This window comes from Emydura macquarii, unplaced genomic scaffold (genome assembly GCF_026122565.2).
Source record: "Emydura macquarii macquarii isolate MOO-44397 ecotype Brisbane River unplaced genomic scaffold, CSIRO-AGI_Emac_v2 contig_1947, whole genome shotgun sequence".
Classification (NCBI taxonomy): domain Eukaryota; kingdom Metazoa; phylum Chordata; order Testudines; family Chelidae; genus Emydura; species Emydura macquarii.
The window spans coordinates 2,019,903-2,091,991 of record NW_027132084.1 but is presented as its reverse complement, the minus strand read 5'-3'; the positions used below and the strand labels follow the sequence as shown (position 1 = coordinate 2,091,991).

The window sequence follows — 72,089 nt, the reverse complement described above, 5'->3', positions numbered from 1 at the left end:
AGATCACGGGAAGTGATCATTCCCCTCTATTCGGCATTGGTGAGGCCGCATTTGGAGTATTGTGTCCAGTTTTGGGCCCCCCCGCCACTACAAAAAGGATGTGGACAAATTGGAGAGAGTCCAGCAGAGGGCAACAAAAATGATGAGGGGCCTGGAGCACAAGGCTTATGAGGAGAGACTGAGGAACTAGGTTTGTTTAGTCTGCAGAAGAGAAGAATGAGGGGGGATTTCACAGCAGCCTTTCACTACCTGAAAGGGAGTTCCAGGGAGGATGGAGCTAGGCTGTTCTCAATGGTAGTAGATGACAGAACAAGGAGCAATGGTCTCAAGTTGCAGTGGGGGAGATCTAGGTTGGATATTAGGAAAAAGTTTGTCACTAGGGTGGTGAAGCATTTGAATGGGTTACCTAGGGAGGTGGTGGAATCTCCATCTTTAGAGGTTTTTAAGGTGCGGCTTGACAAAGCCCTGGCTGGGATGATTTAGCTGAGGTTAGTCCTGCTCCGAGCAGCGGGTTGGACTAGATGACCTCCTGAGGTCCCTTCCAACTCTAATATTCCACACTTCTACTGTGTCCATTGATGGAGGCTTTGGTCCTGCAAAGCACAGGTGTCGGGAGTGTTGGACCGAGTGGGGAATGTGATCGTGCTTTAAAGATAGCACTGATGTGTGACTGCCAATAAGCTCCTGCCTCACAGCAAAGCCTAAAAGTGAGTGTATAGCTGAGAACTTTATTTACATGATGGAGATTGGATTGAAGCTCATATCTCTTATGACACACCCATTCTCCACTCACACTATCTTTCTAGGTATTTCAACCATGGTGCCCAAGAATCCTGTCTAGCTTTGTAACCTGTGCATTTGTAAGTGAGAGAGACAATACATAAGTGAATAAAGATTTATTAGTGCTCAGTGCCAAAGACTAGGGATGAAATCTTGGCTCAGTTGAAGTCGATGGGCGTTTTGCCATTGACTCCAGTGGGACAGGATTTCACCCCATGTCTATTGTTAAACCTCCCTTGCATCCAGATGTAATCTGCACCTGCACTTATATGGAGTGCAAATCTTTATACATTTTACCACACACCACACAAAGACTTGCAGGATTAAGGCCAAAGTGCAGTCTCAGTTTGTAGCTTGGTATTATTCTTTAACCTCTCTGACTAAGAATCTGCTGTCTGCAGGGATTGCTGCATGTTGTGAGGCAAAGCAATGCAGCATGTTACAGAAGAGAGACACACACTGTGCTCCCTCCGGGAGAATTTATGTTTCTCTTCTATCTTTTGATTATTTTCCTTTAACCTGCAACGATAGCCCTCCCAGTTCATTGTGTATAGACAGCATGGAAAATCTCTCCCAAAAATAAGAGTTTGAAAATGCCCGTGTGTTACTTGAAATCTCTCTGTTTTAGAAGTGATTAATAATCTATGACACACAAAATCGTCAATTCAGATAACCACCAAGCTCGGAGGTTTATCTGAACCTCATTCAATATCTTTTTATCTAAAAAAAAAAATCACAAGAAAATCTGGAGTGGAAATCTCATTAAGGAACAACAGTTCACAAAATCTATTGGTTTCTGAATGTCCTTCCAGCACAGAGCTTTGATCCACAGGTATATGGATACAGCCTTTAGTCTTCTCTGAGTGCAGGAACCTCTGGGGTGAAGCATCTGGATGTGGACTAAAATACTGTTTTTCATTAAGAATCAATGAGATTTGTGGTGTTTTTAGCACCAGGTCCTCCCTATCTATCTAGTCTGATCTATCAATGGTTGTGAGACAGTGGGGAGAACACAGTAAGAGATAAGGTATTGTCCAGATGTGCTCTTGTGGGCCAGAAATGGGCTTCCCAGTGCTTTGGGGGATGAATGTTCCTCATAAGAGGCAAGTGAAATCATTTTGGATGGCATTATGTCATAAACAAGCCGCCACAATCTACTGTATAAATCAAGCCAGAGGCTGTGTGTCACCTGGGACCACAGAAGCAATTCAAAATCAGCCTGTCACGGGTATTCGTCCCACTTCCACCCAGAGATAGATGTGAATTGTATCAGGACTGATGAGTGTAAGTCCCAGTGTAAGTCATTGTGTGGCAGGAGCAGCTGCGAAATTGTGTGTCAGCTGTGAAAATATTGCTCTCAAAGCTTCTTGGTGTGAAATTTGTTATAGCTAGGTCTCTTCAGGATGCTATTTTTGGTCCCATCAGCACCAAGTGCCCAATATAGAAATATCTTTATGTTTTTAGAAAATGAATATTGTGGCCATGGTATGCAGTCTTGGTTTGATTTCCCAGACAGATATAGCATGCACTTTCTTTATTGATTTCAACTGCAGGCTATTCATTTAATTTCATTACAAAGCAGATAAAAAAAATATTCCAAAACTCATTTAGGAATATGTGTATGTAGCCCAGCGTTTCTTCTACAGGAACATTTTGCATCTTCAAAGCACTATGCTAATGTGATGCCCTCCATCTTGGCTGACTCCAGGAACTGAGCAGGTGATCTCCATAGCAGAAATCACAAGCTTTTACAGCTGGAGTGAAAGGTCTCCAGCTGGGGGTGTAACATTGATCCTCTGTGCATCAGGCACATAGCGGGGACTGTAGCCAGTCAGTTCCACTAAGGTAAGCTGGGACGCAATGCATCTTCCTTTGAAGTCAATGACATAACTACAATGACCTGAATTATTATTAATTACATTTGTATTGCAGTAATGGCTAGAGGCCCAAACTGAGATCGGGGCCTCCTTGTGCTAGGTGCTTTACATACCCGTAGTAAGAGACAGGCTTACATACTAAATACATACATCAAACAACAGGTGGGAGAAAAGAATTATCATCACCCCAGATTTTCACCTGGAGAACTGAGCCAGAGAGAGGTTGAGCCACTTGCCCAAGGTCACAGAGGAATGTGGCAGAACTGAGAACTGAGCCCCACGTCACCATGTTGTATCTTCTCCGCAAGGCCATCCAAAGAGAAAAGGAGCAGGGCGCACACTCTCCGGAAACCTCCCCTAAGGGAGGTAAGTAAGTGTTGGTCAAAAATGAGCAAGGGTTTTTGTGTGCAAAACTGCTGGTGATATTTCTCGCCCATTTCTTGTCGGTGATCTTGCATACACGTGAGTTTTATGCTCTTATAAACTGGCTGGTTGTCTTTTCTTGTTTCTTCTTCCAGAGAGGCATGTGAGAACTCAAGAGATACCATAAAAAAAATCCACCTTCCCTGATCAATATTTTAACAAAATCTAGCTTTATTAACTCTGTTTTAACAATGGGGAAACTGGATGAAGGTGGCTACATTTTGCTCTCAAGGACTTTGTCACTCATTCAAGACAATGGAATTACACGAGAGTAGAATCTGGCCCTGGGTACGCCCAGATATTTTATACTTTAGTATGAACGTGCTGTACTCAGACACCTGAATCCCTGTTTAGGCTCCTAACTAAATAGCCTGGTTTTCAGAGGTGCTGAGCACCTGCTGTTCCCATTGATGTCAGTGGTTCTAGTCACATAAGTGTTCGAGCCCCTTTCGATCTCCTATTCGCTTTTTGGTGAAACAGAGACCCAAGCGGTGAACTGGGGATCTAGAACCCAAAGATCAGTGATGTGCTATGCACACCTCTTCCCAAAAAAATGTCGATAGTGGAATCTGCAATCTTTTTCCTTCCTAAGGCTGCTGTTCTCCTCAGAGAGATAAGGTGGGTGAGGTAATATATTTTATTGGACCAGCTTCTCTTGGTGAGAGAGACAACACAGCTACAACTACAGTGCAAATATTCTGCTTTGTCTCTAATAATATTGGTTTGATAGTCCAAAAACAAGCAAACATCACCTTTCCGTAGCTATATGGGTGTGCGCATTCATATTTGTAGTTGGATGTTTAATGGCGGTGAAAGACATTAGGTTGACAGCCCTGAATAATTAAAATCTTGGGCTTGATTGTCCTCTAAACTCTGAGCCTAATTCCTCTTGACATGCTCCATCAGCTGAACAGGCTGAGTCTCCTTGGAGGGGGGTCTTTCACTGGCAGTCAGAGTTAAATGAATTCTTACTGCATCAATAGAGGGCAGTGAATATTACAAAGGATGGTCTGATGCTGGTACTCGCTGGGCATGGAGGAATCTGGGACTGGAGTAGCCCTGGCTCTGGCACTGATGGGCTCTGTGACCATGGGCAAGTCACTTCACTCCACTGCTCTGTGCCTGTCTTTACTGGTCGGTAAAATGGAGCTGGTAATATTTCCCTACCTCACAGGATCTCCAACTCCTGCAAATCAGGCTCACTCCCACAAAATCATTACACTGTCTTGCACACCTAACCTATTTACATTCAGTTCTAAACACCGCTTTCCCGATCAGCCTGATACCTTTGTCTTTAAACACCACCCAGCATACCTACAAAGACAAAGCTGCGATACAGCCAACCCTTTCTCTCTCCTCTGATAAGTCTCTGATGCATACTACCAGCAGAAGCCAGTTTGACTCTACTCTAGTCTCTGCTACTTTCATTTTCTATCTCTGGCTGCAGGCGTTTGAAGCTGGCGGCCTAGGGACCAGCGAGCACAGTTGCCCAGGCCATGGTCCTGTGTTCAAGTTTCCCTTCAGGATTGGCTTGTGGGGCACACACCAAAATTAGCTTTCTCTCTGGTGCTTCTGAAGACCCATGGGAAGCAGAGATGATGGTTGGCATGGGACCCTAGAGATTTCTGAGGCCTGGCCATATGTCACTAGACTGGTTTTGATGCTTTGTTACTCCCCACACGCCCAGTACAGGGGGAAGGTTATAGCAGGCTGTAGGTTTGTTTCCAGCTTAATCAGAGAGATGTCAGAGGGCTAAAGGAAAGGTACTTCCCAAAGGCAGAAATCACATTACATGTGTCGGCTCTGTTATTCGGATGATGCAATTTGCAGTGCTTTAAAAACAATATCATTCCCATCTCTCCCCCTCTCCCCGACTGGAAGAAAATTTCATGATCGGAGGCAGCTGGAAATCAGCAGCTCCAAGTTTAATGTGTGTCAAATCAGAAGTAGCTTTAAAATAAAACGTTGCTAAATTTTTAAAGCCACACGCTGGGGTGGAACGGTATGTGTGGAATGTATTATCCATGCGTTGATATTCTCTCTGCTTCCCTACATGCAGCTACAAATGCATAAATGGCACTTCAGGCAACAGAGCCGGGATCTGTTAAGAACCTGCCATCAGCCTTCCCAAACGAGGACTGAAACAAAACTGTCCAGAAGAGCTTTATGAATATTCTTCATGCAATTCCTTCCAAAGGGCAGCGGGTGGAGGAGCTTTCTCGCAAAAGGAGTGGCCCTGTCCAGTGTCTGCTTGTCAGGAACCTTGTGGTGAAGTGAGACAGACGCCAGCATGGCTAGCTAAGCAGCAAGAGCATTCGTCGTACTCGGAGATGCATGCTGCGACTCTCTGAGCACTAACGATACAGAGCCGGATTGTGACATCTGTGGCATTCGTACGCACAGTGAATTAGCTGTAGCTGTGATTTTTGTGTTAGCATGTAGAGACCCCAGCTGAGTTCAAGGCCCAATGGTATCTACACGCAGGGAGTGATGGTACCTGCTGAAAAGAGCTTTGGGCTGAATTTTTGAAAAGGCCTAAACCCCATTTTCAAATGGGGGGTGACTGTGAGTGAGAGGGGGAATGAGAGGGGTAAGGGTGGATGGGGGGTGAGTGGGACTGTGAATGGGGGGGTAAGGGTGGATATGGGGTGAGTGTGACAGAGGGTGGATGGGAGAAGCTGGGGTGGGCACAAAAAGGGATCTCTCTCTATCTCTTCCTGCCTGGTAATGTTAGCATTCGGAATGGTCATTACAAAGCGACATTTTTGATGAGACAGGCTATTCCCCTAGTCAGTAAGAGGATATTCCTCATCAGGAAGGTGCGCAGCCAACACTGACAGCAGGGAACACAGCAGGTGAAGTGTTTCCTTCCCCTAATCAGCTTAAAAAAACCCAGCTCCCAGAATGTGCAACTTCACAGTCACTGACTTATCTTCCCCATACGCTGGCAAAATATGGTCACGCTGATGGGAACTAATTATCTTTGTTCATGCCGCGGGATGAGAAGCAAAGGAGGATTATTAATGGGTGACTGATTGATACGTGAGTTAATAATCCTCAAGCAGCACTTGCTTGGATTGTCACTTATTTTTCATTTCTTTAAGGAGAAAAGACCCTGAAATGCATGTGGCAAATTCTCTTCAGCCATCCAGTAAATTGAGTTCAAGAGCTTGAAGTATGGAGATATAAACCAACAAGTGAGAAAGAGATAAGAGCCGTAAATTATGAACAATTGTCTGGCAATAATCTTACCAGCCCCCCACTGTTTGTATTTGCATCCACCGCAGAAATCACAGCCTCTACCCCTAGCATCAGTTTACAGATGTAATTGCAGAAACATTTCTGTCACTGAGAGCCGAATACTGATCCCTTTGGAGATGGGAAGTTAAAGACTGCCATATTGCACGCTCACAGGGGGAGGAGACTTGATTTAGGTCATGTGTGAAGCCTCAGATAGAAACGTCAGTGTTTTCGGTCTATTTTAGAGCCACATTAATTCTATTTTAATGCAGATGAAGGATGGTACAGTCAGAGTATTAATCTGCTACTTGGAAAATCTTTAGTTCTCTACTCTGGCACAGACTCTCCTTGTGACCTTAGGAAAGTCACTTTGGCCTGGTCTACACCTAAAAATTAGATTGACCTAGCTACATTGCTCAGGGCTGTGAAAAATTTCATGCCCTCTGCAACATACTTAGGTCGACCTAAGACCCACTATAGATGCAGCTAAATGGGCAGAAGAATTCTTCCATCAACCTAACCACCACCTCTTGAGGGCGTGGATTTACCGCAGCGATGGAACCCCTTCTGTCACTGTAGTAAGTGTTTACACTATAGCGGCATGGCTGAAGCGCTACAGCTGTGATGCCGTAGGGCTTGTAATATAGACATACCCCAGCGTCTGCAAAATGGGGATGCTGGTACTTCCCTACGTCCCAGCAGTATGATGATGATAAATACATCGACGATTGCGACATACTCAGCTAAATACTCAATTTAGGTAAACAGAAGGGAGAAGCATCTTGTTTCAAAAGTGGATTAATTCACTTCCAAGAGCCTGGAGTAAGGTTCTACTGAGCCAGAGTAAGGGAATCCGAATCTGTCCTCGAGGTTATCTGAACATTTTCAATAGACATTAGGGTTACGGAGCAAGAGTCCTAGTACACTTCATGATGTGGATTTTGCTCTTCTTCCATCTCCGGTAGAAGATTGCTTTTGAATCCCCGATTTACAAACTTATCAGTATAACCCAGTCACGGTACTTGAGTTACCGGCAGGCACCTCCTGTTGTCAGGATGCAGCAAAACCCATAGGATGCCCGTCTGCATATACAGGAGTCGCAGGGAGTATGTCTACAGTGCAATTAAACATCTGTGGCAGGCTCCTGTCAGCTGACTCAGGCTGAAGGGGCTTGGGCTGTGAGGCTGTAAAACTGCAGTGTAGATGTGTGGGCTCAGGATGGAGCCTACACTCTGGGACCCTGTGAAGAGGGAGGGTCCCAGGCTCCAGTCACAGGTGTTTAATTGTAATGTATACATTACATTTACAAAAAGAAATGATCCACGGGATCTTGTTCAGGGGACAAAGCAATAGGCCATGTTTATTGTAAATACAAAAAAAAAAACCCAAATCTTAAGAAGTTATTCCATTCATGCATCCTCACACACACACTCACACCCACGAGTTCTGCAAGCTGGTAGAATGTAGTTACCAGTCTGTGCATTGCTCGAGTCAGCTGAGAGGCCAGGTAGGCTGAGCACGAGGGGGGAGCCTGGCCTCTGTCAGTGGGCAATCTGATGCTCCACATGATGATTGTAGAACAAACCCAAAGGATTCATATCCTCACCCTGCCTTTTATAGCAGTCAGTTCCCATGCAACCCTATGAGTCGTGCTGTGTCCAGATTCTCCATGGTAGTTAATCACCAGTCAGTTGCAAGCATGACCAATCCTCTTCTTATTTCATACTTTGTCCCATTCTCAGGGTGGATCTTTCCGTGCTGTAGGGTTGTTTGATTATCTGCATTCTTCGGCCTTCAGGGTCAAGATCACAGCTGCAGCTGCCATCTTCACTCCCCTCTTTCTTGCCCAAATGGTTTGGGCTGGCGTCTCTCCTTATCTAGTCACACTCTATACACACATGCCTCACTCACACCCAAAAAGCGACTAATCAAAATGTTTTTTTTAGGTTCAAATTAAAAAAAAACAACAGCAAAATGGAGTTCACTGATGCTAAGCTGTAAAGAACCTCATTAAACAATAACATTCCATATATATATGTGTGTGTATATATGTATACGTGTGTATATGTATACATACACACACACACACTTTATATATATAATTATAACAAACAAGAAATCTACCTACATTTAATTTACTTATGCAATTAAACAAGAAATCTGTATGGGATTTACTTCTACATCTCTTTGGTTCACACACACACCTTGTGATATTAAGTGGAACCAAATAGTCTGACTGCATTTGAAGGGGGTGCGGCTCCAGGCTCCCAATTCCCAAGTCTTTTCAATATAGTCCCAGATTCCCTAACCCCCGGAGGGGCTGAGGATGGAAGTACCAACTGCTTTGCGGCTTGCTTTGGTGCTTGCCGAACCTATCCTAACCGGCTGGTATTCTAGAGTCTGCTGCCTCTTTGCGTGATCAGTGTGTGACGTTCCCGAGGGCTGTTTCTCTGAAGCTTTCCAGGAGTTCCTCTTAGGAGCTACTCTCTGCTTTCTCCCAGAGCTGAGCTGACCCTCAATTGCCTGGAAGGGACTTCCTGCTTTTAAACCCTTACTCCACCCCCTGATGTGATTGATAAGGCCAGATGGGTGGGGCCCAGTCCCACCCACAGCAGCTCTTAACCTCTTTGTCACCAGTATGGGTTTTTATAGACCCCATCCCAAATCCTTAAACATCATTTTCATATTGAATATTACAACAAGATGTTTCATATGATTATTATTATTTAATATTCGGGGTATAGTATAACAGCACCCAGAGGTCCCAGTCCAAGTCAGGGCCACATTGTGCTGGGCACTGGATAAACACAGAATCAGACTTGCTCCCTGCCATATAGAGCTTATGCAATGACCTCTCACCATAGCTCACCCGTCGGGATTAAACCCGGGACCTTTGGCACTAAAACATGAACTCCATCACTTTAGCTAACAGATTGACATCTTTACCTAGCCGCAGAAGTAAACTCTGGCCTTCTGATGTGAACCAGCCACCAGAGGAGAACCCATATAGATACACTGAACCAAAGGGTCATACTTAGTCTAATTCTATGTCTACACCACCACTTATGTCATGTATGAGAATAACCGCCCCGCGGAGAGACATAAGTTACACCAACATAAGCGCTGGTGTGGACAGTGCTATGTTGGTGGGAGAGTTTCTGCCTCTGACATAGCCACCGCCACTTGTTGGGTGTGGATTAATTATGTTGATGGGGAGATCTCTCCAGTCGACTTAGAGCTATACTATACTAGAGCTCTGCTGTAAGCTCTCTGGTGTAGACATAGCCTAAGAAATCTGCCTAGCACTTTGGAAGAGAGCTTCTATAGCAGCATGCTATCATTATTACCATGAATCCAACAGCCAGGTGCAGAATTTCATTGCTACACAGGAGAGAAGCTGAACACGTTTAGAAGAGAATACTGGTACCCCAAGAGGTTGCTTTCTGAGTCCTGCAGGTCGGGGAACTAGCTTGTTGTTCTAGTGTTTTATTCAGGGTAGATTCACATGTCTCAAGCTAGTTGTAGGTGCTACACTACATCCTTTGGGTCAGTGGTCCTAAACCAGGGCTACATTTACCTGGGGGTACGGAGAAGTCTTCCAGGGGGTACATCAATTCATCTTGATATTTGTCTAATTTTACAACAGGCTACATAAAAAGCACTAGTGAAGTCAGTACAGACTAAAATTTCGTACAGACAATGACTTGTTTATACTGCTCTATATACCATTAAGTGCAATGTTTATATTCCAGTCGATTTATTTTATAATTATATGGGAAAAATGAGAAAGTCAGCCATTTTTCAGTCATGGTGTTCTGTGGCACTTTTGTATTTTTATGTCCGATTTTGGAAGCAAATAGTTTTTAAGTGGGGTGAAACTTAGGGCTGCACAAGACAAATCAGACTCCTGTAGTAGTCTGGACAGGTAGAAAGTCACTGCTTTGGGAAACAATTCCACTGACTCACAAATCTGAGTCGCTGTCGGGGTGAAGACAAGTATAATGGTTACTATTCTTGATTTTTGTTATAGTATTCCCTAGAAGCTCCAGCTGAGATCAGGGTCCCATTGTGCTAAGTGCTACACAGACTCAGACTGTGTCTACACTTAGGATGGCAGGTAAAGTATAGACACTACATGTAGCGCTGCAGACCACAGTGAATGGCTCCAGTAGCAAAGAGGCAGGGGGACACTATACTGTTAAAAATAGCAGTGCAAAGTTGGGAGGCTCTGCTGGGTGTGTAAAGAGCTGTGTAGAGCACCCACTCTAGATTCCAGGCCAGTAGGGCACTCTGCTTTACTCGCCTAAGCCATACCTCACCATTTACAGGGATATTGCTACCCATGCTAGCTGGGCATGCAGTGTCTGTACTTGACACATTGCTGTAAGTGCAGACGTAACCTCCGAGCAAGAGACAATCCATGTCCTGAAGAACTTATCATCTAAAGAGACATAGCAGACAAAGGAAGTATTATTAGTCCCATTTTGCAGATGAGATGAATGCAGAGAGATGCCATGACTTGTACAAAGTTAAACCTAGATCTCCTGATTCCCAGTCTTCAGCTTTAGTCACAAGACCATCCTTCTTCTCCAGCCCTGCTATTTACCGTGTGTCAGGGATGGAAACTGCTTGCATCAATACCTTAGCATGCAGTGCTAGTAGGTTATCTCCTTTACTACTCATCAGTTTTATAGGAAATGAGCATTTGTGATGTAGTGTCAGTGTCCAGGAGTAAAACATTTCAGCCACAACAACAACAACAACAAAAACAGAAAGACTTTTCTTGAGCAGATATTGTACCACTGCAATGGAATTCCTGTTTTATAAGCTATGCAGCCAAAGCTGGTTGCATAACAGAATTTGAAAATGTGTTACTCCGGGACTCATAACGTAGGACGTGAAAGTAACAAATTTAGGCTGCGTGTCAGTTCTCCAAGGAGACAGTAAAGTGCAACATCAATCATTCCTTATTTCCTTATTGTTTCAGGTCAAAGCATCGCCTAGTATTTAGAAAGTATCCATAACTGTCACTAATGGATTATTGTTGCATCCCCAAAAAGATACATTTACTCATGTATGGAATGACAATTAAATTCACTTCATGAGGTAGATTCATATGGAAATTAATAAGTGCCCAGTAAAATGTAAAGCACACAATTGATTTTAGATCCTCTGTTATATGCACAGCGTGTAATTACTGATAGTGAATCTAAAATGAAAAAAAATAAACGCTTATGACATGCTTCAGTGCAGTTGCTCATTGAGATCCACATAAATCCAAGGGACACACATTAGAAGTGCAAGCACTAGCATAAAAAAAACTAAGCTAGAACTACAACCTTCATGGATGGAAAATAAGAACAATCCTTATATGGCTCAGCGGCAGGCACCTCTGATCCGAAAAGCTAATGGTCATGCATCATTTATGTTGCATTTATGTTATGTGGTGGAGAGTAAAAATGAATAAAATAAGTATTTGTTAACACACATGACAGTGTGCTGAATAAAAATGCCAGGAGGCCTATGGATTCCCATTTCTTTATCTTAAATAAATAAGTAAAATCAGTAAATGGTAATGCTTCTAAAACAACTTTCAGCCAGATTTGTCAGGTGCTTTATATTGCAAATGATAACTTTGCATTGAGATTTAATACGTGTTTTGCTTGCGAGTGCGATACGAAATTTCAGTGACTCATGCAAAGCTGCCAGCTCTGTTCTGTTCTATTCAGATTTTTACACCATGCTCAGCATCTTGGTATCCGAATCTCTCAGCAGGGAGTGAACGCAGCTCTCAGACTCTAACCCAGGCATTTCATTAGGTAACGGTTTTAGCCAGCTAAGCTATAGTGCCAGTGATCTATGGGCTCAATCCAGTGCTCATTACATTCAATTGAAGGGATCTGATTGCTTCCTGGGGACATTGAGGTCTTTCAGTGTCAGGAAGGTCAAAGAAAACTAGCTGTTGTAATGCACTGGTTTACATATCTACTCCGTTGAAAGGAATCAGGTGTTTGCGATTATGTCACCCACTAGTGACTGGCCTAAAAAAGGATAAAAGTCCCTGTATTACTGTACTCTTTGAGCTCAGATTCTAGACAAGAATAATAACAATTTGTATCAATATAGTGTCCTTCAAAGGTTCAGGGTACAATCTAATTAGCCACTGTAGAATTATCAGCAAAGACGGCCTGAAGCAAGCTGGTCCAAACCTTGAAGAAGCCTGGGTCTGGCTCCAGGTCTAGATGTTGTGACTGGCCCTTTCTTTGTATATCTATCTGTCTTATGTACTTTTGCAGTCCTCATCACCAAGGTATCAAAGTGCCTCTCTAATGGACTGAGCAATATCCTGTATCCAAATACTCAAACTCTGGAACATTTGGATTTAAATCTAGATCCAGAACCCGTGGCACTAGTTCTAAGTTTGTTAACAAACATATTCTTTGACAGGGTTATTGGCCTAGTGGATGGGGGAAGCAGTAGGTGGATGTATCTTGATTTTAGTAAGACTTTTGACACAGTCTCACATGACATTCTCATAAGCAAACTAAGGACATTTAAAGAGTAATCAGCAGTTGGCTGTCACAGTGGGATCCCGCAGGGTCTGACCGGGGTCCAGCACTATTCAATATTTCATTAATCACTTGGGTAATGAAGTGGAGAATATGCTTATAAAATCTGTGGATGGCACCAAGCTGGCAGGTTTTGCAAGCACTTTGGAGGGCAGGATTAGAATTCAAAATGACCTTGACAAATTGGAGAACTGGTCTGAATTCAACCAGATGAAATTAAATAAATATAAATGCAAAGTATTTCACTTAGGAAGGAAAAAACCAAATGCACAAACCTAAATGGGGAATAATTGACTAGGTGGTAATGCTGCTAAAAAGAATCTGGGAGATATAGTGGGTCACAAACTGAATATGAGCCAACAATGTGATGCAGTTGGGAAAAAGGCTAGTATCATCTAGGGTGTTTTAAAAGAAGTGTTGTATGTAAGACACAGGAGGTAATTGTTCCGTTCTGCTCAGCACTGGTGAGGCTTCAACTGGAGCACTGTGTCCAATTCTGGGCACCACGCTTTAGGAAAGATGTGGACAAAAAGGAGAGAGTGCAGAAGAGAGCAACAAAAATGATAAAAGATTTAGACAACCTGACCAATGAGGAAAGGTTTAAAAATCTGGGCATGTTTAATCCTGAGACTGAAGGAGGACCTGCTAACAGTCGTCAGATCTGTTAAGGGCTGTTATTCAGAGGACAGTAATCAATTGTTCTCCGTGCCCACAGAAGGTAGGACAAGAAATAACGAGCTTAATATTCAATGAAATAGAGTTAGGAAGTTTTTCCTAACATCTAATCTCACTCTAAGGGTAGTTGAGATCTGGAATAGTTTTCCAAGGGAAGCTGTGAAATCCCCATCACTGGAGGTTTGTGAGAACCGATTGGACAAACACCTCTCAGGGGTGGTTGAAATTTACTTTCTCTTGCCTCAGCACAGGGGCCTGGACTTGATGATTTCTCAAGATCCCTTCCAGCCCAGCATTTCTGTGATTCGATGACATTAGCCAGGCCTTGTAGCATGGAACAAACACAGAGCACATCTCATTGCGTTAGGCTGCCAATTCCACGGCTGGGATGCACAGACATAAAAATGCCCTGCTTCCCTGTGGCTTGACTTTGGAACCAAGGCAAACCAAATACATTGGTGACTCAGAGTAGGTCTCCCATGTAATTTAAAACCCATGGCTGGCCCGTGCCAGCTGACTCTGGCTTTCAGGGATCGGACTGAGGGGCTGTTTAATTGTAGTGTACACATTCAGGCTCAGGCTGGAGCTCAAGCTCTAAGACTCTGTGAGGCGCAAGGATCCCAGAGCTCGGTCTGCAGCCTGAGCCGGAACGTCTACACTTCAGTGAAACAGCCCCTTAGCTCGAGCCCCACAATGCCAAGTCAGTTGGCACAGGCCAGCTGCTGGTGTCTAACTGCAGTATAGACATGCCCTCAAAGTGCAATATTCAGGGGGGACAATAAAAGGAGATAACACCCCCAAGACAGGCTGGCCCACAACGATTTCAGTCCTTGAAGGGAACAAAAGGAGATTTAAAATCAATACCTGATTCGACAGGAACCTGATGCAGAGTCCTGGGAATAAGAATAATGTGCTCCGACAGGCAAGGGACTGTATGGATGCAAACTGCTGTGTTTTGAATAAATGCAGTCCTGCTGCACATAGACATTATGTGAGCGGGCGGTCCAGAAGATAAACATTAGGAATCATCTAATCTCGAGAAAACTAAAGAACTTTTCAATTGTTCCACATCTGTTTTTTTGCTGAGCCCTGGTCTCAGCTGGGCAAGATGTGTTGTAGATAAACGGAAATGTTAGTAATAGACCTAAAATATACAGTTTCCATTGATAAGTCTGAGGACAGTATGGCATCCCTGCTATTATATTTGCAGATGGATACGCTATTGAAAGGAACCCATTCAGCAAGTGAAGAACTGTAAGTAGTTCCATTGATTTCAATGGGAATCAGGACCTCAGGCAGGGACTGTCTCTACAGTATGTTTGTACAGCAGCCAGCAAAATTGGGCTCTGATCCTAACTGGGGCTCTGCACGTGAGTGTAATATAAATAACAACAAGACGAGTAAGGTCCTTTGGCCTGCAGGTAGCTAGTTCTTTAAAAAATAAATACATCTCTGTAATAACCCAAAGTCATTGCTTTCTTCAGGCTGCTCTTTGGCCTGTGTGAGATAAGTTGGTGGAGGTAGTCCACTCTCCGGTGTCTGCATAAAAAAGAATGGCATTAAAATTGGCCCGAGATAAGTACCCTTGTAAAGCAGTCTGAACATGCTTCATAACCATCCTGCTCTTTGCACCTACCACCATGCCCTGGCAGGATCCAGCCCTAGAGAGGCACAGAGAAATGAACTACATTCTCAACACTGGGGATAGGTCAGGCCAGATCAGGGTGGTACAACAAAACAAGGTCGTTTTAAGACCTTCGTAGACCCTAGGCACACTTGCCTTCGTAGGCCCCCCGACCGAAATAACTCATTTGATTTTAAGCTATTAATTTAAGCACATTAATTGCGAGGTTTTGTGGGCCCTAGTTATGCCACTCTGAGCAAAATGTCAAATAAAAATGGTTTAAAATTGAAACCTGCATTTAATGCATTCCCTTTTGCTAATATTGTAACCATATTCCTTAAAAGGCTTAGAAAATTGTAAATCTTGTCACAGAATTAAATTTACAATGGATATATGTAATAATAGAATAGTAATTTGTACCTTAGATCAATCTATTTAATTTCCGAAGATATGAATTTTGATTTTATCGTTTGCTTTTAAAATTTTCGGATACATTTTATTTTAGTTCACAACATCTTTCATCGGCCCTGAAAGTGTCGTAGGCCCTAGGCACTCTGCCTATTGGATAATACGGCCCTGCAACAAGAGTGTGGAATCAAGCATTGCCCCAGGCCAACCTGTGCCCCCTGCAATCTAATCTATACTGAGGGAACTTATCACTATAGAAATTGAGCACCAAGACCCAGTTTCAGGAAAGCCCTTGTGCTTAAGTCCCATTGAAATCAGCTGACATTGGCTCCAGTGGGGCACCAGCTTTATACTTTAGAGGACGTCTACACTTAAAACACTGCATTGGTTCAGCACCACCTCTGCAGCTGTGCCTCTGTAGCCCTTTAATGAAGATGCCCTAAGCTGATTGGAGAGAGCTTTCCCATCAGTTTAATTAATCCACCTTTCTGGGAAGCAGTAGCTATGTCAGCGGGAGAAGCTCTTGCATCAACATAACGCCGTCTACACGGGGGTTAGGTCAGTATAACTACATCGCTATGGGTGTGGATTTTTCACACCCCTGAGCGATGCAGTTATACCAATATAGGTCTGGAGCATAGACCAGACATTAGTCAAACATAAGTTATTGGGCTTTGCACCACGGTAACTGAGTGAAATGTAATGACCTATGAGGTCAGACTGGATGACCAAATGGTCTCTTCTGGCCCCATGAATTTGCTCTGGGAAAGAATGTTTTCCTGAATCAGAGCCTAAATGCCCATTCTGCAGCGACTGTAGATAGGAGGTTTCCATGAAGGGCTAATGAAGCTTCCTAGCTTGAGATAATACAACAGACTCATGGATGCCAGAATAGGTAGAATTAACAAGGTGTGAGGGGAGCGAATCCTCCTCAGCACTCACAGAGCATATAGAGTGATTTGATTTTCACATCAGCCTTCAACCAACACTTGCCCTAGTTCTTCTAAACGGCAAAATATTAAATCCAGCCCTGAAATCAGTGTTCCCAGGGGAAGATGACTGAATGATTATGCCAAAGGAAGATAAACTACCATCACAGCGATAGCCATGGTAACTGGCTGAATCCCTGCCATCCCCTCACACCTACTGCAGTCTGTCATAATAATGTATGTTTTCATCTGCATTCATTCATTTATTTATCTCAGTGGCTGGGAGTTCTTTTTTCCTGAGTGTTGGGTCAGATAGTTTGGACTTGAGGGGTTAGCACATAAGAGTCTGTTTCTTCATGTTGATACCTTGCAAACTTGAGTCTTAAATTACATCCTGCCGAGCCTCCTCTGCTTTACAGGCTGGATAAGAGAAGCACATAGGAGCATGGCACAAACATCCCCATAGATCTGCTAAATTGGTCCCAGAGAGCCACCTATACAAACATCCCCACTGCACCTGAAAGCTTTTCCTGACTGGATCCAACCCACTATAAAAAGGGGATGTTACTTTGTGTTTGCGACATTTACCTTTCGAAGTTCGCTTGATCGGAAGCCAAAGACATCGTAACAAATTCTTATGCTAAGATGCCAGCACCTTCTTCTGTACTTCAAAAAAACTGAGAAACTGGCACTCGCATCATGGGAGGTTGAAGGCACAGGTCAGCTCATTTTGTCATTTTATGATTTTTATGAGCTCTTCAGGGCGCTGTTATTGACATGTGCAATCCTAAAACTGGAATGATACAAGTGAGAGTAGATTAGCTGGCCCAGAATGAGACTCAGCTAAAAAGTGCTCCGTCTTTTCTTCTTGGAGCTAAACAAAGAGCAGAAACTTTTCCGCACAAATATTCATTCCAATTCGCACTGTTTCATTCCAGCCCTGAAGAACCCCACATTTTTTCAAAGCCATCGCGGAATGTCACAAACCATGCACATGCCTTTACTCGGGGCTGGTCTACACTGGCAGCAGCAGACGGGAGATACGCAAGCTATGTAACGTGGCTTGCGTATCTCCCGTCGACGTACGTACGTTGACGCACCACAGCGTCTTCATGGCATTGCGTCGATGGGAGACGCCCTCCCGTCGACACTCCCTTCCACCTTTTGGGGAGGTGAACTAACTGAGTCAACCGGAGAGTGCTTTCCCGTCGACTGAGCAGGTCTACAATCGATGCCTGCTGCTGTGGTAGTGTAGACATATCCTCAAGGAGTAAAGATGTTAGGAGGCCTGTATATCTCAATTAATTATTTCCTTGCCACTGCGAGGGCCTGAAGCACTGGTGCATCTCGGTCTCTCCTATTCTCTGCCTGTGGCCCATATACTAGTCTGGTCTCCTGATGGCTGTAACACTTTGGCCTAATTTGAGTTGTTGGATTTAGTGTGCTGGTGCTGGTGGCCTGTGATGCACAGCAAATCAGACTAGATGATCTCTTCTGGCCTTAAACTCTCTGACAGGCCCTGCAGGATGTTTATATTACAGAATCACCTAGAGAACAGGATCCCATTGTACTACAGAGATAGTCCATGTCCCAAAGGGTTTATAGTCTAAATAGACAAGGGGTAGGAGGAAAAAATGACTTCTATACAGCATATCAGCAGCAGAACTGAGATTAGAAGCCATCTCCCCTTTGCCATGGGCTCCCTACCAGACCACGCTGCCTCCTCTAGAGTCTCTGATGCAGCCCAGATAGGTATACTTTGGGTCCCTTTCTCCGCAAAGCACTGAGCTTACTCACAGGTTATGTTTAAGTCACCCTTCTCCCCAACACTTCTCTGACTTCAGAGCTGTGTAGGGGCACCCTCTCCTCCCACAATTTAGGAGCACCAAGAACCAGGTGACGCCTCCCCTCCCCTGCCCTGTGGCCTTGGGGGAAATCTGCAGAGAGGAGCAAACCAGAGACTCCATCCATTAAGGACAGCAGTAGCCAAAGCAGGGACCTCAGGACAGTGTCCTCTGAATTCCTCTGCCCTGTGCTGGTTGGTGGTTTGCTCCAACCCTCCCTTCCTTCACAGCCTCCTCTCCTCGGCTTCACTCCACATTTTCTTCCCCTTCCCTTTATTCTCCCATTTAGCTGGTGCCCTGCTAAGAAATCCCCTCCCCCAAATTGTGGCACTAACGTGTCATTTGCCACCGTTCCATTGTTCACTCTGCTGGTGTGTTCTACCCCTTCCCCGGGTCTGTCTGGTCTATTTAGACTGTAAACTTTTCAGGGCAGGGACAGCCTACTATTTTTTGTACAGCACCTAGCACAACGGGGCCCCATTCTTGGCTGGACCTTAGGCCTTGCCATAATAAACATGGTTCATATCAAGAAGCATGTGCTGATGTATATAACATTAATAGTATAGAATAAGCACGTGCTTTGTTGAATTGGAGTCTGAAGGCCTGACTTCCCATAGGTCCACAAATGGGCCACTTCTTGTGTGAAAGCAGACGGCAGACCAAGTGACTAAGCGCTCTTATTAGCAAGTTAAGATCTCAAGCAGCCTGACAGCAAGCGCATCCATGCAGTAGATACCTGATGTACAGCTTAAACCATCCAAACGTTGTCCTGTTACCTTTATCTCCGATCTTTTCTGTGCTCTAGCTGGGCAAAATATAAAAGCAGAGCTAGGAGGGACTGGCTACAAATTGATTGGTTCTTCTGTCTGCACACTCAAGGAGGGCACATGGCACTGAAGACATATGGGAGATGAAGAAATTAGTTGTTTTGTTGGCGTGTCAGCTCTTTCTTAAATGGCCCAGTGATTTAAAAACATTGTTAGGATCATTTGTGAGGACAGGAGTTCAATTCCACATTGTTGTAGAGCTGACGCCTTTGCTATTTTTATAACTCATTGAATAGTCTTGTTGTTATTTTTCCATCCTCTCCGCTGTACCAATCAATATTAGGAAGCTATTCAAACCCATCAACGGAGCAATATATTATGTGAAGCAGCCTTCTGGCAGGAAGATATGTTACATTTATTTTTCTAATGCAGCAAAGTAGACATTAATGTCAGTAACTAACTATTTAAGCCCAGACTGATTTGGCTGTTTTCACATTTAAACAACATATGCAACCGCCCCTTAAACATTCCAGTCTAGTAAATATTAATGAACTTAGTTCAGTTTTCCCAGGTTCTTGGAAAAGCAGGAATCTCAGATGGAGCTGATAAGGTCTGAATGTTTAGAGAGAGCGAGGAGTGCGGGCCCAGAGGAAAGGAACTATTTTCTTTAGATATAGTGTAAGAACATAAGAATGGCCATACTGGGTCAGACCAATGGTCCATCTAGCCCAGTATTATGTCTTCTGACAGTGACCAATGCAAAGTGCTTCAGAGGAAATGAATAGAACACTTAATCATCAAGTGATCCATCCCCTAAGCCATTCTCAGCCTCTGGCAAACAGCAATCCCTGCCTATCCTGGCTAATAGACAATGATGGACCTATCTTCCATTAACATATCTAGTTCTTTTTTGGACCCCATTATAATCTTGGCCTTCACAACATCCTCTGGCAAGGAGTTCCACAAGTTGACTGTGTACTGAGTGAAGAAATACTTCCTTTTGTTCATTTTAAACCTGCTGTCTATTAATTTAATTTGGTGAACCCCTAGTGCTTGTGTTGTAAAAAGGAGTAAATAACACTGCCTTACTTACTTTCTCCACACCAGTCATGATTTCATAGACCTCTATCAGATTCCCCATTAGTCATCTCTTTGCCAAGCTGAAAAGGCCCAGTCTTATTAATCTCTCCTCAGACAGAAACTTTTCTATACCCCTCATCATTTTAGTTGCCCTTTTCTGTACCTTTTCCAATTCCAATTTTTTTTAGATGGGGTGACCAGATCTGCACGCAGCATTCAGGACGTGGGCATACCATGGATTTATAAAGACGCAATACAATATTTCTGACATCTATCCCTTTCCTAATGATTCCCAACATTGTTAGTTTTTTTGACAGACACTGCACAGTGAGTGGATGTTTTCAGAGAACTTTCCACAATGTCTCTGAAATCTGAATGGAAACAGCTAATTTAGACCCCCTAATTTTATCTGTATCGTTGGGATTCTGTTTTCCAGTGTGCATTACTTTGCATTTACCACCATTGAATGTCATCTGCCATTTTGTTGCCCAGTCACCCACTTTTGTGAGATCCCTTTGTAACTCTTCACACTCTGCTTTGGACTTAACTCTCTTGAGTAGTTTTGTATCATCTGTAAATTTTGCCACTTTGTAATGAGCTAGTGTGGCTAATACATATGCACTCATCTGCAAACTTGACACAATCAAACTGAGTCTAAATAGGGACTTGGAATGGTTATCTCATTACAAGAAGTAATCGTCACTGCTCACACATTCTCACCTCCTAATCTATGGTTGTGATTAGGCCTCAACTACTCTACCTAAATGGACTTTGCTTCCCCATTGTTGTTCCTTTACCCTTAGATGTATATATATACCCCCTATCTGATTTCTGTTCCTTACATCTGACGAAGTGGGTTACAGCCCACGAAAGCTTATGCCTGCAGAAGTTAAATTTTTTAGTCTTTAAAGTGCTACAGGACTCTCATTGTTTTTGCTATATACAGATTAACACGGCTACCCCTCTGGAACTTAATATGTATGTGTAACACAGCCCCCCAGTGGCAAGAATCAGAAACATCTATTTTTTAGAATGTATTGGCACTATCTAGGGTTGATTTTCTTCTATCCTAAGGCCCCTTTATAGACAGCATAAAGGAGCCTTATTACATTTGCACTCACTTTAAGGCATCTTCAGACTGGCAGAGCAATGTCAAAGGGTGTAGCACAAATGAGAAGCAGGCCTTCTATGTTTTAGAGCTGGCGTGTTTTGAAACTAAGGTGAAACCCAGCAAAAGCTGAAAATTTTAGTAAGGAAGTGAATATAAAACTCCTCTAATTTTAAACAATGTTCATATATAACCAAAAATAAACACTGGCTCTGTGGATGTAGGGAAGGCGGTGGATGTGATATACCTTGACTTTAGCAAAGCTTTTGATACGGTCTCTCACAGTATTCTTATCAGCAAGTTAAAGAAGTATGGGTTGGATGAATGTACTATAAAATGGATAGAGAACTGGCTAGAGCATAGGGCTCAATGAGTAGTGATCAATGGCTCCATGTCTAGCTGGCAACCGGTCACAAGCGGAGTGCCCCAGGGGTCGGTCCTGGGGCCGGTTTTGTTCAACATCTTTATTAATGATCTGGAGGATGGGGTAGATTGCACTCAGCAAGTTTGCGGACGACACTAAGCTGGGGGGAGTGGTAGATACCCTGGAAGGTAGGGATAGGATACAGAAGGACCTAAACAAACTGGAGGATTGGGCCAAAAGAAATCTAATGAGGTTCAACAAAGAAAAGTGCAGAGTCCTCCACTTAGGAAGGAAAGAATCCCATGCACAGCTATAGACTGGGGACCGACAGGCTAGGCAGCAGCTCTGCAGAAAAGGACCTAGGGGTAACAGTGGATAAAAAGCTGGATATGAGTCAACAGTGTGCCCTGGTTGTCAAGAAGGCTAATAGCATATTGGGCTGCATTAGGAGGGGCATTGCCAGCAGGTCACGGGAAGTGATTATTCCCCTCTATTGGGCATTGGTGAGGCCACATTTGGAGAATTGTGTCCAGTTTTGGGCCCCCCACTACAAAAAGGATGTGGACAAGTTGGATTGAGTCCAGCGGAGGGCAACAAAAATGATTAGGGGGCTGGAGCACAGGACTTATGAGGAGAGGCTAAGGGAACTGGGCTTGTTTAGTCTGCAAAAGAGAAGAATGAGGGGGATTTGATAGCGGCCTTTAACTACCTGAAAGGGGCTTCCAGGGTGGATGGGGCTAGGCTGTTCTCAGTGGTGGCAGATGACAGAACAAGGAGCAACAGTCTCAAGTTGCAGGGCGGGAGGTCTAGGTTGGACATTAGGAAAACCTTTTTCACTAGGAGGGTGGTGAAGCACTGGAATGGGTTACCTAGGGAGGTGGTAGAATCTCCATCCTTAGAGGTTTTTAAGCTGAGGCTTGACAAAGCCCACGCTGGGATGATATAGCTGAGGTTAGTCCTGCTTTGAGCAGGGGGTTGGACTAGATGACCTCCTGAGGTCCCTTCCAACTCTAATATTCTATGATTCTATAAACACATCACCCAATCATAACCACTGGGATATGTCCAAACCCACCACCCCCATGAGCTGTCCATGATTCCCCTTACTCTGACTTTGTACAGAATTATGCTTTTAAGAAACGAATTCAAGTTGTAGCCTCATAGCTGCCTTGATGTTCCAAAGTTGCCATGGTCTGCAGTTTTGTCAACTCTCACAATATCTGGGGGGTTTTGTAAGGCCTCCTGGACGCATGTGATTACATGAGAATCACAGCTTTAATCTAAAAAGCTTTCCTTTCCAGCCCTCCTGGTTGTAAAGAAAAGCCCAAAATTGGGACCTCTAAAGACTCAAAAACTAAAAGGCAAATCAAAAGGATTCAAAATGTATGTATTTTTCCAACTCTTATGTCTTTTAAGCCAATCTCATTACTTTTTGTGGTCTGAATCGTGGTTTTTTTAATGCTTGAGCTTAGCAATACTGAGCATAGTGACAACTGTGAAGATCTTTGGTAATCACACATTTGCTAAGGTCCTTAGGAAGGATTTTTCCTCTTTTGGTCTAAGGATTCTGAGTTATCTATAGGCAGACAGTGTGGCCTAGTGGCTAGAGTGCTCAACTAGAACTTGGGAGATATGGGTTCTGCTGCTGGGTGACTTTGGGTAAGTTATATCACCTTACTTTACCCCATTGTGAAAATAACTGTTTTTTCAGTTTGCTGACCCCTCTGCCCTCCCACCCTCAAAAAAATTCAAGATTATTTTTTTTTTTTTTTTTGGCCAACCAGAAAAGTAAAAGATTGTTTCAAGTTGAAGAAAACATTTAATTTGACCCATTTGTTTGAAACGTTTCATTTTGGGTTTGAGCTTTTTTTAAACTTTTCCTTTCAGTAATAAAATTGAAATTAAAAATTAAAATGAAAAAAGGCATTTCAAATTGAAAAATCAAAGCATTTTATTTTGAAAATGTTGAAACAAAATGGTTAGATTTCCCTCCCCCCGATCGAAACAATTCAGCAAATTTGACACAAATTTGAAAAATGTGTCAGGCGACCTGAATCTGCATTTTTCAGACCAAAAAAGTTTCATCCAAAAAAAAATTTTACCCAGCTCTATTGAGGCATCTAGATTTACAGCTTTAAAACTGTGAATGTATGTATAACCTCTCACATGTCCTTCTATGCAATTGAGTTTGAATAGCCAAATGAATGTGAAAAACTATGTGTATTTACACAGTATCATGTATTGTAGGTATATCTCTAGGTGTGAATATGTACCATCTGATAGGACTGTATATCAGTGCACTGTCTGATGTAACTAGGTAACTAACTAATTATATATAGGAGCCTATGTGTAGTGTGTGGGGCTGGGATTGGGGTAGAACAATTAGATAGTTAAAGCTTACCCGGTCTCCATATGTTGACTATCTAGTCCTCTTTCCTTGATCTCATCTCACCTGTCTGTGTTTATTTACTCACAACATACTCAACATTCTCAACATCTTCAGGATCCTTTAATACTCCCTTCCAAAACCCTGCTTTTCAGCATGAACCTTATTTCTGTATTGTATCAGTGCAAATCACTGTAAGCAGACCATCACCAAATCTTCAGCTGCAAGGGGCAACAGGTCAGCACAGCAATCTAAGCCAAGGGCCTAAGAAGAACACTGTAAACTAGATGCATGGGGATCCCAGCCGAACGGTTTAGCAGAGGAAATGGGCTGGGGTTGCTAAGGCCATAAGTAGAAGTAAAGATAGTTCATACAAAATATATACATTGTCGGCAAACGCCCAACATCTGCCGAAGGCTCCTTTTTTCCTATCCTGTAAAGATTGCATCATGTGGACTGTTTGTTGTCCAGTGCATGGTAACACAAATCTGCCATTCCCATTTTTGTGGTGTGTATTCTAGAGCTGGTTAGAATACAGAATTTCCCATGGGAAATTTGGACATTTCAAAATTTGTTTTAGTTCCAAATCAAAGGCAAAATTTTGAAATATTTCCCAGAATGGAAGTTCTGAAAAATAGTGATTCAGAAACATCTATGCATTTTGTTCTGTTATTGTCAAAACCTTATAATCTAATATAAAATATTAAATGTCATATACTGATGCTAATAAATATTTATATAAATATTATATACTATTAAAATATATTATAACAGTAAGAATCAAAAGAAAATTAAAGTGATAAAGTCAAAATGAAATATTTGCACCTTATTGAAATGAAAGGTACCAACATTATGGAAACAAAACAGAAAAGATTAAATGGTTTTAACCCTTTCCCATGGAAAAGTTGGTTGAAATTGACATGTTCTGGTGAAACGTTTCAATTCTGATGAAATTTGTGTTTTTAAACCTAAAACTGTTCTACTGAAAGTTTCTCAACCAGCTCGAGTGCATTCCACTCCCCAGTGTTCACCTACAAGACTCACCATACACTACTTCTGTCTCTGCCCTAGAACTTCGCTACAGTCCAACTCCCTATTCGCTTTCCAGCCCTCTCAATTTACTTCATCCTGTGACTTCTTTTCTCACTCCAAATTCATATCTCCTGTCATGGTTCCTGCTATGCTTGGAACATGCAATTCTTTGCATTGGACTCTGTCCCCTGCACCCATTCTCTCTTTGAAATACCAGCCTCTTCAAGCAACTCTTCATTTTCCTCACCATCAATAATCCGTTCTCCCACCCTCTGGTTAAGTGTTGTCCTTGTTTATTTGTCTTACTTAGATTTGATTCAGGGTAGTACAATGTGCCTTTATTATGTTTGCAAAGCACTATGAAATTAACATATGCTTTGTAACAAAACAATAATGATGAATCATCAGTAGTATCAACCCGTCACTTCCGCTTTTGGGGGTGAGGTTGATCCAAATTTTTCTGGTATTGTTTGGATGCAGCCAAGACCTTGTAACCTTTTCTCACAAATTTAATCTGAAGCTAAATCCCAGCGCTGGGTTGACCTCTAACCTAAACTCCAACCCATGGCCTATCCCTAATCCAGATCCATGTACTGACTCTTTGATTTTACTCCACAAAGAATACATCTTGACTTATATTTTCCTGCACATTGCACAAGCATCTTTGGTCTAATTTGTTACTTGCTATAATTCCCAGATCCTTCCCCATGCACTCATTTCTAAGAAGGACACCCAGCTCCCTAAAATGTATTCTCCCCACTGTGTCCACCTGCTTGGGGATTATTTTCCCTTAAGCCTATAACACTATGCTTGGCATTTATCTAAATTGAATCTGTCTCTTAAGAAAGGCCCAACTTTCTGCAACTTTCAGACCATTCTACAATTTCTTGCCTGTCTCATGCTGTGTTGCCAATTCCTCCTTGTCTGCACACTTAGCTCAATGTAGATTGTACTTCCTCTTCCAGAGTGTTAACAAGTGTAGGAAACAGAGCATCTGTGGGATACCAGCCAGCCCCTCTAACCAACGTGAGGTCATTTACAATGGCTCTCAGCTTAGATCTGTTAGTGGATTTTGAGCTCAGACAATGAAAACTTATCCCGATAGTTTATTTTTTATGGATGAAATTCACACCTGTGCATGGGGCCAGTATAAAATCAATTCCCTTAAGCTTAATTAAGCGCATTGCGTTAACGAAATGCATTTTGTTCTGTTATTGTCAAAAGATTATAATCGAATATAAAACATTAAATGTCATATTGATGATTATAAATGTTATTTATATAAATAGTATATACCCAATTAAGCTTTATATTGAAGGCCTAGTGCAGTCTTTCTGTTCAGAGTGAATTTCCCCAGGTGTCTGGGATTTTCCAAACCACCTAAAGGATTTGGATGCACAATTTTCATTACACCTAATGGAAGTTGTGCATCTAAGTCTCCTAAACCAGAATTCTCCAAATTCTTCTATAGCAGGAACCCCTCTTCCATCGTAGGACTCCCTTAGAATTCCCCTCTGATCAATCCAAAGACGCTTCCAGTTTAGCAACATAGGAAGGGCAAGGTGATAGCAATATCTTGACATCTCTTTGCAACCCTAAAGTTGAGAACCTGTGCCTTAGGCAGCTGTGGAAATCTTAGCCTATAACATTTCCACATTGGACAGAACCACAGGCCTTCAAAAAATCAAGGGATGAGTTTGGAACAAACTCAAACATTTTCCTCCCATCCCCTACCACAACCATCGTCAGAAACCAAGCGAGATCACTTCTGAAGGGACTAAAGAGGAAATAATACTTGCAGTGTAGTTATCAACGGCAAACAGGGAAGGACCAATTGCTGAAAAAGTTTTCCCACTCTTCTACCTACACCTGGAATCTCATCTTCCAAGGAAGATTTCACCAATGCTGTTGTTGTTGTTGTGAAGTATAAATGATTGACCAGCAGATTTGCTCGACACTGTGCAGATTGCGCTTTGCTAGCATTTTTCCATTTGACTTCCTTATTTGCTCATTGTTGCCCTGTTTTGGGATCAGCCGTTTTTGCCTGATAGGATTTAGTTTTCTCATCCATGGCCCATAACTCTTATATATATTATGGAGACACATGGCCCCAAAACACAATCCTTTGTTATTTTCATGTGTATATCTACGTTTATTAGGATGATTATTATTTTAATGGTAGTTCCCCAGCAGCTGCAGCTGTACTCTGACACGGACTAGTTCAAAGTGAATAGCCGACTACAGGAGAGCAAGATAAACTATGTAAGCCTAAGCCACGATGACCTTTCTTTCTTCTCTGCAAACCACTTGTTTAAGAAAAATCTCCACAGTCGTAAATCACCATCACTCAGCGCTGCTCCAAAAGAGCTGGATGTTTTGGTACATTTATCATGGTTTAATATTTTTTGACATGTTGTTCTCTTCTGAATTTAAAAAGTCCCTTTTTCGTCATTTTCCCTCCCCACACATACTTTTCAGAAGGCTCCTCTGATAAGTGACAATAGCGAATTGTCTGCAGTTTCATAGGGGGTGACAGGAGATTGTCCACATTGCTTGAGGATAAGAACATTGGAGAAATTTGACCTTGGTTGAAGGGATCTCTCCAAAGAAAAAGGAACAGAACAGTTCACTAAGGAAACGCCAACTCATTATCCCTGCAGATATCCATCTCATTTGTCACTGCAGGCATCTCAGAACAAAGGTTATTTTCTTTTAACGAAGCTTTTGACTGCTGGGAGTGGAAAATAGGTGGGATTTTATAGGCTTTTTCTTCCAGGTGGAGAGTTGTTTAGCTTAACCTTAAGCAACATATCCTCAGTGAGCTATGCAGGTGAAATAGTGAGAAACAGTCATCTTGTTTTAAAGACACAAAAAGTGCATGGGTAACAGGACCGAGAACCAGAGTCGATCGAAAATGGAAATTTCTCCAAAAAAAATTTTTTTAATTTGTTTTTGTCCTGAATTGGGATGAAATATTGAAATATCAACATGTTTTTGCAGAATAGAAAGTTCTGAAAATTTTCGATTGGAAACATTTCATTTTGACATTTCAGATCAAAATGAAACAATGCAACATTCCCGCAGCTAAATGTGTCAATTAATTTCAGGCTAAACTGAGCTGATCTGTTAAAACCATCTTTTACTAGCCAGAATTTGAGTGGGTGAGTTTTTATTTCCAAGAATGTTTGTGGAATATGGAAGTGTTGCCGACATTAGCTTGAATATGCATTAGGGTACTCAACTGGTGGTCATTTTGAAAGTTCTTTGAGGGTTGGGAGATGCATGGGAAAGATAAACCATTTGGCTGGCTAACAGATGTTAGTCACATTGCTAAATGCATTACTGGAGGGTGCTCAGATAATGCAGTGATGTGTGCAGTATATGAACCTGAATAGATTAAACAAACTAAAGTAGAAGAGTATAAAATGTTGTCCACCTCTGACAGCCCATTTGTCAGATTCTTGTGCAAACATCTCCCTGGTTTCTTCCATGTCACCCTATGCATTGTGACAGTGTCAGACTAGATGGCTATGGGAGAGTGCTACCATTTGAGATTTCAGAAGTGGGCGGGTGCAGGAGACAGGCACAGGAGGAGGAGGAGGGGCGGCTATGGGGACTGAGAGGCCAGGGTCACTCGCGATCGCTTGGCCAGCACCCATCGGGACCTCGGGGAGCCCAGGCACTTCTCTGTGCCAGGCCAGGGGGCAGTCCCTCCAGACGTGCTCCATCGCCCAGCAAAGGAAGCACTGGGCTTCCCCTGAGGAGCAGTGTATCCTATACTGGGCCCCTTGATGGGGCACCAGGAAGGACCCCTCAAGAGCCTCCCTGTCATGTGCCGCCACTGGTGGCAGCTGGATTTGGACCTGCCGACAGAAGAACAAAACGTGATGGAGGGCAGGGTCCTTGCAGCCCAGTGGGAGAGGGCTGATGATGGAAATGGGCTTCTCCAGGGTGGAGAGGAGGGGGAGCAGGGAGGCGTTAGGGAGGAAAGGTAGAATGAAGGTGAGGACCACCCATATCCCCAGGTCCTCCAGGGGCTCTAAGCGGACATAGATGCCCTCCACTACCAAGCCCTTCTCTACCGCCTCCTGTACGACAGCCTCCGATGCCAGAAAGACGACGACTGAGGGCCCCACCACCCACACCAACGCCTGCACGTAGGTCTCCTCATGGGGCAAGGCAGCCGCCAGGAGGCAACAGACGCCATGCTTCCTGGTTAGGATGGGGAAGGGGCCCCGGCCACTAGAGATGTCACTCGAGGAGGCGAAGGGGGCAGATGATGGGGCGGTGGATGGTGGGGTGGTAGCTATCTGGGCGTATGCTCTGGGGGCTGAGGCAAGAGCACCCCCAGAGCTGATGGAGGGGATGGTAGGGGAAGGGGGGGCCGTGGCCGATGGCGGGGCCATGGCAGGGACAGTGGCCCCTACCCTGGGAGCCTTCATCTTCTGGGCAGCGCTCTTTCCCTTCTTTTTCCCCTGGCCCTTTCTGCCAGCCAAGGAAGCTGCATTGGTGGAGGTCCCTTCCATGCCTGCCACTGCCGGTGCCCCAGTGGGGGTGGTGGGGGCAGTAGATCTGGCAGCGGCAGTCAAAGTGGTAGCTGCAGGGGTAGCCAGGGGAACAGGCTGTGGGGGTACAGGTTGACCGAGGGGGTCTCCATGTCCATTGGGGGGAATGGACAAGAGCAAAGGGCAAAAGGGCAGGTCAGGGCTGACCGCTCCTCCCCGCTAGGCTGCAGGCAGGGGAGGGGGGCGCCGACAAGGAAGGGTAGCAGGGGCCGTATTCGGGGGTGCTGGTTCCTCTGGCTGCACTGGGGAATGAGTGGGGGCTACAAGAGCCTTAGGGGGTGCAGTGAGCAGGGGTACAACAAAAAACAGGGGATTGCAGGGGCTCATAGGCACTGAAAAAGGCTTGGTCGCTTTGAGGAAGTAGGTCAGGGTGGGGCAGGGGCAAGCAGTTAAGGGTGGGGAGGAGATGGGTCTAGCACAAGCCAAGGCGGGACAGGGAAGGACTGAGGACTCCCAGGGACTGGGGTGGGGGAGGGGAATCAAACAAACCCTAAAGAAACTGAAGGGAAAAATAGGAGCAGGGGTGGGGGTGAAGTGGGCAGCAAGGGGTGGGCGGGGCAAACTGCCTCAGAGAGGCTGGAGGGCAAAGTAGAGGGTGGGGGGGGGGGCCTCCAACCACACGTAGATGGGGAAGGCAGGGCAAGTCCAAGGAGGGGGAGCATGTGGGCCCAAGTGGTGGCAAAAGTCCTTGCTGCTACTGCAGCAGTCTCAGGTGTTACAGGAGGCGAGCGGCAGAGGCGAGGAGTGAGGAGTCTATGCAGGTGGTGGGGAGTAATGGATCTGGGGGAGGGCTCCATGCCACTCTCCCCTCTCCCCACAGTAACAACAATAGCTTCCCGCCCCCCCCCCCCCACCACCACCACCACCACAAGAGCAGAGATGGCACAGTCACTCAGTCCAGCAACACACAAACCCCCTCCACAGCGTCCTGGAGTGGACCGACACACTGCCCTAGCAGCAGGGGTCTTCCTCTTTCTCCTCACGGGCAGCAAAAGCAGCAGCAGGCTCCAAGGTGGTGGCAGCAGCAAGCCAGCTGGCCAGGAATGTCCCTCTATGAGTGGTAGCAGCAGCAGTGGTGGAGTCACTCACTCCCCCCAGGGAGGGATGGAGGGAGGCAGGCCAGCAGAGCCCCCAAACAGCGGCAACAGTGGCAGCAAGGGGTGCAGGGGGACTGGCCCCCACAAGAAAGCGCTAGCTCAAGGGCCGATGTATCAGCCCCAGAAGGAGCAGCACGTCCCTTTTTCCCTGGTAGCCGAGCAGGGGATTCTCCAGGTTTGAAGACAGCCCGAGGCCATCAACACATACTTGTTGTCCTGGACTATGTCACCCAATACCCAAAGGCTGTTCCCCCATGGAACACGGCCTCTCAGTCTATAGCAACAGAGCTAGTAAAGATCTTTGCCAGAGTAGAGCTATCTAAGGAGATCCTGACAGATCAAGGGCCCCCTTCATGTCAAAGCTAATGAAGGATCTATGTGCCCTGCTTCACATACGGGCTCTGTGGACTTCTGTCTGCCACCCACAGACTGATGGCCTCATGGAGAGGTTCAACAGGACCCTCAAGGCAATTATAAGAAAAGTAGTGAGTTGGGACGGGAAAGACTGGGATACCCCATTGCCTTACCTCATGTTCGCCGTCTGGAAGGTTCCTCAGGCCTCGACTGGGTTTTCCCCCTTCGAGTTATTATATGGGTGATGCCCCTGGGGCATATTAGACATTGCCAGGGAGATTTGGGAGGAAGAACCGAACCTGGGAAAAAACATAATTGACCACATACTGCAGATGAGAGACCAAATAGCCCGAGTCACTCCCATCATACGAGAGCACTTGGAGAAGGCACAGGAGGCCCAGCAGACCTACTATAACTGTCAAGGTTCAACAGTTCCAACCTGGAGATCGAGTAATGGTACTGGTACCCACGGCCAAGAGCTTGCTCTTGGCCCAATGGCAGGAGCCTTACAAAGTAGTCGAACCCGTGGGAGAAGTAAATTATAAGGTATGGCAGCCGAGTCGCCAGAAACAAGAGCAGGTCTACCACGTTAACCTCCTCAAACCTTGGCAGGCCCAAGAAGCATGTGTAGTCATGCTAAAGACTCTGCCTCAAGAAACAAACCACACGAGCAGGTGAAGGTATCCCCTGATCTAACACCGGATCAAAAGGCCGATGTGACCGAGATGGTCAATCCAAATCAAGATGTGTTCTCAACAAAGCCAGGCCGAACAACAGAGGCCTATCACCATATCATCATGAACCCCGGGGTCAAGATAACAATAAGACCATACAGAGTCCCAGAGGCAAAAAGGGAGGAAATCAAGGCCTAGATAAAGAAAATGTTAGAACTGGGAGTCATTGAAGAATCCCACAGCCAGCGGTCCAGTCCGATTGTTCTGGTGCCTAAACCTGACATCACCATGAGGTTTTGTAATGACTTTTGCCATCTGAACGAGATTTCCAAATTCGATGCATACCCTATAACAAGTATAGATCAGTTCATTGACCAATTGGGCAAGGCCCAATTCCTGACCACTCTGGATTTTACAAAAAGGTATTGGCAGTTTCCCCTGGCCAAAGAAGCAAAAGAAAAAGACTGTCTTCTCCACACTTGAGGGTCTGTGCCAGTACACTGTCCTCCCCTTCGGACTACATGGGGCCCCAACCACCTTTCAGTGCCTTATAGACAGGTTGTTGTGCCCCCGTGCCAACTATGCCACTGCATACCCGGACGACATGATTCTCCATACCCCAGACTGGGAAACCCACCTGGGAAAGGTGGAAGCAGTACTGAATATCTGAGGCAGGTGGGCCTTACAGCACATCCATCCAAGTGTGCTATATCAGAAGCTAAATACCTCAGGTACATTGTGGGGAGAGGTGTAATGAAGCCCCAGTGAATAAGCTGGAGGCCATCCAAAATTGGCCTCAACCAAATTGGAAGAAATAGATCTGAGCATTTCTCGGCATAATGGGGTATTACAGGCAATCCATCACCCCACTTCGCTACCAGAGCAAGTCCCCTGATGGACCTGGTAAAGGCTTGGGCCCTGAAATGGCGCAATGGACCGACAAGTTGGAGGAGGCCTTCACAGACTCTACGGACCGCCCTCTGCAGTATCCACATACTTGTGGCCCCGGATTTTAAAAGGAATTTATACTACAGACGGATGCATCTGAGGTAGGGTGGGGGGCTGTCCTATCACAGATGGTGGGAGAAGAGGAACATCCCATCCTCTATCTCAGCAGAAAGCTCCTTCCAAGGGAACAGAAATATGCAATAGTGGAGAACCAGTGCCTTGCTGTCAAGTGGGCCATGGAAACTCTCAGGTATTATCTGCTAGGCCAAAAATTTACCCTTATGACCAACCATGTCCCCCTCCAGTGGATGCAGAGGAACAAAGAATAATGCATGGGTGACCAGGTGGTTCCTGTCCCTCCAACCATTCCAATTTACCATCCAACACAGGGCTGGGAGTCACCATGGCAATGCAGATGGCCTGTCACAGGTGCACTGTCTAGTGACCCAAGTTGCCCAACCCCGTGGTGTTGAGAAGGAGGGAGGGATATGTGACAGGGTCAGACTAGATGGCTACCAGAGAGCGCTAGAAGACCAATATATCAGCCTCAGGCTCAGCAAGTCCCTTTTCCCCTGGTAGCTGAGCAGGGGTTATTCCAGGTTAATTCACACACCTGGAGCCAATAAAGGCCCACCCAGGACTTGTTAAAAGCCTCCCCTCCAGAGAGAGGGTGTGGCTGGAGTTGTGGGAGTGAGGTGAGCTACCAGAGTGTGTGTGAGCAGGCAAGACGCTGTCAGAAACCAGGAGGGTTTAGGAGAAGGAGCAGAATGCTGGCAGGAGAAAACCCTACAGGTACAAAGACTGGGGAAGGAAAACCCTGCCCAAAGAGGGCAAAGGACCTTTTCCAGGCCTGGAGACCTGAGGAAAAAGACCCTGCCAGAAAGGGAAGATTGGTCATTTGGTTCAGCACTACCATGCCCAGTGGGGCTGTCAGAGATCAAGAGGCTCCCCTGGCAAGGAGGCGAGGAAGGGACCCTATCTGAGCAAGGTCCAGACATTAAGTCAAGGGGCACAGGGAAGTAACCCAGGGAAGCTAGCAGCTTTCCTGAAGCCACAGCACGAGGCTGCTACTTGTGGGTTCCCAGGGTTGGGGCCCGGAGTCGAGGGTGGCACCGGGCTCCCCCCATCCCCTACAAGCCATTCACTGGAGGGAAAGAGCCCCAGCGAAGAGGCAAGGGCCTCTGAGAATCAGAGACAGGACTGAGACCCGGCAGGGAGCAGCCATTTTAGAGCGGCTGTATTACCCTCCTCCCCCACTAGAGAGTGGAAGAACACGATGGGGTGAAGCAGTTCCCTGGCCTACCGCTTGGAGGAAGCACGGGACCCACGGAGGTAGAGGAAGAGCTTTGTCACAGCATGCTATGACCAACCTGAGCACATGGAACCACACGGCTGTAGGACTGGAAGGCACCTTCTGGATCACCGAGTCTAGTCCCCTGTTATCATAAAGCTCCAGCTCTGCCAACATTTAAATCCATCTTAAAGACCAATTCTCCCATGCTGCTCACAGTGCGTCAAGAGACTTGTAGATGGAGGAGGTTGGGGTTGGTGTGCAATCCTTAAAACCAGGAAGACCTTTGGGAACATGCTCACTCAGTCCCCAGCAGACCCTCTGATGTTGAGGGAGGAGGACTGGGAGAGCCAAGAGAGAGGACCCCAAGAGAGCATGTGTCTGCTTGAGGCACAATATTGCCACAGGTGATTCAAAGACAGGCAAAGGGGCTAATTTCACCTACTAAAATATCTGATGAGGATTCCTTTTCCTACGTCTATCAGTGCTGGAGAACCGTTCCTGCCTCAGTTGCTATTCCTGTCCCCACAGGACAATATATCCAATATATATATTTGCCAATATATCCTGATCATACTCTACCACATCCTTGCATTTGTGCTCCTAACCCCCTATGCATCCCTCATTCTTGATCTGCAAAATATCCTTTGCTGTTCCAGGTATGTGGCCTTCCATTCCCCTCCTTTATACACGTCTCTCCTGACCTTGAGCATCCCATGCTATTCAATAGCTGGAAGCTGGATCTCTTCTGAGCTTCAGAAACTGGCAGTGGTGCTAAACGTGCAGTGGTGGTAGGTCTGATGTGGCCAGCACGCACCAGGGACTGGAATAAAAGCACAAAATGCATTTTCACTTGTGCTTTTATTTGAACCCAAATCTCATAGTATTAAGGCTGGAAGGGATCATCTAGTCTGACCTCCTGCATGACACAAGCCATTCCATTTCACCCAGTGATTCCTGCGGTGCAGGGAATTATCCTTCTCTGTTAAACAGGTGAACATGGCGGTGCCCCGTAACTTGTGGTTGAACAAAAGATCATCCTTTAGAAACACATCCATTCTCTGTTTCATAGCATGAAAAGCCAATGCACTGATCCCCTGCGCCAGCGACTACCTAGAAGGAGTTACAATGTAACCTTTATCAAACACACACTACAAAGCCAGCCATGGGGAAATAACAACAGCTCGAGTTTCCCCATGGAGAATGATTAGGAGTTGCACTGGTTAAACCAAAATGCCCAGAGCTTTTTTCTGATGATCGCCCACAATTCGTGGACTGCACTGAGCTTTCACTGTAGCGCAGAAAGGCTCAGTGTAGTTAATTTCAATAGATTTGCTATTTTTATTGAACTGTCACTTGAATGGGAATAACTGCGCTCTGTAATTCATTGTTTTCTCTGGCAGTAGGCAGCACCCACTGAGTTCTATTCTTGTATCAAAACTGTATTGTTTCCAGCCTGCTGAACATAGCCCTTGCAACGGAGATGCCAGAAAAGACCTTTTAAACCATGACGTTCAGGCGCATTCAAGTTCCAGTGATTCTCTGTGCTTGCCCTGCATTGCAGAATGATCCTAGATGCTGTGGAGGGTGCTAATACAGCTCAGCAAATAGCCTCATGGATATTTAACTTGGAGATAAAGTACCGGGATGTCACCACCCTCGTTTTGGCCACCAGCAGGGTCTGAACGGGGGACCCACCTGTCTGAGAGTATAAGTCACTACTGCCTGAGCTACAAGCTTAAATCCTCTAGCTGATTTATTAACCTCTTATGGCTAGTGACCTGATGGGGACAGAGATACTAAACCCTGGAGTGGGTTACATAGACTTCATGGAGGGTAGATTGACAAGAAGGCAAACTGCTACTTTCAGCTGGTGAATACAGAATGTGAGACTGGTCTTGGTAGGGCTAAAGGCAGGTGTCAGCTATGGGGGCCAAAGGTCTAGGGGCAGTTTAGGGACTTCCTATGTGGGAATTAAGATCCCAGACCAGGAGAGTCTGGGAGGACCATGGGGGCAGGACATTCAGACCCATGGATTAACTTGTGCTGCACCCAAGCAATTCTTTGTCCCAAATTAAAGCAGCCTTCATGATCTCTGAAAGGGGGCCTGCCTGGCTAGAATAAAAGGTCACTGTGATTTTGGTGGCTGTGTTACCTGAGGTTCTGCCAACCCAAAGCTTGTGGTAACTTTACTTTGTGCAAGGTGGTGTCAGGAAACAAGCCAAATGGAGACATGGCGTCCAGCCGATAGATGGGCTGGTAGAAACAGTATAACACAACAGTGCTCTTACCACAAAGCTACGCTTTACTTAGGCTCAAACACAACACGAGAGTGTTCTTACTATAAAGCTATACTTTACTTAGGCTCAAGCACTTTTACTAACCTGTTGCAGATGTGTGTAACACCCCAACCCTCAACCCTTAATAGTTACCACAGCCTGGGGTGGCTTTCGAGTGGAAACAGCACTGGCTTTCCGATTGGCCTGATCTTCCAGCTGTCATTGGAGGATCCAAAAGCTGGGTCCAAGAAGAGATCCCACAGAGTCCAAGCTTCTCCCCCCCCCCAACCACCCATTTATCCTTGTTAGTAGACAATAACATGTCAAGAAAGAGGAAAAACATTTCAAAAGCTAGACCTAAGGTCGCCAGAGTACTTAATTAACTAGATGTGTTCCTACAGAATCTGCATATCTCGAGGCCCAGACAAACATCTCCCAGAGGGCATGCATAAATAAGCTTATTGGTCTTTTCCTGAAACACAGATCCCCGCACATCCATCAGAGTATCAGGGAGGGGGCGATGGGTCAGGCAAAGGTTGAGGAAGAGGCTCCCCTCCCCTCCTGGATTAGTCATGCCAAGGCTGCACAGGCCTGCAGAAAAGCCTACTAAGATACACTATCGCGTGGTTCCCGGCCTTTTTTCTGGCCTTTCAAAATCTCCCCATACAGCTCAACAGGGCTGCGGAGCCTTGTGGGAGCTCCTCTGAAAAAATGACCAATTATGGCAAAGTCTGTAGGTGAGCACAACTGGCAGAAGCCATTCAACCAGAATTGTGATTATTAGTAGTTCTATGTCAAGAGCAGCTAAGGGCCCCGTTGTGCCAGGTGTTGTAAATACGCAGGGTGAGAGACAGAACCTCCCTTAAAGAGGTTTCACTCTATATAGCGAAGTCAAACAAAGCACGACTATCCCCATTTTACAGATGGAGAAGTGAAGCATAGAGAGGTTATCTGTTGTGTTCTAAAAGTCTGTGGCAGAGTCAGGAACTGGACTTATGTCTCCGGTGTCTCACTACTGACTTTTAACCACTGTCCTTCCTCTCTGACCAGTGCTAAGCCAAAAACCAGTTTATCTTACTGGCTACCTTTTCAAAAAGGTGCACACCCATCATCACTCACATCGCTTTGCTATATGGTGCACCAGTTTCTCCTGACTTTTGACTTTCTAGATTGACAGCTCTGTGACATGGGGACCGCGTCTTCCTAGGTGTTTGTACAGCATCTAGCACAATGGGGGTGACCCTGGCTGAGGTTTATGGGAACTACTGCAACAGAAGAAAACAGTAATTATAATAAGCAGGCTTGTATTTATTTGTGCATCGCTTTTCCTGTGCAATCATTCGCACGTGCAGTTTTGTGCATCGTCATTTGGATGTGTCAGGGATACTTGGTTTCTATGCACAAAATCGTTTTTCACTAGCTTAACATGTGCGCCTGCGATTTGCATTAATAAATTCGGTCGGTCGCACACAGAAGTTATAGTGCTTGCAAAATTGTGTGTGCAAGAAGCCGACATGGGGTTGCGTTTGGGCAAATAGAGATACCACGTTTTGAAAAAGCAGAACAGTAGATAGCCCCTTGATAATGGTTAAACAGGGGACCACATTTACGTTATGGCATATGTGAGAAGGGAGGGGCATTATATACACAAGCTTTAAGAAGACCATTTGAGGCTAAGTATACTAGTCTTTACCACTGACACAGGAGAACCTAAACCAATTCAGAGTTCAGCTCAGTAAGGGGCTTCTGAATACAGGGGGAAAAAACATTCACAAATAATCCTGCAAAGCATCCCCATGAAATTCCTGGGCTGTATCTGATAAGGAGCTACACAACTAAATGCATTTCGACAGCATTACACATTTTGTAAAATGTAATAATAATATTTTTTTTAATTCCATCTATAACACAGAGGTAGACCACACTAAAGAAAGAGAGACAGGGGTCTAGAGCACTAGAAATTGGGGCCCACTGACATAAATGTATTGTATTTGTTCTGAAATCATTTGCTAGTGATGCTCTTGTAAGATCAAAGACGTTTCTAAGAATAAAACATCAGTCAGCTGCTACGTAGATCTCATGTCACTGAAAATAGGCTGTGGGACAATGAACCCCAACTTACTGCTGTAATTATTTCTGAGGGGAGAGGAAACCAGGAAAGAAATGGTTATCACAAGATATGCATGTATGTCAGGTAGCTATCCCAGCAGCAGACTACCTGACTGGGCCCTGGCAGTGAGTGACCCTGAGAAAGGATGGAATCAAAATCTGCATAGCAGAGGGGGAAAAATAAAACCGTGTCTGGATTTCCTACTTGGAAACACATCGGTTATTTTATTTCCACCAAATTAATTAAAAGAACCAACCCATAGGTAATTCAGTTCCTCCTTCTCAGCTTTGGTATAAAAACTCAGGCTAGAATTAGAGATGCCTTCCACATCAGAGGCTTGGTCTACACTTACCCGGTGATTCGGCGGCAGTCGACGGGAGTTACGCAAGCTACGCAGAGACTGCTGTGCTTCCCTTCTGCGCACCATCTTCAGTGCACTGTGCCGATGGGAACCGTGTTCCCGTTGACACAGTGCTATGCCACTTGAGGGGGTAGATTAACAGCGTCGACTTCTGGATTGATTGAGCGGGTCTTCACTGACCGCTCAGTCGATCCAGATAGGTCGATCAGTGCCGCCATCAGTGTAGATATACCCTAACCATTCCTGAACTCTTGGAAGATTGAGATCTAAGGGTGAAATCCAGGCCCCATTGACAAATCTTCCACTTCCATTGGGCCAGGATTTCACCCCTAGATCTGATACTGTTGAGTCTGGCCATCCTGTTTCTAGTTAGGTTGCTAGTCAATTCTCTGTGCAGAAATCCAGCCTGTGATAACAGATCACAACACTATTTATTTTTTCGTTAGAAACATAACAAAATTTAACTTTTTTCAAAGTTACCATTAAAATATCATTAACTCCTGACATAGAAATGGCTCCTTTCAGCCTAAATAATGGATTCCAAAAGCCTCCTTCTATAGCAAAGAGATTATCAAGCTCCCAGTGGTACCAAGATATATACTGCAATCTGTGCTTTTATTATTACTTATATTACAACACTGCCTATTGGCCCCAACCAAGACATTCCTATATGTTATGTGCTGCGTTCACATTGCAAGGAGAGAACAGAAATATTATCTGCATTTTACAGAAAGGGACTGAAAGATTAAGTAACTCGCCCAACTTCACAGAGGAAACCTGTGGCAGAGATGGGAACTGACATAAGATCTCCTGAGACAAAAACCAGGTATACACTAGAAAAGGTTTGCTGGTATAGATATACTGGCAAACCCTCCTAGCTTAGAAGTAGCTTGTATAAGCAAAATAAGTGCTTTTGCCGGTATAGCGTATACTGGTTCAGTGAGGAAAATAAACTATACTGGCAAAAACACTTTTATGTCGGTATAACTGCATCTGCAGGAGGGCACAAAATAATCTGACTCCAACCAAGATCATTGCTCTATCGGCAAACCTTTCTAGTGTAGAGGTGGCCAATGTCCAATCAGTGCCTTAACCACAAGACCAACGTTCCACCACATTACAAATCCTCCAAACTGTGCGGCAGAGCTTGATGCATATTCTGCACTCTTTATGCACACAGATTTACTTCTCCGGTTTGTCAGGAGGAGCCAATCAGATGCAGTCATTTGCATATGAAATCTGACTGAGGAACACTCTTCTGCACCTCGGCATTGTTACCTTTGAAGTGACGAACAACAGAGTAACATTAGTGAGTGGTCATAAAATGGTTTCCAAGACATTAAGAGCCAGCAATTTGTGTGTCTATATGGTACAATATGCAATTAGAGATTCACACGGTGGATCCAATGTCCCTGTGGCGATCAGAGAAGTTTGCCCCCTTAAAATTAAGGCTTATGGGGACATGAGTCCAGCAGAGGGTGACTTCGTACCTGTGTCTCAGGGTATATCTACACTACAGTCAGGACAGCATGTGTAGGAATACCTGATCCAATCTTCTGACTACTGAGTAGCCACGCCCTCAGAAACCACCTCCTGTCAATCCCAGTTCTCCAAAGCAAAGCTTTTGTTGGGGAAACAAGGAAAGATTTGCATTCAAACAGATGCATATCAGCTTGACTTGCTGTGACCTGAACAAGTCTGAAAGTCAGTGGAATTTTGAAAGAGCATCATACCAAAGTACAATCTAATAGCCACTGCAAAACCACACGCTTGATGGAATAGGTAATGGAACAGAGAGATCATTAAGCAGTGTGAAAACAGATCCCCAAGTACAATGAACTCTTCGTGTCACTGACAATAATTACAGCTCATCACTTTGGCCCTAGCACCCTGACTCCGTCTTGCTGTTGTTGGCAGGCTCAGAGAAGCTATGCAACCAAAATTTGAATGTTGATTGAGATGTCCTAATGAGCAGAAAACATTCAAATAACTGTGACAAAGCAACATCAACAACATATCGGGAAACAGAAACAATAGAAGCTGTCAAAACCCAAGCCAGAAATCATTTTTAAAAGGACTTTTGCACTCGGGAACTTGAAAAAATGACAACATCACTTAGAGGAAGTCATTTAATTTGTCTGTAGACTTTTCTATTCCCATTTTATGCCTGCGGATTACAGCTGGGTGAATTATTTGCAGAGAGCAAGTTATTAGAAGGATTTATCCTTTTTTTTCCATTTGCAAATTATCCACTTAACAGCACTGGATTTTTACATATTTGTTCATGACTTTAACTTATTCAATTCAGATATGCGCCAGCCTATGGGTTGTTCCAAGACTGTTGACAGCAATACTCAGAGTATTTGCAGCTCAGAATTGCTATTCCTGCTGTGAAATTGCTCAACATAAATCATATGATATCATTTATGCCACAAAACAACTTTCAAGTTGGTTACACAAGTATTTCTAATTCAGATGTATGTTCACAAAGTGTGATATTCACCTATGTAGGTACGCCATGTCTTTGATATCTATATGGCCCCTTTACCAAAGTATTTATTAATTAATTATTATTTATTGGTATTATAGTAGCACCTAGGATTCCCAGTCATGGAACAGGACCCTGTTGTGCTAGGCGCAGTACAATACAGACAAAAAAATCAGTCTCTGCCCCGGAGAGCTTACAATCAAAGTAAAAGACAAGAGACCGATGTAGACAGACAGATGGGGGAACACAAGGAAACAATGAGACAATATTGGCCAGCGTAATCAGCTGAGCTCTTGGCACACCAGCGGCCTAACAGTGGTCAAGTTTTTTGTAGGCCTCACGCCAAAGGAGAGTTTTAAGGAGGACAATGAGGTGACTTCACAAACGTTTACCTGGAGCTCCTCCTATGCGCAAGGGGCAGCATGGGACAAAGCACAAAGGTGCTTGTTTGAAAATGTAACAAGTGGGCAATGAGCAACGGGCAACGTCTCAAACGTACATGAGAGATGATGGGCCATGAAAACGAAGACAAGTAATTCACGTTTGATCTCCTAATCTTTCATACATTCACAACTCTCCTGAAACTGCCCTAATGCTATTTTCTCCCATTTTACAGATGAGGAAGTGAGACACAGAGAGGCTGGGCCAAGCTCCCCATGAATCTGTGAAAGATCAAAGCATTGAAGTCAGGTCTCCCAAGTCACTGGACCAATCTTCCTCTGCTTGCTATTGTTGGCGGCTGTAAGGCCCTCTGCATCACGTCAGCCCTAGGTAGGAAGTGTCTGGGAATGGGGTTTCTACTGAGGCAAGTGGAGCCAAGGAAAGAGGATGCTGTGGTGAAGGTCTTGGATTCTGACTCTGAAGAGCCAGAGTCAATTCCTAGCTGTGCCAGAGACATACTGTGTGACCTTAAGCAAGTTACTTCATCTCAGTTCCCCATCAGTAATGTGGATATCAAGGTATTTTCCCCATAAAGGGTGTTGCAAGGATAAATTCGTTATTGTTACTGAGGTGCTTAGATACCAGAGTAGTGAGAGCCCTGTAATTATTGAAAGAGACATGTCCATAAGGATTTTGTGGCTGCTGGGAAGAGTGGGTGGACTTCTCATCACCGCAAGAGCCCAGTTTTTTGGTTTCTGTGTGGACAGGGCGGATTTAAGCTACAAACCTGTGTGTGAAATAGAACTGGTAAGAAAAATGTTGACCAAAAAACTGGGAAACATTTTTAGCTGATCTTTTTCTTTACTGGCTCTCGTATAGATGCACATTGTCATACCTACTCGACACATTTTCTCATTCAATTCACATTCTGGGGGGGGGGGGGGGAAGGGGGAGTTGCTTGCATGATTCTCCCCAAAAAGTGAATAGTGGAAGTCATGAATAGCATTGAAGCAAATTTACAATTATTAGCCAAACTAATTTTTGCCAGGACATCAGGGTTAATGCTCTTATTCTCATGAAAGGCACCATGGATCACAAATAGGACCTGAGCTTTAGGTTTCATCCCAAATACACACAGCATCCTCTATTGAGCACTGGTTTGATACAGGTTCATGGAGAAGAGTGTCACTTACTGATTCACCAACCACATTTCCTCCAGCACCTGAGTTTTACTGGGGGATTGGGTCTCCACTCCAGGCCTAACCCTCTTTAGTATATATATATTCAGGTGAGATCATCAAGGGCCAGATTGTGAACCTATTCTAAGTGGGGAGCAGCTAATCACATTGTAGCAGCTGTTGCAACCTGCATGGAACATGGAAGGAAAAGGACAGGTTGCAAGACAGAAGAGTTGGGAGGAAGCACGGGAATGCAAGTCTGTGTGTACATAGCTGGAATACGAGCTGCAATTGCAGCATCTCTGCAAATAGTTCTCTCAATAAAGAGCCCAGTTTAGTGTTACAAGCACAAAGATCTCTCATGTCCTTACCCAGTGACTATGTGAAACGATAACTGCTCACCAGAGTCAGGCATTCATAATCTGGTCCTCCATAAAGAATTTGTCTGCAGACGACTGTAAGTGACTGGATCACCTGCTTGTAGTGATAGGCTCAAGGATCTGAATCTATTTAGCTTAACAAAGCGAAGGTTAAGGGGTGATTTGATTCTAGTCTATAAGTATCTACAAGGGGAACAAATACTTAAAAATGGGCTTGTTAGCCTAGCAGAGAAGGGTATAAAATGATTCAATGACTGCAAGTTGAAGCTAGAGAAATTCAGACTGGAAATAAAGGGTACTTTTTTAACAGAATAATTAACCATTGGAACAATTAACAAGGGTCATGGTGGATTCTCCATCAGTGACCATATTAAAATCAAGACTGGACTTTTTAAAAACAGATCTGCTCTAGAAATTATTGTAGAGAAGTTCTATGGCCTGTGTTATACAGGAGGTCAATGGTCCATTCTGGTCTTGGAATCCATGACCCTATGTTGTCTTCCTTTGCTTTGTTAATTGGGCTATCTGGGCTTATGGTACTTAATCCTGCAGAGGCATTTGAACCGTGACAGGAAAAGACACCTATAAAGGGAGCAGGCTAACTACTATAAAGTAAAGAGATTCATTATTGGACCCACACAAGTCTGAATCTGCATTTCACACAGGAAGTTAAACGGCATTTTACAACTGACAAGATAACATTTTTAGCTAACGCAGATCTCGGGAGCCTCACCAAATTTTGGTTTTAAAGGGATATTTTTATTTTTATTGGTCTCCTGAGGCAACCTAATTTCAGCAGAGCTTTTAAGGACAAAGCGAAGGACTTTAAAAAGCATCTTCAAGCCCACAACAGCAATACTTACCACTACCTAAATCTTAAGTATTTAATGGCTCTGAAAAAATATATTGCCTTGTTAATGCTTGCAGAGAAGCAGACAGTTTTATGGGGACAGAGCAGTAATGCCCCTTTAGCCATCTGGCCTGCAAGAACACAATAGGGTGTTTCATAACAGCCTTTTACATGTTTGAAAGATGTCTGCAATAAAAAGAACAAAAGCCCATTTACAGGGAGTTGCAACTGGATAGTGAGCCAGGTTCGGAGGCATAAGAGGCTTTATACACATCTCCATGGCACAATCACAAACTCTATTGTTTTCAAAGTCAAACTAAGCACCACGTGGGTGTGTTATGGGAGAGGAGTGGTTATTCCGACCAAAGAACCAAGGAAGATTGGGAAGAACTTTGAGACTTCTGCTTCTGGCTACTGATGAAATGGGAATTACTGAAAGGTTTCCACAATACATAAAATAAAATAAAACAAAACAAAAACAAAATCAATGCAAATATTCTCAGGGCAGCATGCACAACAGAAATAACGATTATTTTCAGGATCCAAGCCCAATGAAGTCAATCAAGACTCATTTATTTCAGTGGATTTTGGATTAAGCCCTCAGTCCCTGCATCAATAAAGTTAGCAACATCCAAAAAGTTCATGGTTGGGATGTAACGATGCGCAGGCCCAAAAAGAAACAGAGCCTTCAGGTTTTGATGTTTATCTGAAAACTTGGGTCTTTAAACTTGAGTAGAAAATCTCAGGAGAACAGATTTTCTTACAAGGTTCCTATTATTTCACGTTTCTGGAATATGTATGATAATACTTATCTACCTCATGGGTGTTGTGTCGTAACTATTTAGGCCCTCCTCCAGTGGGGTTGCTCACATGATTAAAGTTACACATGAGCATAAGTGCTTGACTGGAACTAGGGCCTTAGTGGTGGGGGAATTGTTGATATCTTGGAATGAAAGTTGTTCAAGTCCTCTTGCTCAGGGTCCGAGTAGAGGTGGTGACGGGGTGAGAGAACAAATGGATAGAGGATACTAAAAGAGTAGCAGATGGATGAATCCTAGAGGAGAGAGAAAAAAAGGCACAATCAAGCAAAAAGTGTAGGCAGGGTAATTGTCTGTGGCTGCAGAGAAAGACCCCAGATAATCTAGGGATCCTTATGTGATCCGTCATGGCTAGATAGTCCATGGGGCCACGGCATGAGCTCTCAGGAGAGATTAGAGATCAAGATAACACCAGATTATTATTAGTTTATATGGCAGTAGCATCCACAATGTGCGAGCGAGGCACTTGCCCAAGGTAAAGATTACAAGCCAACAGCCATGGAGTGAACTGCTCTAATCACAATTTGAAGTCTAGTCCCTGTTCAACTAAAAAACAAACTACACTTGATAAAAATGGGACTATCCAGCCATGAAGATGGCTTTGCCCAAACCAGTTTGGCCAACTCTAATAGACTCATAGACTTTAAGATCAGAAGGGACCATTATGATCATCTAGTCTGATCTCCTGCACAACACAGGCCACAGAACCTCACCCACCCACTCCTGTAATAGACCCCTAACCTAAGACTGAGTTATTGAAGTCCTCAAAACATCGTTTAAAAACTTCAAGGTGCAGAGAAGCCACCAGAGAATCCATCAGCAAATGACCTGTGCCCCATGCTGCAGAGGAAGGCGAAAACCCCCCCAGGGCCTATGCCAATCTGCCCTGGGGGAAAATTCCTTCCCAACCCCAAATATAGTGATCAGCTAAACCCTGAGCATGTGAGCAAGATTCACCAGCCAAACACCCAGAAAGAATTCTCTGTAGTAACTCAGAACCCGCCCCATCTAACATCCCATCACAGGCCATTGGGCATATTTACCACTAGTAATCATAGATCAGTTAATTGCCAAATTAGGCTGTCCCATCATTCCATCCCGTCCATGAATTTATCAAACTCAGTCTTGAAGCCAGATGGGTTTTTTGCCCCCACTGCTCCCCTTGGAAGGCAGAACTTCACTTCTCTGATGGTTAGAAGTAAGTTAAGTAAGAAGGTAAGAAATGTGCAGTCCCACTGAGCGAGACAAAAATATTCATCTTATCAGAATTCAAATCTATAAATCACACCTGTTTTATGAAATGGTAAACTGAGGCACAGACCGATGCTCAAGTGACCTAGTGTCAGAGCTAGGAACAGAATCCAAAGGTCCCGATTCTTGTCCCTAAACCACTAGATAACATTCAGCAAGCATGAACACTTCCCTAGCTCTCCACAGCAAAGCTCGCCTGCAAACACATGGTACATTTCTTCACCAAATACCACAGTGAGAATGCGGTTTGAGAGGGCTGTGCATGTGTATCATAAATACATCTGCATACAGCTGAAAACAAAAGAGTCTGCAGAGGAGGGGGTCATTCATATAACGTTTCAGAGCTTTGCTCCATCTCCCTTTATTTATATGCCGTCAGTGTGTGTGTGTTGGGTAAGGGGAATAAAACAGCCCCTGGTCTACAAGCAACCAAGTTCCTGAGACCTTTTCAAAGACAAATTGACAGGACTGTCAAATGGCCATGACAGGTGACTCCAGAGGCCAAATACCTGGTAGACATTTGAAGTCAAAGCCATCAAGTATTTTGAGAAGAGGTGGTAGAGAGACCCAGTTCTAGGAGCTGGTTGGGGCCGAGCGTGCATTTCACAGTAAACTGGACACATCACTGAAAAAAACCACAAGATAAGCTACAGCGGTGAACCACTGGCAAGAGCTTCCTTGCTATAGAGTACAAATAGCTGACCTCCACCCATGACAAACGGGGCATTATAACATATACAGAACCGTAAGCTCAGGTAATTACCTTGATTGAGACAAGTGCCCTGAAAGCAGAATTCCCATGGAGCTAGACCAAACCACTGAAACAACTAGACCTTTATGGAAGTGAGCAGGGAGTGCAAGTGAAAATATGCCCTGGATATATTCCAGGGGCTCGCTGCATAATAAGATGCTTGCTGGAGTCTGCTGGTCACAACAGTGATTACTTTAGTGATGATTCATGGAGCTTGGAAGTATGTTGTAAATACCAAGAGTCGTTGCTATGGTAAAAAAAAAAAATCGTGATTTGCTCCATAAATAGCACAGTAAATAAACAGCATGGCAGCCAGTGCCTATTGCAGCAGGCCTGATTACTCAGCTGTGGTTCCAGAGGGAACATGTTACACTCTGTACGCGGCACCTGCTTCCAATTCTTCTCCAGGTGAAATCTAAACGTGCTAGCCTTGACCTGCAAAGCTCTGAGCCATTTGGATCCTGGCTTCTTTAGAGACCTCGGGCCTGACCTAGAACTCAGTTACACCGGTGTAAATCCAGAGTAACTCAAGTGCAGTCAGAGGGTTAAGTGAGAGGAGGGGCAGCCCTCCCTCTATCTCCACTTGTGACAGTGTGAGATCCTCTGAGTGACACTGCTAAAATCCACTCAGTATAAACAGAAAATGAGGCTGCTGTCAGGGCATTCTTAAAGGGGTCCCCACTCTGGAACTCTCGCTCATACCAGGTCAGAACAACCCTTTGCTGTCCCCCAGGACACATTGAGATATAGAAAGTATCTTCCTAGAAGTTTCCCAGGGAAGCCAGATGGGTGGGATCAGTCTGCAGGGCATTTCCTTGTGATGGGTGTGGAGGATTTTGATTGTCCACTTGGAAATGTGGCTGTATTTTTTTCCACACTCTTTCATTGTGCAGTCGCAGGTTTGGGTGATTGGATGCACTTAATAAACCAAAAGAAACTAAATAAATATACAGCCCTTATAAAATAGGGAGGCAGCAAGATGCAGTGTGTAAGACATCAGATTGGGACACGGAACATGAGTCCTATCCCTGCTGAGTACTGCTTTGAGGAGGGGGTTGGACTAGATGACCTCCTGAGGTCCCTTCCATCCCTAATCTTCTATGATGCAACAATTTTATGAACACCATGTGAGCAGGGCAGTGAAAGGAAGTTATTGTATATGTGTTCTTAGAATTTCCTGTATGACTTTATTGATCTAACATACTGGGGGTAGTGGCATATTTATTACATATCTATATTGCTTTAACTCAGTGGGAGTGTGAAGGAAAGCAACTCAATGGCTCCCCAGATAAGACCAACCCAGCAAACACTGGGGGCAATTACAGCACAGTGGGATACTTCCAGGATCCAGGCTGAGGTGACACAGTTGTTTTGCCAAGTTAGGCACCTGGCGATCAAAAGAAAAGAGTTAAAAAGCACTTTCTCAGAGGAGGTAGGGTTACCATCTTTCTAACGGCTTGTAACTGGACCCCCATCTCTCCACCTTCTGCTCCTCATCTTCCCCCCTAGGCCCCGTCCCCTTCTCCACCTCTTCCCCCGAAGGCCCTGGCCCCTTCTCTGCCTTTTCCCCATGGCTCCGCTCCTGCCTCACCTCTTCCCTCTCAGATAAAAAAAACCCAGACCTCAGGGCTTGTCACATCACACCCAGACACACATTCTGAAACCCAGAGTGTCCGGGTGAAAACCAAACAGGTGGCAGCCCTAGGGAGAGGGCGGGTCATGTGTCAGAAGCGGTCGAGGGAGACAGGCTGATAGACAGAGAGAGAGAGACAGACTGTGGAGGGAGTCTAAAGAAATGGGGCCCCCATAGATCCAGGGAAGGGGAAGCCACAGGGACAAGCTGTGGGGCCATGCCTACCATCGGTTTGATAGCTCTTCATTATCTGTTTTCTCTTAAGTGCTTTGGTTCTAAATAAAAGATACTTTGCTGTTAGGAGACTGTGGGGTTCCTGATTGCCACGGCTGTTCCCCAGGAGGAGATAGAACTGTAGGGTGTGAGTTTGTACCAGGGCCCTTCCAGCAGGGCCTGCTCAGAGAGTGGGAGAATCCCAAGTCCCACTAGCACCACCAACCAGCAAGTGGTTTAAACTCCCCAGTGTCCCGCTGTTCGATGAGATGCAGGAGTGTCTACAGGCTCCCACCCTGCCAGGAACTGTGTGCACACACAACAAGAGAGACTCCCTGCCCCGAGGAGTTTACAAATGAAATAGACAAGACCGAGAAAGGGCAGGCAAAGGGAAGCGTGAGCATCCAGAGGTGGGGACTTGACGGAGGGATTACTTGACTTGCCCACAACGAGTGTGTGGCAGTGCTGGGATTTCTGGGATCCAGCTCCCATGCCTGAATCACAGGACAACACTTCCTCCGCCCATAAGAGCGTTCATTCACCCTTGAGAGGTACTTTGAGATTTTTTTTTTCTTTTAATCCAACAAACGGTGATGTGGCTGTCTAAAGATAACACAAACGGATTCTGCAGGGAGCTCCCAGACTTCTGACAGCGATTTGGGCTGTGACTGCAGAATACAGAGAGTTCATCAAAGTCCTTTCCTGGGGTTTTCACTGAGCGGATCATGAATGTGCCGGGATAGAAACCAGTGGCATACGGTGGGTCTCCGGTGTCCAGGGTCCATATTTACATTGACGCCCTCACCCTCCCGTAGGCAGGGCCCCATCGGGGGCGGGGGGGGGGGGGGTAATGCAGTCTGTGTCCCACTCTCCCATCGGCAGCAATGCCCCGTGGTGGGGGGAGGTCTGCAGGCCTGTGTCCCATTCTCCCTCACTCCTGCCCCATTGGTGGCAGCAGCAGTAGCAGCGCCTCCCAGGGGGGTGGGTCCATTTCCTGCTCTCCCCCCACTATGGGGGCGGTGGAGGCTGGCTGGCAGCGGGGGGAGGCCGTGATGGGCTCTAGGGGTCCCCACAGCTCCCTCCATGCACCCAGTGCAGGGGCAGAGGGGCCGGGAGGACGCCCTGGTGCCTGCCTGCGACAGGGGGCGGCTCCTCCAAGGAGGGCCTGGCCGGCACCCCTTTCCAGGCTGGTGCCCCAGGGGCATGCCCCCCACTACGCCACTAGTAGAAAAATCAGTTGCCAGCCGCAGCATTTGTATTTCATTCTTGCAAATATCTGAGAGCAAAATGCCAGAAACTGCACATCCCTTGAACTGGAAATGGACTACAGAAAAAGGAAAAAGAAAGAATCAACCAACCACTGCTTTTGCTTTGGGTGCAAAAACGTTTGCTCAGCTCCCCGCGAAGCACCGGCTGGAATCTAACACACTCTTCTGAGAATATAAATAGACCAGAAGTGAGCCAGGAGAGGCTGCAGAAATGGCAAAACTCTTGTGCTGCTGGAGGCTGCACGGTGGGGGAAAAGCATCTTAAAGTTGATGCCAGCAATCACAGAATAGAAATGGCAGCAGCTTATCAGCCGCATCAGAGCCCACGGCAGCTGAGCCAACACTGCAGGTACATCTAAAAGCATGGCTGATGGTAGGGCTGCGGCACAGACTGGCATCCTTTTATCTGTCCAACTGGTAATTGAGATAGACGAGAAGGTACAAAAGGCCAGTCTCCACAGTAAATCTGTCGCTGTGCAGATCGGAGGCTTATAGCAGCATGCAGACTACAAATAAAACAAACAGGGATGCAGCAACCACCGTGCAGGTGAATCTAGTTATGCACAAAACAGCTGGCGAGTTCAGAGACTCCACAGGATTTTAGACAGCACCAGCTGCTTGCAAATGTGATGTCTGGTTTTTTCCCAATATAGAGCCACAGGAGGATGCGTTACTTACAGGTAGACAGTCAGGTTCAGACATTTAAGAAAGAACGGTTTTGTTGTTGGGGACCCACATGGGTTCAATTCCTAGCTCTTCCACAGACTGTGTGACCTCTGAATAAGTCATTTAATTTCTCACTCCCTCTGTAAAAGGGGGATAAATGCTACTTCCCTGCCTTGCCTGATTGTTCTAGAAACACATTCATTTGTGTAAGTGAAGTGTTCTCATGCCACAGCGATGGGGCTAGGGGAGCTGTAAGAATCTAAACAGAGAGTCAGGGGTGTTCTGAGATTCCTCCAAAAAATAATGGCCCAGACAAATGAGAGGAAGAAATGTCTGCTACAGATCAAAATCTCATGGGGTTTTTTTCTCTGCAGATCTTTAATGCATGAGGCCAGCATTGTTGCAAGGGGCCCACAGTAAAGTCTCCACATTTTCAGTGCATGTGCAGAAGGAAATCCAAATGTATCTGTGCAAATAGCAATGGCAGGTGCAAATCTACATGTTGGACATATGCACTTCGTGTGTTTATTTTCCATCAACCCCTTGTGCTTCATTACTGCAGCATCTAAATGTCTCACACTCTTTAATGTATTTACCCTCACAAATGTTTACTCAACTCCAAATTGCAAGGACAAACATGCAAATAGGCTTTAAAAGAATCACTCAAACTCTATCATAATATTTTACCTGCACAAAAAAATTTTAAAGACAAAAAGGCCAGCTCTGTAAAGGGGTGTGATGTCAGTACAAACAGTGCTATTAAAAGGGTGTTAACTACTTCAATAGTCATTCTAGAGCACATGCACTCCTAGCGTTAAAAACTTACAGGAGAGCTCTGAAGTGGACACAAATGAACTAAAGATGTTGGCCTTAATTATGTCTTATTTCACTTGGCTGTTTAAATGACTCACCCTCCTCTAACATGATCAAACGTCATCTGTTTTCACTTTCTTTATTTACGAAAGGGACTAGAATTAAGTAATGAATTACAGATTAATTGCATTTATGTGGGGAAAGTATATAAAAACTCCCAAGAGAGCACTGTACTGGTAAAATCAGGCATCAGAGAATGCATGTCGATGTATTTGCTTCTAAAAAAACCAGAACAGAAGTACATTTTGCTAGCATCAGAAAAAGAAACTTCAGTGAATTAGACATGTAGTTAGTTATATTAGTTCATTCAGAAACAGACTCTTGGGGAAATCACATTTACAATTGCTGTATCACACCCCACACCCCACACCCCTTCTGATTGATAGAACCCTTCTTTCTGCCATATTTTCCCAGGAGCAGTAGGTTGTGACTCTGCCGCTCAGCTTGCTATAGGAATCTCCAATATTAGCGGCCCTGAGCATGCGTCCGACAACTGAATTCTGTTTCGGTTACTAAGGCAACTGGTTTTGTATGGCAAGGAGCAGCCATTTTGTCACTCTTCCCCCCCACTCAGGCTTCTGGAAAGGCCTAGTAGCCTGGCATATCTCACAAGAGATGATTTGACGCTCAGTAATAATAATAATAATACCTTGCTCTGATATAGCACTTTTCCACAAGGCGTCTAAGAAATTCACATCAGCTTCTGGGAATTAAGAAGAACTCACTTCCCCCCCTGTAGAGCCATGAGTCATCCATGCTGCCCTCATGTATGGAAAGAATTTCCTATGCCAATAACATGATTGATCCAGTGCTATTTTTATCCCCCGCTAGGTATTGGCCATGAGACTAGAAATGATGTCTCCCTGTGTTAATTAACAGACTCAATATTGCAAATTCCAGGAATTTGAAAACCAGGAGAAAGCCTCACCATCAGAAAAATCATAAAATTGGCTTAAAATCATGAGTTAAAGAAACTGGGTCCTTTTCCTTCTAATGTGTGAGCTTTTAGGATTCAGATTTTCTTTCCTTTGTTTAAAAATGAAAGCTCAGAGTGTCACATAATCATCTGACTCCAGGAGCTGGGGTTTTAAGGAAAAAAACCCAAATATTGTAATACTGGGAACTGCCCACTTTGAGTCTAGACAGGACAAACCTGCTATTACCCTGAGACAGTAATGCAGCCACTGATTTTACAGACTGAGTAGAAGACCCTATACTTTTTTCTGCAATGCTTTACTGAATGATACATGGGGTGACACTAGTCCTCACTATACTGTTGCACTAGGACCACGTGTTGTACCTAGGGATTTTCTCCCAGCTTGGGGAGAACTTTGTGAGGTGGTTGTCTATGGTAAAGGTCAGGTACAAATGGACTGAATATTGGGCCATAGTATGGACAGTGGTACAAGATGCACTTGTGATGCTTGCTTATTGGCTCTGCATCCTGACCATTAGGTTGAACTATTTCGTGTGGCTATGTGCGAAGCAGATTTAATGCTATTCTTCTCCTAAAACTAATTATTCTAGCCAATATTCTGAATGACTGGCATTCATGTGTTAATTATGTAGGATCAGGTGCAAGTCTGCACCCCCAAGGAACCACCGGGCTAATTTTGAGGAGTCCGCTGACTGCAGGTTTCTACAGCTTGCTGCTGCCGCCAACAAGAAAAATATTAAACTCAGTGTCCCCAGAGCCCATAAAACTCACATTTAAAAACTACGCAGAACCACAGTTAAAACCGGTTTGGGGCCAGAAAGGGCTCCAGCATGAGAGCTGGAACTGGAAAAAAAAGTAGTGGTATTCTCCCAAGCTCCACCCACATGAACCACCGAAGTGAAACAGCACAGTCTGACTCACGGTAAACTGTAGCAGCAGGTGTTCCAAATATTAATCACAAGTGCTCTGCTGGGCTTCATTTCAGTGAGGTTTGGATAGAACATGGGCTCTGCTGGAGTCCTTGGGCATGCCCCAACCACCTTAGAGCCATCCAAATCAGAACAGCCATGCTTATCATGGGCTCACCAATGGATCAGACTGCAAAAGAAAAGCTCTGAGTTGGGCTTCCAAAATCAGTTGGCTCCATTTGAAGACTCAGACCCTTTGTCAGCCTGTCCCCTCCCAGAAATGTCTGGTTCATTTGTTTCCACCTAGTCCAAGCTACGGAGTATGCCAAACCTCTAAAAAACTCAACAGACCACTTCAGTTGCTCTCTGCCATATTTGTTCATACCTAGATATACACGCTTGCAAAATGTCATTCATGGGGCTTGGTTTGTTCACCAAAATGGGAGGAGATGGAGAGAGTGAATATGGGAGTGTTATTTACCCCTTCACAAACACACAAATCAGGGGTCACCCAATACAATTAATAGGCAGCAGGTTTAAAACATACATAAGGAAGTATTTCTTCAAACAACAAAGCAGTCAACTTGTGGAACTCATTGCCAGTGGATGTTGCAAAAGCCAAAAGTATAACTGGGTTAAAAAAATTTGATAAATTTATGGAATTAGGTCCATTCTTAAGAGATGATCCAAGAACACAGCGACCCCTCGTTAGATAAGGACAGAATGACAGGATAATGGACAAAGATGTTTTGTTTCAACTAACAGGTACAAGGAGAAGGGTGGTAACTAGCAACTTCTGGAGTGTAATACCTAACTTGTTTCTATCAATGTATAAAAGGAGAAGTCACAGGAGGGGCAACTTTGTACTTGCGGAGGAGACAGCGTCCTGGCGTGCTGACTGAGTAGGTATCATTGTTGCAGGCACACATAATGTAGTGTACCTGTAATCAATGAGCCAGGGCACTAGTACCATGCATCGTTGACAATAAACCGGCCTGAGTGTCTTCACCACTGAACCAGGCCTGTGGCCTTTCTTTATGAGTAACGTCGAGGTCTGCTGAGAGAACATGAGTTAATGAGAACAGCACCGCTGGCAGCAGTAACGACTTCTCAGCCTTAGGAACTCTTCACAGCACTAACAACAAGTATTACATAGGGTTTTATTAGGCGCATCCCACGACTCTTTTTGGATAAATACTATGAAAGCAGCGTGTTGGGTGTAGTGAGTTTGTTCAGTCTGACAGGAATTGCGGTTACAGGACAATGAACCCTTTGCCAGCTGGCACTGATGGGCTCCTATGGTCACAAGTTGGGATGACTATAAGGGGAGTCTTTTCTGAGGCTGCAGGACCCAGACAGATCCTAGAGGTCTCCCTGGCTCTGTAGTTCCCATACTAAGGAAACATTACCTGTGCTATCCACTGACAGCACATGGGACCTACCTACGTTCTGGATTTCACAGTCATGGAGTGGACTGCTGATTATATTACAACAGCCAGTTTATAATGGAGTAAAATGAGCGTAAGTACCTTTCTCCGGGCTTCCAGGGAAGCCAGAAGTAGAGGCAGGAATGCTGATTCTCCTTCCTGAACTCTAGACAACAAGACCCCTCTACAGGACTACAAAAGCTCTCAATTAAATCAAACACATCCCCTACAGACTGCAAGCCAATTACTGCGCTATTTACAGTCCCTGTGTACAATGGAAACATTTCCAGCAAGCAGCATTTCATCATCTCTCAAGATAGAAGTGTTGATACTTGAAATTTCAGATCAACAAATAGAAAATCCCTTCCCTATGCCACCTTTTTACTAATGGCAGTTTATTGCCAAACATCTTGTTCCTTTTTAACTTGATTTGCAGCTTAGTTAGCGGGAGTTCAAATCAGAGCCATTTTTTAATATTTCCAACAGTGGTTCACGTTGCTTCTTTTGTTTGTGAATGGGCTTAATCCTGAGAGGTGCTGGGAAGGACTCACTGAAGCCAAAAGGAGTTGCGAGTTCTCTTTCCTCTTGGGATTTGGTTGCATAAGTTTATGAGGTGAAGTGACACATTTTAATTTCCAGTCTGCTTTCTCTTTAGCAAATGAAATATACTAATCTAGCCCATCTCATGCGGTCACCTTTCTGATTTCCATTCACAGTTTATCTGGCTTTCAACTGATCTTTATGTAGCATTGGCAACGTCAGCCATACTTCTGCTCTACATGAAATAGACAAGAGCTGCTCAAAAATCTTCCAGATTTTGTCCTTGCACATGCAGGCAGGGTCCCTAATGTTTTCCAGCAAGAGCTGAGTGCATAAATCTGAGAGCAGAAATTAACCCTTTAAACACTAAGACAGGGACATGTGAGAATACCCACTTATTCTCGTAGATTTGTATCACAGGATTATTTGTATCCTATATGTGAGCAGAGCCCCACAGTGCTAGTACAAACAGAGAGCACTTAGAGGCAGAGAGGAAAGAAAGGAGGCTGGCTATCTGAAGCTCTGGATTCCCCCTGTCCTGTATTATTATTATCTGTACAGAAGGAGTGCTATGTCATCAGCAGCAACATTCCAGTGTTGAGGCTTGGTACAAAACACAGAGCAAAAAGACAGTCCCTGTCTGGAAGAGTTTACAAAGTAAGTTAGTACCCGGACAGACCCAGGTTACAGGCTCTCAACAGAATTTACCTGCAGGGCAGAAGTCCCTGCAGGCTGTCTCTGGGCACGTCTACGCTGCAGTCATGGGGTGTGATTGCAGCTCAGGTTCACCCACCAGAGCTAGCTTTATTCTGGTTAGTTGGAGTTCATCTCAGTGAAGCCGCAGCAGTGTGGGTTAGCAACCCAGGAGAAAAGCACATGCGGCCATGGCTTTGCTGCTCCAGTACTCAAGCCAGCTAGATCCAAACTAGATCTGGTATGTCTACAGAGGCTGCAATCCACACACCACAACTGCAGCATCAACATATCCCCTTATTTTCTGGGTAGCTACAGACTCACTACCCTCAGCTAGCGCTGATTGTAAAGTGGGAAAGATGCTAGACAACACAAAGCTGATTTGTTCCTAATTCACCTCCGGACACTTTAGAGTCATTATCCAAAATGCAACAGTTATTGCCTATGTACATAGAGAGACAAGGTGGGTGAGGTAATATCTTTGATTGGACCAACTTCTGTTGGGGAAAGAAACAATCTTTCAAGCTTACACAGAGCTCTTCTTCAGGTCCCTTATAGCTCTTGAAAGCTTGTCTTTCCCCTACAGAGTATATCACTCATCTACCTCGTCTATCTAATATCCTAGGACCAACATAGAATCATAGAATCGGAAGGGACCTCAGGAGGTCATCTAGTCCAACCCCCCGCGCAAAGCAGGACTAACCTCAGCTAAATAATCCCAGCGAGGGTTTTGTCAAGCCACAGCTTAAAAACCTCTAAAGATGGAGATTCCACCACCTCCCTAGGTAACCCATTCCAGTGCTTCACCTTTTTTCCTAATGTCCAACCTAGACCTCCCCCACTGCAACTTGAGACCATTGCTCCTTGTTCTGTCATCATAGCTACAGCAACATTGCAAACAACTCTGTACACCGAGAAAAATCACGTACAGATATCGCAGGATGAACAAATCTGCGTAATTCTTGCCACTGACTCTAGCTAACACAGAAATTTATGTTATTTGATTTCCATGTGTTGTTGTATGGATAACTACTTTCTGATAACTACTCCACAAACAACGAGATCAGTGACAGTATCTGGAGAAACAGCATTCAAAACTACCCGTAGGCCAATTAGATATTCATGAAATTTGCACTGCTCTGTGTTAGATTCCCTCAAATAATTTGAACTCAATTTGCAGTGTGTGAGAGTGAGAGACTATGAAGAGATCAGTCCAATCTTGCACCACTCAATGGCCGAAAAGATGTGAGGGAGCGGAGTGCTGGCAGATAATTTGTCTGTGTTTGGAAACCGGAATGTGTAATATCCACCTCCTTGCGTTCTGCAGTAGGAGATAAGGGACAGGGGAGTAAAGCCCAACTAGAAGTGTGAGGTTCTCTCTGTCATGCTGAAATAGCCCATCCAAAGCAATGTGCGTGTGTGTGCTTATAGAATGCTGGTAGTGCGTCCCTTATAGCAATGGCTGATGCTTTACGGTTTGCATTTGCGCTCGGATTCCTAGGAAGGGAGAATTTCATTTGATGCCATCAGGCATTCCTCAAGTGCCTGAAACTTGCAGGAACAACTGAAATGCAGTACATGAGGAAATTTCTTCTTGGCACTGAAATTTTATTTCTTATCTTTTCTAATATCAGAATCCATGTCTAGTTATTGTTAAAGGTCAGTTCCTAACACTCTTGTTAATGTTGAGCAATACCTTACTCCACAAGCGTGGTCCCATTAAAATCAGTTACAGTGCACCCACTAAAAATCAGTGTGACCACTGGTGAACTAACATGCTAAAGTAATTGACCATGGAGACAGGACTATATTCTGAACAATATCCCCCAAAGATGATTGCAAAATTGCACATGAACCTCTTTGCCCATGCAAACCCCATCTTTCTATGCTTGAAAGCCCTTTACTTGTATAAAAGTTAGATATATACGCTGCTACCAAATTTTCCTCACAAACACTTTTTAGAAATCACAATACATATTTAACCTGTGGAACTTATTGTCACATGATATTGTCAAGGCCAAGAGCTTAGCAGATTTTTTCAAATGACTAGACAAGTATATGAGTAATAAAATGAACATCCATAGTTACAATATCTAGAATAAAAATGACTAATATTAATCCCAATGCACTAGTACAAAGTTTGTCCATTATAGAGGTTTTATGCCTTCCTCTAGAGTATCTAGCCACTGTTACAGATATGCAGCCAGAGAAGATGGCCCATTGGTCTGATTAAGTGGGACAATTTTGATGTCCATTGGGGGGGGTGGGGGGATCACAATTTTTTGGGCACAGTTTCAGAGGCAACCCATGAAAATGCTGGCCCTTAAAGACGTCCTGCCATCAGTTTGCATGAAGCACGTTGTACTTCTCTCTCTCCTTCTTTAAGAGCAGTCACTTCATAGCAGGCAATTTCAGGAAAAGAGAGAAAAGGAGAAGAGAAAGGTAAGAAGTGCATTTGCAAATGTGACTTTCCCCTCGCATGCTTTGACAAGCTGTCAGTGGAGATCCGATAAAGACGTCCAGTTAAAATACTCCACCACAGCACCAAGCAGAAGAAGACTGACATATGGTTGATTTGTGCATGGATAACCTCAAGCAGTAGTTTTTTAATCTCCCTGGTGAGCTTTTAGATAGCCCAGAATATTTGGAAGTCAATCTGCCTTTTTAGCAAATAATAAACCTATGAAGGAAGTACATTAAAAAAAAAAACAACCCTATTTGGAAGAATAATCTTCTCCAACAACATGCTGTGCCTGATCAATGATGAAATGTATCTCACAGTGATTGTTCTTCAGCTATTGAAATGGACAGGTTTGCATCCATACATTCAGTGTTTCCTTCTCTCATGCCGCAAAGCAATGTCCAGTGTTTGTGCTCGGCTTCCACCATCCCTCTCACTAAATCATGATCAACAAGAAGATGTTAGAGTCTGGAAGTGCTGTTGTGTCCCAAACAATACTTCTCAGAAAAGCTCGTTATGCCATCGGTGCGGTGTACTGAAAACTGTGTTAAATTGTGATCTGTCACTTGAAATTCTCAGGGCTTCTCCTGCTCGCAGGAGAGGGGACTCAAAGGAAGCCTGAAGCAGCAGCCATCAGTCTGCAGGCAGCCAGCCCAGAGTAAAGTGCAGTGAGTTATGCCTCTCTGTTTTAGGGATCAGCCTGCTTTCTCTTGCTCTGTTATTAGTTCCTGTGTGTTTATTGCTCTGAATTCTAAGAGTGTAACAATCGCAAATTTACAACAAGAGCAGTTGATGTTTTTATGTAATTTCTCTATTTTTATGCTGTGAAACAATGATCTGAAACTGTTTTTCTTTTGTTTCGTTTTGGACTAAGAGGAATTCCACCTAGTTTTCCAAAGAGCTTGTACAGTTAAGGAGTTGACAGAGCTGAGCTGGGGGAAGCCACATGCAAGAGATAAAGCAGGTGAAAAAAGCAAAATAGAATCCACTGAATCCAGTAGACTAGGAGATTCCAGTGACAATGTCACACTTGCAGAGGCTAGTCAAGGGCTCCTTGGGCATTCGCATTCTCCTACTCTGAGATCAGGTCTGGGGCTGCAGTACTGGGTGTATCGACCATGCTTACCCAGCAGCTCCAACGGAGTCCAGGCACCTGCCGTTCTCCCCTTTGGGAGTCGGTGACCAGTGGTATTCAGTGACACAAGAGCCTGCTGAAAACCCACAGTATTGTTTATTTCACAGTAGGAACAAAACCTGACAGAAAAAAAAGAGGATTTTGAAGCAAGAAAAAGTCCTACACATGCCTACCTTACCTAAAATCTAACCATCCCATTGTGGTAAACTAACGAGACTTAGCTTCTTCAGATGCCCCCAGATGGAGTCCTGGGTCTCAGCCCAGTTCCCCCACACAAATACTGCCTCTCTCTTGAGAGGGTCTGTAAAAGTGCGGTCTGCTCTTCGAAGGGCCAGGAGATCTGGGGAGACAGTCCTTTTCAGAACAGGGCTTTGGCCCTGGGAGAGGAGGAATCTGACTCAGCTGGGAAAGGCCAGGTGATTCCCAGAAAAGGCTGGGGCAGTAGAGTTGAGGGGGAGCTATGGAAAAGGAGTTAGTTTCTGTGGCTGGCTCTGGAGCAGAGGGGAGAAGCAAGGGAAAAGGGCCTGGGGCCCTTGCAGCTGGCTTTTGTAAGGGAAACAGCCAAGGGGTACTTGATGAGTTTTATATTTAAAGACTAAAACTCCCTGCTGAAGGAAGGGCCTGAGCAGTCTTTGGGTGAGGCATTAAGCCTGGGGATTCATGCCAGTAGCCTACAGACTCCCTTTTAATCCTCCCAGGGTTCTTACGCTCTTCTCTGTTCCTGACTTTGACCCTTCTGGGCAAAACCAGCTCTGTAGGCTCAGCTGGAGATCGAGGCAAAAAATCAGCATAGCCAATATTTCTGGAATTGTCCCTTGGCAACACTTAAGTGTTTGGCATTCTTTTCCTTACTGCCTGTTTTCCCAGGATATAGTAAGGCTTGGCAGAATTCAGCTTCTTTTTTTTTTAAATCATTTGACAGTTATTGATGGTTTTAAGCATTTTTTTTATTTTTATTGATTTACATTGTCACAATTGTGGGAAGCTATTGGGGAGGGGTCAGACAATTCTTTAACAACAGTAGACATTGAGATTCAAAAAGTTAAAGCTTCATAAGTCATCAAAACACCCATTGTCAACATCACATATCAAAATATACAAAGTAAATGTCCTTAAATCAAATCCTACCTGTTGTTACCATTCATTTGCTAGTCCATTAGTAAAATACCTAATTCAGAAGTCTAGATCACTAGATTTTTTAACTCTAATTCTCAAGCAGCATTTTTCTTACTTTGTCTATATGTAAATTTCAATTATTGTTGATGGAAATATTCTTTCATCAGTTTGTTTGCACAGTGAAATTGACATTCACTGACTTTTACAGTAAAAATTTGATCTTTCCAAACCTCAATATAGTTATACAGCAAAAACCCCAAGAGCCAGGCCACATGCAGTATTCATAAGTTATTATAGAGCAGCTCCAAACCATCACAGAAATGTATAACAGAAATTACCCAGAACAGATCAAATTCTGTGTCATTGGGGTGAGAGGTCTGGGGGAGAGGGATTTGGTGGAGGATCATTGATTTATTCTGGTAAAGAGTAAAATAAAGTCACTCACATGTACATACCTAGTAGTGTAGTTTTGTAGGCCTTGCTGGGTTTTCCAGGAGGATATGGGGGTCAGATGCAAGTTCCCTCAAGAAATTCCTGCCCTCTGCCTAGGAGTGTGGGTCTTATGCCTGGCTCCCTTGTCCGTAATCCTGAATTCTAAATGCCTGGCTGAGAATACAGGTAAGAATTATATACGTATTTCTGCAGGGGAATGAAGCAAAGCCTATTGTAACAATTCTCTGCAGTCAAGTTCAGAGCTGAGTTAACAGCCAGTTCTAGTCCCCCATGCTCTCTTTGTTCTTACTGAGCATCTGAAAAATTCATAGATTCCAAGGCCTGAAGGGATTTTTGTGATCATCTGGTCTGACCTTCTGTACAACATGGGCCAGAGAATTTACCCAGAATAATTCTTAGAGCACATCTTTTAGAAAACACACCCAATCTTGATTTTAAAATTGCCAGTGATGAAGAATCCAGCAGGATTGTTGTTCCAATGGTTAATTACCCTCACTGTTAAACATTTGCCTTATTTCCTGGATCAATTTGTCTAGCTTCAGCTTCCAGCCATTGGATCATGTCATACCTTTCTCTGTGACATTGAAAAGCCCATTATCAAATTTTTGTTCCCCAGGTAGGTAGTTGTAGGTAAATTCCAAGTCACTCCCAGAGTCTTTCACAGTAAGGTAAGTTTTCTAATCCTTTAATCATTCTCATGGCTCCTCTCTGAACCCTCTCCAATTCACTAACATCCTTCTTGAATTCTGGACACCAGAAATAGACACAGTATTACAGCAGTGATTGCCCTAGTGCCAAATACACAGGAAAACAACCTTTCTACTCCTACTCCAGAGTCCCATATTTATTCCTCAACAGTTTGCATTAGTCCTTTTAGCTACAGCATCACACTGGGAGCTAACATTCAGCTGATTGTCCACCCACACCCCAAATAAGTACTACCAGCAACTCCCCCCCCCCGTGATTAGTGAGAACAAACTGAAGGCAGGGGGAAGGGAGAATCATGGGAAGTGGATATTAAGCCTGGGATCTGAAATTTACTATGGAGTAAGCCACCCTGAGATGTCACTGCTAGTCGCCATTTTAGAGAGACAGGGAACAACTGCTGTCTTTCGGAAGCTAGAGGAAGATATACTTAGAACTGTCTGATAAAGAACATACACTCCTCACCTGCAGTGTTCTCTTTGCAAGGAAAGCATGCTGCTGCCTTGTCTCTGATCACAGGGGAATTCAGTCACCTGAGAAGCAAAGAATAAGCTAGGGCAAGTCATAAAGTAGGTCTTCCCTGCAGTTTAACTAGCATTTATCTACACCCCTGTTAGCTTCTCTCAATTTGGCCTCGCTCAAGTGAGAGAGCCCACATTGTGAGATAACACTTGGGCTACACTGAATGATTGGATTACTGCACAGGGCATTTGTATTCGCAGCACAGAGTGGTTGTGTTAGCAGCTAACTCCAGCTGTAGCCTATACCTTTTGTTGGCCCAGACGACAGCTAACCTCATCACAGCTGAGCTGCACTTCTAGGGTGGGTTCCTGTCTCTCTCTCTCTAAACTGGGAATTTAGGCTGCAATTCCTCCTTCACTTCACTCTGATCACCTTATTCAGGCTGACTTTAATTCAGCCCTTGCCCTCCTGGTCTGTCAGGGGCAATGACAGCATTAGCCAGTGACCAGCCAGCCTTCACAAAACAAGGTACTATTTATTCCGAACAAGAGCATTACAGAGAAAATATCTCATAAAATACAGACGCAGTTTCCATGCAGGTCATAGCTTACCAGGCAGTCATCCATTTTCACACGCAGAAAGTTTCAAAGTCCTTCAGACCCTTTTTGCAGGTACCCTTCCAGCCCCAAATTTGTCCCCCAATTGTCCTCCTGAAGGGCCCAATCCTTCTCCCTGGACCCTCACAGAGCAATAATTAGGTTCACAGCCTCCACAGAGACAGTGTAATAGTCCAGCCTGTCAGCTCAGTAGAGGCACACACTTTACTGAACTTACACAGCATTGGTGATTTATAATGAAAGCAAAACTGGTTTATTATCAAAAGAGTCTGGTTGGAGTGATACCAAATCAAAGAAATAAAGGTAGAGATGGTTACAAGCAAATAAAAGTGAAAGCACCCACCTAAAAGTCTCAAACTTAATCTAGCCAGATACAGGAGCTGTTCAAGAGGGTTTCTCTCTCACCCACAGTCTTTTATACAGCTTTTTTGTGGGCTAGCCTGGCCAGGACCCATGACAGAGATCAAATCGCTTGGCTTCTTCGTCTCCTTAAAGTGCAGGATAACTCAGAGCATCTTTCCCCCTCTCTTTATAGTTCAGTGAACCTTTGACATGTATTCTTCTGAAGGGTACCCCACCTTAAAGTTCATTAGTCCATGCTGTGTAAAGGACCCCTAAGGCCAGGAAGATAAGACTCCATGAAGGTACCTCTCCCGCTTTTAGTGGCAATGATGCAAATTGTCTTTTCCTTCTGCAACCTCCTACACAAAATGAATAACCCATTGCATTTTGGGCCACACATCTGGTCTGAGGTTTTGGCCTCTTTTCTTTTTCTGGCAAAAACCTGTTTATCAGCTCCACCTGACATACCTGATTAAAACACCTTTTAATCACAGAGTTTAAAGCATAATATTAGAGAGTATCCATAATTTCACATGCAGCATTGTTACACGCATTTTACAATATTATTGACCAACGTATTTTTGGTTTTCAAATGATACCTCACCAGGTACGACGATTTTGTACAACAATTATTGTAGTAGTGTGTAGGGTGAGATTACAGGGGTGCCTAGGGTCACAGGGCCATCTTCCAAAGCCACTCTGGTTAATATCAAATCCTTCAGCACATCTATTGTCTCATGGGATGCTAGATGCCAGTAAATCCATATGACATTGATTGTCCTTCACGAGCAATATATAGCTAGGCAAGTGAGGAGCTGAGATAATAATTTGTTATGCAAAGAAGCTGGTTTTCCTGTCACCTCATCCCTCCTCACCCCTGTTTGTCTGTTTCAAAGACCCATTACATCTCATAAAAAGCTTTCTGGGGCAGAGACTGTCTTATTTCCTATATGTTTGTACAGCACCTAGCACAATGAGGCCCTGAGACTTCACTGAGGTTCCTTCGATCTAACCCCCATTGAAGTAAGGAGTTGCTCATTACCTTTCTGGTCTGTCCCCTGTGGTTCTGGTCCAGTGCCCATTGGAATCAGTGGGAATCTTTCCTTCAGAGGGTGTTTGATCGGGCCCTGTATCATTAGAGACAGATGTTCGTTACCCCAGCAGTCGGTCTTCATAGACTTCCTCATCTGAACCGTGGGGTCATGCAGGTACAAAGTATTATCAGAGCTCATACCCTCTCCATCAGGGAGCACAAACCAAAGGGGATAATCCTCTTCATTGACAGTGACTATTAATGTTACTTGAACCATTTTTACCTGTGTTTGTGGAAAATAGAATGCACCACACAGCTCTCCTTCAAACTTAATATTAGTTTCCCTCCTTCCCCTAGAGAATTAAGTTTATATGAGATGTGGGAGAACCATCTGACATAAAATACACCCTAATCCCTGCCCTGCGATGTACTGGCAAAATTTCTATCATTCCCTACACAAATTCCAAGCCCTTTCAGGCTGAATCACTTTTGTTTTACCTTTAAAGGAATGGAAGCAAATGCTAAGATGTCCTGAGAAAGAAGATCTCCTTAAAAATGTAGCCACTGAAAAACAATCACAAGAGATTAGCATCCTTATTAACTGTTTGTATTACAATACCATCTGCTTGAGCCTGAGATCAGAGCCTCATTGTAGTTCCACCCCTTTATGTGGCCGGTCTCTGAGGGTTTACCAAAACCAGGACAAATCTGAAAGGAGAAACCTTGAGAACAGCATAATTAGCCTCTGAAACAACTTAGCTAGGCATGTGATGGATTCTCCATCACGCGATGTGTTTAAATCAAGACCAGATATCTTTCTAAAACATATACTCTAGTTCAAACAGAAATTATTGGGCTTGATGCACAAATTACTGGATGAAGGTCAGCGGCCTACAAAATCAGGCTGGATGATCGTAATGGTCCCTGCTGGCCCTACAATCTATGAATTTCTTGATTTTCAGAGACTTTCATTATCATTAATGATTTGTAAAACTGTTTTTCTTCAACCAAGGTGAGGGCCCCATTCTATTAGGTACTATCTAAATGCACAGAAAGAGACATGTTCTGTCCTTAAGAGCTTACAAACTAAGTAGACAAGACAGACAAAGGAAGTAGTTGTATCCCCATTTTACAGATGGACCTGAGGCCCAGAGAGATTAAATGACTTGCCCAAGGTCACACAGGAAGTCGGTGGCAGAACCAGGAACTGACATTAGGTCTCTCACCTCTAAAACTAGGGCCTTGTTACACGGCTATTCTTCTCTCTAAAGAGTATGCTCCTTATTTATAAAAATAGAGATTGTTTTATTCATTCACATGAAGGTAGATTTGAGTGTGAGCCTGGGGCAAAGGCATCTGTTAAGATTTGGAGAGAGATTGAGACACAAGTCAGTAACTGATTTTTTCTGGAGGAGGTGATGGTGGCTAACTATTGAGCAGATCTGGCCCCAAATCTTGTCCTCTTATCGAACAAAGATTGCGACATTTGATCCATTTCTCTTTTCATTTCTTCTTATTTTAGGCTCTGCTGTCTGCCAGTCTCCTCTGTCACTGCCATTTTCTCCCCTTCATACAATGGGGATGAGCGGATTTCAAAGCAGGGGAGGTGATGATTGCCCAATACCATGGCAATGAGTGTGATATAAATAGATTAGGTCCTGGGTTCTTAAGAACATGAGAACGGCCATACTGGGTCAGTCCAATAGTCTAACCCAGTATCCTGTCTTCTGACGATGGCCAATGCCAGGTGCTTCAAAGGGAATGAATAGACCAGTTAATCATCAAGTGATACATTCCATCAGACATTCCCAGCCTCTGGCAAACAGCAATACTTGCCTGTCCTGGGTAATAGCCATTGATGGACCTATCCTCCATGAACTTATCCAGTTCTTTTTTAAACCCCGTTATGGTCTTGGCCCTCACAACATCCTCTGGCAAGGAGTTCCACAGGTTGACTCTGTGTTGTGTGAAGAAATACTTCCTTTTCTTCATTTTAAATCTGCTGACTATTAATTTCATTTGGTGACCCATAGTTTTTATGTTATAAGAAGGAGTAAGTAACACTTTCTTATTCACTTTCTCTTTACCAGTCATGACTTTATAGAACTTTATCATTTCCTCACCCCCTTAGTCATCTCTTTTCCAAGCTGAAAAGTCCCAGTCTTATTAACCTCTCTTCATATGGAAGCACCTAATATTACCCCTAATCATTTTAGTTGCCCTTTTCTGTACCTTTTCCAATTCCGATCTATCTTTTTGAGAGAGAGCGACCAGATCTTCATGCAGTATTCAAAATGTGGTTGTACCATAGATTTATTAAGAGGCAATACGATATTCTTGACCTGAGGGTTGCAAAAAGGTGTCGAGGGTATGTCCTTTCCAGATGGGGATGGTGTCTCAATTAGACAGGCGATGAATTATGGAAAAGGGGGGCTTAATATAGAAATAGAGGAGACCCACTGGGTGAGATAGACACAGATCCCATCTGTGTCTCAGGATTTGTTTGTTTCCACCTTTTATTTTTAGTCTTTTTCTTTAAAGTTTTCCTGCTACATATTCAGGGGAAAAAAAAAAAAAGACACTTAGCAGAGAATTTATCCAACACAAGCACGTTGAATTCTGTTAAATCTTCCATGCAGCTGCCTCTGCTGTCGCACCTCGTAATCACTTTCTCCAGTCCAGAAGAGTCGGTAATTAGAACATTAACACTCCATTATTCTCGGCTCCGTGCACCATGGCAAAATAAAATAAAATAAAATAAAATAAACAAAAGCCTTAAACAAAATGACCTTGTTGATTAACTTGTGTCCTTCCCCTTCCTTCCAGTCTTGTTTTTGGCTTTCAAGAGAAAGGCAGCGCACGTACTGATAGATGGAGTTTGACCTAAGAAGCCTACTTATATAAACATGTGGAGGATGGCAAGGAACCAGCCCCTGCAATAATCCCACCAGAGAAATGTCTTGAGCCTTGTACTAATTTAAAATTACAAATTACTTTGAGTTGGTAATTCACCCAAGTTAATCACAAGAGGCTTAAGCCACGCACAAATTACTGGAGCTATCTAGTGCCATGTAAGGAATCGTCCGTCAAAAGAGTATTCCACAGCTGTATATAGTTTGTTTAACATAATTTGCTATCGACCATCTAACATTACTGCTGTGTATTTTCTGTTGATTTACAGAACATAAGTACTAGGGACGATGCGCCGCCTTGTACACAGAAACAAACCACAGCCATTTCCTTTTTCCGATATGGGATTAGGTAAATGATTAGGGTTGACAAATCCTACTGTAAATTTAATTATAAATCCATTTTCTATTTGCTCTCGGTGTTTCATTGTTACCACCAGCCCTGATTCAGGAAAGCATCCGTATTCAGGAGAGCACTTAAGTATGTGCTTAATTGTAGGCACTGGTGAATTTGATATAAAATCTATGAATCTGTTAATTATAGGACACCACTGAAGAACATGCTTAAGTCCCATTGACTTCAATCGCCCTTTCTGAACAGAGATACCTTTCTGGATCCGCCTTTTGCACAGCACTGAACACACTGTCTGTGTTTAACTAACATTAGTAATAATTAATAAATAATGTACATTGGATGATCTAAGGCATGTGGGTCTGTTCTACTGCTAGATTCTCTGATTCTGAATTTAATTACAGAAAATTACCTTTCTCATCATTAATTTTCCTGTGGATAAGATTCACTCTTATCAGCAACTGGCACTAAAAGCGCTGGCATTAAGCTGTTAATTTTTTATGCACGATCTTCTGCCACATACAGGGAGATGGGTGTCAGCAGGATCCAGACACATGCCACTAATCTCGGTGCAATCCAGAAATCTTTAAATTGTCACCCCCTAATGGAAGAAGAAATGGGTATTTTAAATTCATAAAGATTGATGAGTATTAGCTGGTGCTGGCTGACAGCTATATGCATCACCTGCAGCTTTCCCATTCTGCAGCTCTCTCCTGTGAGCCGTAGGAAATGAATGTCCTTGTACATGCACTGCAGGAGCCAAAAAATCCCAAGGAAGTCACATTAATTTGGGGGAATAGAGGGTTGAAGATGAGTCAGGAGGAGCGGGGGGGGAGGGGTAATAATAATTCACATCATTTGATATCTCATGAGACAAACAATTGTGTAGCAACTTCTATTGCAGATGAATTACCCAGCTAGAGCTGGTTCGGAATTTTTGGGTGAAATGTTTTTTTCCATCGGGAAATGGCAATTTGTCAAAATTGAAATTTTCCATGAAAAATTTCATCAATTTTCAACTCCAATTTTGTTGGGAAGGGTTCTCAGGTCAAGATGGAATTTCTGATCCAAACCGGAGAGCGATGGCCACCCCAGAATAGCCAATAGCCTAGTGGTTAGGGCACTCAGGTGGAATGTGGGAGACCTAAGGTAAAGGCCTGCTCTTCCTGCGTCAGAGCAGGGATTTGAACTTGGTTCCCCTAAATTACAGATTGGGGCCTTCACCATTAAGTCACTTTCACACCTTGTATCAGTCCCTCCTGTTGGAGTTGTTCCATTTTGTATAAGCAATTAAATCTGCATTGGGATAGCGAGCACCAGAGACTCTGTCGACCATTGGTTAGGCATTCATGTGGGCTGTGTGCGCTCCAGGTTAAAAACCCTCTTCCGAATCCAGAAGATAAGGCTCTGTTTACTAGATAAGCTGGGCGGATCTCCCTGTGTTTTTTGTGAACATTTTTGAAAGGTCTAGTTTTCACTCAGCTGCGGGACAAAAACAAATGTTGAAAATTGATTATTTATTTATTTGTTAGTGAAACAGAATTCTTCTTTTCTGGCCAGCCCCATTGCCAAGGTTTACAGGGGATAAATAAACAGAAACAATGAAATAATACTTTGCCCATCTATGTTGCCTTCTATCTGAAGATCTCAACACACTCTAACTCACTGAGCTTCACATCACTGTGATTTCATAGGGCTGAAAGATTTTCCATTGGGATGTATGTGCAAAAAGCGGTCCATCTAGCCCAGCATCCTGTCTCTGAACATAACCAGTAGTAGCTCCCAAAGTTGGCCGGGAAATGTGCAGGAGATTCTTGTGGAAAACGTTGATTTTTTTTGTTTGGAAAAAATAAACTTTTCAGTTGAAAACTTCTGAAAACGAAAACATTTATTTTTTGGGGGGCCCACAACCACTGCAAATCTAGAATTTTTCAGAGGAAAACCAAAACAATTTCAGCTTGTGGCCAAAACATTTCGGTTTCCGGGTTTTCCGACAACCAGATAAAAACATTTCAAGGAGAGCAGACACTGTCTGGGAAAATGTTCACATAGCCAAGAACCCAATTTCCTGTCCAAAAAAAAAAGTCAGTGATGCTAGATTTCATCCGGGTTTTACTGTGGGTTCCCCCTTATACAGTCCTGCGGCTGGGGCATGGAAAGATCAGCTAAAGCATTGGGAGGGCAGGTTCACATGTCTCCGGACTTGTGTCTTTGCTGCCCTGATTAGGGGCACCAATTTGACACCCTTGTCAGTAAGCTAATAGAGAAGTGAGGGAAATGGAGAAGGAGCCCAGACTCCCCCTGGCACCTAGAAGTTATTCATCCAGGAGATATTTATGGCACAGCAGTGACAGGCAATGCCATGACTGCAGAGGGCTGTAATATCTTGGTCTAATTCTGCTTGTTGGACTTCGGCTGGGGGTGGTTGGGTGGTGTTTAGTGATCTGACATTCAGGAGGTCAATTACAGGAAAAGTCTGGCTCAGTCCCAGACTGGAGCATACGTGTGGGTGGAATCATTGGGGAATTTAGCTGCTAAAATTAAGACAGCGCATGTACGAATGACAGTTTTTCAAGGCTTATGACTGGCTGAATTTGGGTGGATGTTCACAAGAAAGGCCAAGGGCGCATCCATTCTACAAAGGCCACCTCCTTGCCAAAGGTCTGTGCCAAAGCACAAGGCTCCTAAAGCTTCTCAAAAAAAGGCTTGCCAGATTTTTTGTTTTAACGTAGGCAAAACAGCATTTTCTTGGAAACAGCTAAGCCATTTTGGATGAATTTAAAAAAAAATCAGCCTGAGATCGACACCTGGTTCGGAAAATTTCAGCCCAAACCATTTCAATTTGGAAAAGTTATAAGCATCTGAAAGCAGGATCTTATAATGGGAAGCATTGGACAATATTAATAACAAGAGGTGCTGCCAGCTCTGCCTGTATCATCCTGGTATAATTGAAATAGTGAGATTTATACACACTGTATAATACACATACAACTGATATGACTGAGCGATATACATACTGGCAGATATATATCTGCCAGTATGCCCCAGTATCACTGAGATAAGAATCTGGGCCATTGTAGTTTAGATTTTGCTATGTATTAGATAAGAACCAGTAAATACTTACAGTAATCTCACTAAATGAGCTCTAGAACGCCTTTTTAAAAACTTTCCTTGATCTGAATCCACCAGATGGAATGTGCCACATGGAATAAATTCTACTTTTAGCTAACATTGTATTAAACAGCTTGAGGTTACCTTAGCTAAGCATGCCCCATAAAGTGGGGAAAAAATAAGGAAATAAAGACATGTCTGAGGCAAGAAACCTTCTGGCACAACTAGAGTAATTTAAGCAGCATTAAAATTCATCTGTTTAATGTTAGACCTTCTGTATTACAATAAAAAAAAAAAAGGAAAAGACCCATTCTTAAATTCGGGTTTGCTGGAGGATCACAATGCATGTAACTTCTTTTTGGTTTCCCAACTGTCTCATTTCTTATTTATTCTCTAAGATACACGGGTTAGTAGGTATTCTGGAGGATACTATAGGCGACACGATCCTGAGGTCTCATAAGACAATAACTGAGCCTGAGTTTCTCTCCAAACCAATTCAGATACATTTGTGTTTGATAGGCTATTCCTCAGTCAAATTAAATTAGATCGTAGTACTGCCAGCTTATCCTTCTCCACGGCTGATGTTCTGTCACCAATTAGAAGGGTTCTTTTCTTCCACACTTGTTCTGATTATCACTTACAAGAGCTGTGACTGTTGGCACCAGCACCGTACATGAGCTCTGTTTGTTTTACATATTTATAAGGTTAGCGAAGGGCACCAGGATGCCGTCAGAGGAAGAGGAGCAGGAAATCGAGTGGGAAAAGCTCCTCAATAAAGACAGGGGATGGATGGGAGCCAGCTGGCTGAGATCCAGTCCAGACAAGACTGGGATTATCTATCTAGTTTATATGGCTCCCATCTCCTTAATGTCTGAGCACCTCACCATCATTAATGTATTCATCCTCACAACCCCCCTGTGAGGTGGGAAAGTGCTGTTGGTCCCATTTTAGAGGGGAATTGGAGCACCAAGAGGCTAAGTGACTTTCCCACGGTCACACAGGAAGCACAGTTAGGACTTGAATGTGAGACCCCAACTTCCTGCTTAATGCCCTAACCACTGGATCCAAAGGGTCCATTTCCACTGCACATTTAGTCTGGGTCTGGGGGACCTTGACTAGTGGACTTGGTGTTTTCAAACCATGCGTGAGTGTCCACATTGCACTGTAAACCTGGATTTACATTTGCTGGACTGAGGTCTCACAGCTGTGATAGTGTGTCCACACTGCACTACACAGCCCTTCTGACTCAGGTGTGTGGCTTGACCTGCGTCCACATGGCGAAATGACAGGGCTTGGACCTAAGCCCCAGCAGGATTCAGGATGTGACCTACCCTCACTAGTAGGGTATTAAGT

The 72,089-nt window shown here is 44.1% G+C and overlaps 1 long non-coding RNA gene across 2 annotated transcripts; it reads right to left on the bottom strand.

Moving 5' to 3' along the window:
- Positions 1-14,970: 14,970 nt before the first annotated feature.
- On the bottom strand, positions 14,971-62,505 carry LOC137159857 (uncharacterized). 2 transcript variants are annotated; one of them, XR_010921747.1, is made up of 4 exons: positions 62,376-62,505; positions 61,208-61,358; positions 17,114-17,318; positions 14,971-15,103 (listed from the first exon to the last, which is right to left on the bottom strand). It is a non-coding gene; the product is annotated as an uncharacterized lncRNA (long non-coding RNA). The 2 variants fall into 2 exon arrangements; XR_010921748.1 differs by lacking the exons at positions 14,971-15,103; positions 17,114-17,318 and adding an exon at positions 48,124-48,269.
- Positions 62,506-72,089: the final 9,584 nt, after the last annotated feature.